The sequence below is a fragment of the Dendrobium catenatum genome, unplaced genomic scaffold, assembly GCF_001605985.2.
Source record: "Dendrobium catenatum unplaced genomic scaffold, ASM160598v2 fragScaff_scaffold_1391, whole genome shotgun sequence".
NCBI classification, from domain to species: Eukaryota; Viridiplantae; Streptophyta; class Magnoliopsida; order Asparagales; family Orchidaceae; genus Dendrobium; species Dendrobium catenatum.
In genome coordinates this window covers 859,240-914,415 of record NW_021319853.1, presented here as the reverse complement: position 1 = coordinate 914,415, position 55,176 = coordinate 859,240, and the positions used below count along the sequence as shown (strand labels likewise).

The 55,176-nt window shown below is 31.7% G+C and overlaps 1 protein-coding gene across 3 annotated transcripts; it reads left to right on the top strand.

Moving 5' to 3' along the window:
• The first annotated feature begins 8,081 nt into the window (after positions 1-8,081).
• Positions 8,082-37,469, top strand: LOC110103782 (signal peptidase complex subunit 3B). 3 transcript variants are annotated; one of them, XM_028699786.1, is made up of 7 exons: positions 8,082-8,330; positions 8,582-8,761; positions 11,135-11,182; positions 14,062-14,124; positions 23,648-23,701; positions 36,189-36,275; positions 37,128-37,469. In XM_028699786.1, exons 2-7 carry the CDS (start codon positions 8,636-8,638, stop codon positions 37,251-37,253), a joined length of 504 nt encoding a protein of 167 aa, XP_028555619.1. In that variant the 5' UTR covers positions 8,082-8,330; positions 8,582-8,635; the 3' UTR covers positions 37,254-37,469. The 3 variants fall into 3 exon arrangements, with proteins under 3 accessions (XP_028555619.1, XP_020688275.1, XP_020688274.1); XM_020832616.2 differs by having other exon boundaries at positions 8,086-8,330; positions 8,570-8,761; XM_020832615.2 differs by having other exon boundaries at positions 8,086-8,330; positions 8,562-8,761.
• The last annotated feature ends 17,707 nt before the right edge of the window (positions 37,470-55,176 follow it).

Genomic DNA, 55,176 nt, shown 5'->3' with positions numbered 1-55,176 from the left:
GCCTTGCTGTGGGTGCAAAAGGAAAGTCACTATTGGTATTAGTGCAATACTCAGAGGGTGCCTCTGAGGAGTGGATGTAGGCCTGGTTATAGACCGAACCACTATAAATCTGGTGTCATTTACTTTATAGCTTTTACGTTTCCGCACTTTAAATTTCAGTTTAAACAACTCTGTGGTTGAAAAACATTTTTCTACTAACTTTAAAAGAAAATTTTATTTCGGTTCAACTTTATTATTAAGAGGGTTTAAAATTTTAAAAACTACCAATTCACCCCCCTCTTGGTAGCCTTGGGACATTTACTTAGGCTTAACAACCTAATTACTGGACTCAACATAAACTAGTACTAATGATGGTGAATTAATGAAGTTTTAATTTTAATTCCTAACATATCTAATTATTAAGCTATGTTATTCACATTAAAATTAAAAAATTAATAATTAAATTTATAATCTATGAATTTAAATTAAGCAATAATAAGTATGTATGATTAGTGTAATTATTAATTATTTTTTAAACTAGATTTATAATCTTTTTCATTTTTATTACTTATAGACCGTGATGTATTATCATATATTTTAGTAATTTTAAATTGTCACTTTTTTACTTTAGTTAATCATTTAATCTGAATTGCAAAATTTTTATTTTCTTGAGGACAAGTAAGAGTTTAAGCTGGGGAGAATTTAATAAGTGCAAATAATTTATTATTTTGTATTTTATTTTCATGAAAATGTGTTATTTTAGTTATATTGTACAGGAAAAATATAAAAAGATATAAAATTCTAAGTATCATATAGCACAGAGGTGTCAGACAAATAAACGACGCAATGCCACCAAGGGCACCGCCAAAGTGGTATAATATTGGTGTTGCAGCGCTGAATTCTCTATTGGACAGTGTCGTAGCATCAAAATGGTCACCTTTGTAGCTTCATGTTCACCATCTTCAAGAGTCGCAGTGTCACAACCTATTACGTCTTAGTGCAAAAATTGTCACTCGGGTGTCATAGCGTGTTCGAAAGGCAGCAGCACCATAGTGTAGTAGTTATAACATTCAAAGGATATAATTTGTCAGCAAAAATATATGACTATTCACTAAGCAACTGATCCACATCAACAAGTACCATGACAGAGCAAAAAACATTAGCGTATTAGCGTAGTGACATTAGTTCATTTTATGAGAACTATGTCATTAATCTTTTAAGTGTCGCAACATTAGTTTCCTAATTTATCTTTTCTTGTAAATAGTGATTGTATTATATTTTAAGGGAGTTCACTCACTTGTATAATTTTAGGACTTTTCATAGTACTTCTTTAGATCTCTCTCAGTGTTAAATCTAAGAGAGACCAGGGAAGTACTAGACGACAATCATTAGAGTGTTTAGCTAGTGTTTATTAGAGCAACTCCATATGTGGATCTCCAAAAGGATGCTACAAGTAGTGATCAGAATGCAAAGGATACAATCACACTTTCCTATAATTGAGATTATAAATATTTTGAGTATTTATTTAATTTTTTTCACTAGTGATTTTGAAAATATAATGACTTTTACCTAATGAGAAATTTATTTTGATGTCAAAAATAGTGATTTAGTTCAACTCAAGCATTAGAATGTTATTTTATGCAATTTTTTATAATTTATTAAGTTTTGAAATGTGAATTTTTGCTCAGTATGATTTTTGTTGTCTACCTTTAATATATTTTGACATTTTATAAATTAAGCTTAATTATACTTTATTTACTGTTATGCATTAAAAGTGAATGTGGATGCGCGATTAGATTAAGTAATAGCTAGTTGTTATTACTGTTATAATATCACGATAATAATGTGTGTGTAAAAGACATGTAAAGATTGATTGACTTGTGGTTGAAAAATGATTGATATGTATAGGATGGTGGGCCGACATACTTTCCTTTAAATATTATGGTTTGATTTTATACTCTATTAATTCACGTGATATACTGATTGAGAGTTATAAGAAGATGATTTCTATGTGATCGGGTAAGGATTGATGACCTTATTTACTGAGCAAATAGTTTGTTAGTACTGATATAATATTGAAAATCATCCTGATAGCCAAAACTTCTTACGTATTTAGTGTGACTATTAAAATGTATGTTCTTGAGGTATTATTCTTATTATTATATGTATTTATTTTTACTGCACAAATTTATTATTATTGCATTATTATACTTCTACAGCCACTAGGTTGTTATTGTTATCAATTTAGATATTGATACTATTTAATATTACTAATTTATTACACTGATATTAAGCATATGATATATTGAGCAAATAATCTAAAATATTTGAATAATATGGGTACACTATTATATAATTTTACTCTGCTGACATGATTTTGATAGTTTTTACCAATATATTGATTTGATGCTTTATACAATTTCTGTACTAATTTGTATTACAGATATGATGATTACTTTATAGATTTGACACTTATACTAGTTTACTGCTTTATTGGCTTCTTTATCGTAGTATTTTATTGTTTATGAATTTATTACTTTTACATCTAAATTTAATTATTTTTATATTGATTTAATGATCATATGAATTAATGATACTTCTATATTTTGATCCCTGATATGCATATTCCTTCTTTATCGTACTTTTAATTCAGTTGTAAGTTTTGATGACCTGTTGTGCTTTTTAGCTCATTATATGTGGTTAAATGATTTTAGGTATGGGTTGAGGATCAAGAGTGTGAGACTGGTTAGAATTTTCTTAGATTCATTTTTTTAAGCTATTCTTTTGTACTCAACACAGAATATTTATGGTATGATTATATAGATTATGAGTAATGTATATAATTTTTTAGAAAGGAATACATATGTATATATAGATATTTTGAATTCTATAATTATTTTTATTATTTATTTATGATAAATAAAATTAGATAGCTATGGTTATTATTTATTAAAGATAACTGAATAATTTTTCAAATTAAATTCACACTGGTGCCGCAGCACCACTTGCCTACTTTGTGTTTTCCTATAAATAATAATTGTGTTATGTTTGTAATAAAGTTCAGTCACTTTGATAATTTCAGTCTAATTTAGAGTAATTCATTGAATTTCTTTTAGGGTGAAAACTAAGAAAATTTAAGGAAGTATTTGATAACATCATTAGAGTGTTTGGTTTGTATTTGTGAAATTAATTCTATAAGTAAAAAGAATGAGTATAGAGGAGATCCATTGAACCATTATGGTGATATCTATTTCTTATATTTTCTTTCTATTATGTTACTAATGTCTAATTGAATTTTTAAGTTTTGGATTGATGATGTAAATATCATATGTAGTACTAATGAGTTCTCTTATTCCTTAAATGATTAAAATAATATTTTTAATATAACCAAATTTTAATTTAATGCACATATATAGTGGCTATATGTATAGTTAAAATTAGGTGTAATGCTGAGCCTCGATGGAGGGAAGCAACCTTAAGTAGACATTTTGAATTAATATGTGTCATACATGCACATAGAGTATGAAATATGCTAAATTCTTAAGAAGATGATATAATTGTAAGAAGTTGGTAGACATCCTTTGTTCCTACAAGCTTGACAGAGAATATTGGGATACTCTCAATATCATTAGAATTAAAAGATATTTATTTGACAAAATATGTTCTTTATATTTATCAATCTAAAATATTATATTCATATAGTGTATTAAATATCTTTATTCGAATTTTATTTAAGTGATTGAATCTCCACAACACAACATCCGTTTTTATTGAGTATGATAATTGTTATTATTTTAGTAGACGGTACTAGTATTACAAGAGATCATATCTTACTCATGAGATTGATACTTTATTTTATCACTATATTATTTGATTTGACATGTATACTTGCATATATTAAGTGAGATTTTATAATTTTTTATATCAAAGAAAATCTAAGTATTGTTAAGGATTGATAGATCCCTAAATTATTTCACAATTTTATAGATTACTACATAGTCCCCATCAATCAATGACATACATATTGCTTACAATTTACTGTATTTTAGATTTAGTTATAGGATTTTAATGACTTGTTGGGCTCTTGAGCTCATTATATATAATTAAATAATTTCAAGTCATGACAAATAAGTAGGAGTTAGAAATTGACCAGGATCCTTCAGGTTCAGATTTTAATTATTTTAGCTATTTTTTTTACTCATGATAGATTTGTTATGATATGGTTATATATATTATGAGTAGTATATATAATTTTTGGTAAATAAATACAGATGTATATATTGATGTTTTAATTAATTATTTTATTTCTAATGATATTTATATTAATAAATGAAATTATGTAGCTCTAAAAATATAAATTAAAAGATAAAAGAATAATTCTTTAAAATTAAATTTTGGGGCATCACATCACCAGCGAAAATTTTTCATCAGAATATTTTGAGGGATTTTTGGTCAAATATTTATGACGGATTTTTGGTGGATTTTTAGATGGAATATTTTTTTATAGATTTTGATAAAAAGATTTTATTAAATTAAAATTAATAAATATTTTTAGTAATTATTGTTAAGATAAATTAGCTAATTTAATAATTTATTATCAAATTAAATTAAGTAATTTGGTTAGACTAAATAAATTATTATTAAATTAAATTAAGTAATTTATTAATTTACGATCAAATTAAATAAAATAAATTAAATATTTTTTGAATTAAATTAAATAACTAATTTTAATTATAACTATTAAGTTAAATTAACTAATTTATATTAAATAATTGACTAACTTAATAAATATTGTTAAATTGCTTTAAAAATAAAAATTATTAAATTAAATTAAACAATTTGATAATTTACTACCAAATTAAATTAACTAAACTAAATATTTTAAATTAATTTAAATAACTACTTTTATTAAATTTTCCTAAGTTAAATTACCTAATTATTAAAATGTTATAATATTTTTTTTCTCTCTCCTATTTCCGATTTTTCTCTTTTGTGTGGCATGTCTCAGCAAAAAAAGAAAATGGGTAGGTTTAGTCTCACACTATTTATTTGGGACTTGGCAATGCTTTATAAAACTAAAAATATGTATTTGCAATTTGACTTAGCGGATAGCAGGCTGGGTGGGTTGGCGAGTTGGGCGACTGCACGAGTTGGCATGTTGGGCTGAATAGAGTAGTTGGGAAGGCAGAAGAAGAAAGAGAAATTAGTTTTAGCAGATTTTTTCATTGGTAATTATTTTTTTTACGTGTGTTTTACTGGTAGAAAATTTGCCGTCGAAAATACTGCAATACAATGAAATATTTGATGTTTTTTTGTACTCTTTGATGTAAAGGGGTTATGTGGTAGAAGTTTAATAAAATTAAAGATCATATAGGCTCACAAAATTTAGAACACATAACATTTTAGTAATTATAGGGAACACAATAATAAACTACGACGCTTCTATTTTTTGGCACCTTTGTTTATGCTAAACAAGTGCCAAAAATTCATGTCCTATTAAGTTTATGCTCTAAATTAAAAAATGGGTGGTTGTGATCAATGTTTAACAAGAAAAAAAAAATAATAAAATAAAATAAAAAACTCAATGGAACTTTTAGATGTTGTCTTGCTAATGTTTGAAACCATATTTCACAATGGATGGTTGTGTTCAATGTTTGAAAAAGTAAATGAATAGTTCATATGTTGTCAATACAAAATTTCAAGCCCTATTTTCACTTTAGTAGATGATCATTATGACCTCCTTCTAATCCTCCCTCATTCATAAGGCAAAATCAAGACGAGTCAGCTAGTTGACCTGTAGAAGAAGAATAATAAGGGGAGGTGAGTGATGCATTCATTCGGGCTGCATGCAAACGTGATCATAACATTTTCTTTGGCGAAACTTAAAGAAAATTGCTCTCTTGCCTCCTCAAATAATTTCAACACTCCCTCTCTTATCGCTAAGATGGAGGTACTACATCCAACTCTAGGTTGCTCAAAACTCTAATATTCAATGGTTTTAGTTTTATGTAGACTAATTGCTTTGAAATGTGGAGGGAGCAATGTTGATTATTGAATATGGATAGTGGGGTTAAGAGTCTAAAATTAGTTTCAGGTGATATTCGGGATCCCAACTAGGAATTGTCTGTAGTAATAGAAGTATTTCTTGAGTATTGCAGGAAGTTTGCCATTTTGAATCGCGCCATGTAATGAAGTCTTTGGTGTTTTCTTGTACTATTTGAGGTAAAGGGGTTTCTATGGTCTAAGGTTAAAAAAATTTAAAGATGATATAAGCTCATGGATTTTGGACATTTTGGAAATTCTAGGGAACGCAATAAACGAAGCACCTACATCGAACTTTGGAAAATAAGACAGACTTCAAATTTGTTGGCACCTTTTGCTTATACTAAACAAGTGCCACAAATTCACGTCCTATTGAGTTCATACTCTAGATTAAGAAAATGGATGGTGATGATCAAGGTTTTAAAAAACTCAATGAACAGTTTAAATGTTGTGTCTATAAATTTCAAGCCCTATCTTCACTTATAAGGCTTGTTTGGCAACATACATTATTTAGTTTTATAGGATTTAGTAAATCTTGTAAATCGAAATTTAGTAACTATTGGAGTTATTAAATCCTGAAAATTGTTTGGCAAGATATGCGGTAAATCCTATTAAATCATGTGGAATTGTTTGATAATGTAATCCATGATTTAAGGCGATTAATTCATTTAAAATTTAAATTTGTTATATTTTGAATTTAATTTATATGTTAAATATGAGTTACATGCTAATTTCAATTTTAAATACCATTAACAAGTTATAATGATAAATGATATAATTAAAAGCTATCTTAATTATAAAATAAATTAATTGATACTTTAATTACAAATTGCAGTATTAATTATCAAATTATAATTTAATTATTTATTTCTACTTCAAATTATATTAATTATGCTAATTGTATTTAATTTTAATTACTAATTATTTATTAATCATATTATATTTAACATATTTTGATTAATTTTAATTAAACTAGTTGAATTAACTTAATTAATTCCCATGGGGTGTAGGTCCCATTGGGTGTAGGCCTAGGGTTTGCTTTTCCTCTTCCCCAAGAAAAGGTAGCCTATTATTTTGAGGATGAGCATTTAAAAATTATATTAATTATTCCCCAAAAAAATTTATATTAATTTTAATTAAATACCTAAAATTTAATATTCTCTTAATAAATCTAAGCACAATAGTATGCATGAAAGTTTGTTAAAAAAAAAAAGAAAGTTCTCTACTTACATTTATATAATTTTAGAGCTATATGAATTTATTTGTTAATTAAAAATAAGAATATATTTTATATACTTAATTATTGATACGTCTACTCCAGAATGCAACAATTATAATTTTAATTACATTAAAATAATTAATTTTCTTTTTTTTTTTGACCTATTCTTTTTTATGGCTTGATGTTATATTATAATCGATATTTAACATTATTAAAATACTAATGTTATATTTGATAAATTTAACCACCAATACAATGTTATGCAAATTTACGTTGTCTTTATAATTTTTATTAAGTCAAATTAAATCATAAAAATAATTTCTTAAAATTAATAGTTTAATTAATTGAGTCAATGATTAAACTAAAGGTAATATAAACTAATATTTAGTTAACTTATTTGTATTTAGGGGTGTAAGTGTGTTAAGCTGACTCGTGAGTTTGCTCTTGCTCGGCTCGATAAATGGCTCATGAGCTGAACTTGATAAACTAACGAGTCAAATTTTAGCTAGCCTTGACTCTCGTAAGTTCATGAGCTGACTGACTTATTTAAAAATATTAATATAAAATATACTTAAAATATATTAGAATTGAAAATTTTAGATACAAAATTGTCAAAAATATATAAAAATTATGATATAATTTTTTATATTAAGTTATTCTTTATTATTTTTCTTATAATTCATTTTTTTATTATTTTATTATAATCATTATTTGAATTATAATTAAAATTTTTATTATAATAAATAAGTCTGTTCAAGAACGGACTCAACTCATAAAATAAAGCTTCACCTCAAGCTCGAAATCAGACTGACTCGAGCTCAGGCTCCACTTGCTTGTTATCTGCCTGCTGCTCTATGCCCTATTTTACTCCACGAAGCGTGAAGAATTCGAGACATCGACGGGACCGACGGCCTCTGAAGGAGAAGAGGAGTTCGTGAAGGGAGCTTGTTGGGTTCAGGCATCGACAGGACTGTCGGCGTTTGAAGGCGTATAGTTCGTGAAGGGAGTCCCAACGGCACTGTCTGGACCGCCGTTCTTCTGTTGGATCGGAAGTAACGACGACGACGGAGGGAGCTCACCTGTTGCGAAGGTAACCATTTTCTCCCTTTCGCGCGATTCTTCGGCCAAATCCCGTAAATCCGCCCAACTCCCGGATTTAGTAAATCTGGGATTCACCGCAAAAAGGTGGTAAGGGTGGATTTATTCTGCCGGCCGAGTCGAAATCCTGTTCGGCAGGATTTACGTTAAATCCTCGTAAATCCTGTTGCCAAACAGCCCCTTTTTAGATCCATCATTATGGCCTCCTTCTAATCCTCCCCAGTTCATAAGGCACAAGTGCAGACTGTTCGGCTAGTTGACCTGAAGAAGAAGAATAATAATAAGGGGAGGGGAGCGATGCATTCATTCGGGCAGCGCGCTAACGCGATCATAACTTTCTCTTTGACGATAGTGGCGGTAATTTGCTCTCTCGCCTCCTTCTCAGACAATTTCAACACTCCCTCTCCTACCGCCGAGATAGAGGTACTCCGTCTAACCCAGGTCGCTCAAAACCCTGATTTTAGGTTTCAGTTTTTGGTTTTATGGAGTCTAATCGTCTTGAAACGTGGAGGCAACAAGTCTTCTACCTGCGAGCAATGTTAATTATTAAATATTGAATCGCGAAAGTAGATAATTGGAGATATCTTTGATTATTGAATATGGAACAGTGGGCTTAAGGGTTTAAATATTAGTTTTCAAGTGATATACGGTATCCCAGGAGTAATAAGAAATATTTCTTGATTATTGCAGAAGGTTTGCCTTTTGAATTGTGCAATGCAAGAATATCTTTGGTGTTGTACTTTTTGAGGTAAAGGAGTTTCTGTCGTAAAAAAAAAACAAAAGTTGATATAGGCTCACGAAATTTAGAACACACGACATTTTAGTAATTCTTGGGAATTTAGCCATTTTTGGATAATTATTTTCAAAAAGAAAGAATATAATCAAATCTTGAAATTATGTTCCAGTTACAAAATTTGTGCTTTTGCAATTTTTTGCTCATCGATTTTGTTATAGTTTCAGACTTGGATTCAGATATTTTTAAATGATTTCATAGAAATTAATCATACAACGAATTTTTGATAATGGTGATGATAGGGTAAAATTGGATTGGAGGAGAGTGAGATTTATCCCTTTTGCCTGAAATCTGGACTTTCAATTGGAGTAATGCAAACCTTTATAGTGATTGTTGTACGGATAAGAAATTCATAATTTTGATCTTAAAATTTTGAAGTAGACTGACAATGTTGTCATCTTTGAATTTGTTGCTGATAAAGCTCTTTCTTTTGGCTCCATAAATATAAAATCTAATTTAGCTTCGAAAGTCTATAAGCTTCAAATCATCATCAGCCTAGGACTGCAAAGCAAAATATCAGTCCCTCTATCAGGTTCTCTTCAACAAATTGATTTAGTTAAAAAGTGGAGTTTGGTTTCTGGATTTAAGTTTGTAACTTTGGCTGAAGATACAACATTGGTGATTTTGCAGTTTTGCTCTTTGATTTTAGTTATAGTTTCAATCTTCTGTTCAGATTTTTTTTTTTTTTAAAATCAGTTCTTAGAATGAATCTAACTTCCAAATTTTATATATAACTGATTCTTGACATTGACAAGGTTGATATTATAAAATTGACTGGAACAGAGTTGAATTAATCCTAATTGTCTGAAGTTTGAAATCTTTAGTTGGAGTAAATGCAGATACTTGAAGTAATGTATGAAGAAGAGGAATTTATAAATATGATCTTAATATGTTCAAGTTGCGAACAATGAGGGTATCTTTGAATTTATTGTTGCTAAACCCCTTCCTTGTGACTCTGAATATCTAAAATCTACTTTAGCTCTGAAATGATATTAAGCTTCTGATCAACATCTTTCTTGTTAGAATTAATCAGCCCATGTAAACTACTCAAATTATCATCCTCTGCACATGGAAGTTTCGTTATTGATGGTCTGAAAACTCATCTAAAGATTCACTATACTAGATGTTGTTAACTATATCAAGAAGGCCTCCCTATCAAGTTCAGTGTGGCCAAGGTATGATCATCGAGAGGCTACTTGAAGTTTGACCATTCTAGAAAATTTAGTAGTTGAAACGTTATGAAATGAAGTACCCTTGCTATATAAAATATAACTAGGGTTTTAACAACACTCTTAGAAAGAAAAAAAAAAACTGGTTGCTGTCCTATTAGTTTTCTTGCCACCCTTTCAAACTTCAGCGATTATTCTCCTTTGAATTAAAATCATGATTGTCAATCTGTTTATAGTAAGTGTGACATATTCTTATTTTTCTCGAGGAAAATGGATATTGACATATGCTGATGAGGATGAGAGAAACATTTGCCAAATAATTATGAACCTGTTAGAATTAATCATTCTTCAATTTTGTTACAAGATTAGTCATTTCTAATGATGATTTATACATGTTTGAATCACATCTCAAGACAAAAAATGAGTAAACGATTTTACTGAACTTTGCTTTTTCCCGTTCTTGGCGGATATGAAGACTTAAACAACAAGAGCTCTGGGCTTTATTTTGATTTTGTAGGTTTATTGGTAGGTTTCACTCTATAAGGCAAATGACAATAGCTGCTAATAGACTTGTATAACAATGCCCATTTCTTGGACGTAGGCGTCTGGACAGCTTATAGTCATCCACACCAATCAGATTCTGTTTTTTACAATTCCTAATACTGCAAATTATGAAAATTTTCCTTGCAGTTCATTTTACTGTTTTTGAGCTAACCTTCTTTATTGTAAATATAAACTTTTACCAACTGCTATCCCTTCCATGTTACATTTCTACCTGATACATTTGAAACCAATGGTTAATCTGTTTAAGTCAACTACATAATGTGTTTACAGGTTTCAAACTTCAATTGGTTCCAAAAGCAGCGTAATGGAAATGATGAGGTGATTATTTTTCTTAAAATTTTCAGTTATGTCCTTGAATTAATACATCAAATCTCTGCATTCCCAACGGAGAATGAAATTTCCCTAGGACTCTAATGTTATTTTACAACTTTGGTATTGCTTTCCACAGTATTCCTTTTTATTTTTGTTTATTATCTATAGTTCAGTTAACGTATCATTGATGACGGTTAATTTTGTTTTAACATATAATCACGGGTCTTTGTAGGTGGAATAAAATTACCAAAACAATATAGTCTCATTCATTTTATTCTCATCTTTTTCTAGTTTTTCTTTTTGCACATGGCTGCATTTGCATGACAGCCATTGTAGTCTTATTTATTTTATTGTTTGTACTTTCATTGATAATCTGCTTTGTTTCTTTGTATTTTTTACCGTCATATTGTGGTTTTGTTGAGGTTGAAATGGGGAGTTAGATTGGTTCATGTATCTAGAGATGCATGTGTAGCAGACCATTTCAGGTTTTCACATTTCTGTTGGAAGGCTTGCATTGTGATAAGCTTCTTGGCATCCAAGAAGAAAGGGAAACTTTAGAGTAGGTGTAGATTCCAAAAGAAAAAGAGGAGGATAAGAGAAATCAGAAATTATTCATTATGTAACATTTTCTTATAATTAGAGGGGTATTTATAATGTTTGTGTAGACTAAGTTTATGATATAGAACCGGTTTATCTTATACAAACTTAAAAATAGAATTAAAAAAATAAATTAATTCTTATTACATATGTACAGACTATTTAGTTTGTATGTTATTTGCCCAAAAATATTTCTATCCTTTGCTTGTTCTAGTGTCAATGTGGAATATTTTTTATTCATTTTTCTTGTTTTGTAGAATTTTATGCTTGTAGGTTGGTATACCATATTTGTAGCTTATACTTCACAATTTGATTGTACCATTTTAGGATCTAATAAGATTTATTGATGTCTAACACATTGTCACTTACGAAGATAGTTAAGATTGCACATGGAATAAGTGTGAGCAGCTTAAAGTTCATTGACGCATTTAAAAAAATATAAATTTTTGTTTTTTTACTTAATAGATTGATAAATTTATTTAAGGATATTTATATTTAACATTATGCCTTCTTAAATTATCATATGATATAAGAAAAATATTTAAATAAACTAAATAAAATTAAATATGATCAAGGATAATAATGATCTAAACATATTTTAAAAAAATTAAATAGATAATATTTAAATAATGTTTGTAAAATGTTCAAATTATTATATTTTTCTAGATATGTGTTATAATTCTATATAATACATGTATGCAATATTGATCTTATCTGGAAGATCTAAAAAAATCTTGTAGTTAGATAAATTTGTATTCTTTTAAATTTTAGACAAAAATAATGCAAACATAAAGTCATTTGCTTTCTTCATAATTATATATAAATCAACTATTTCTAAGGTTGTGAAAATCGGACCGGTTATAGAACCGAAATGAGAGATTCAAGGTTCTTCAAGGTTCAGTGGTTTGAACCGGGGTTGAACTGAATAACGTAATAAATATTAAAATAATTCAATTATAATATAAATTTTATAATAAATGAAAATTTTAAAAGTGAATATATAATTGCATCAATGAAGACTTTAAACAAGCTTGATTAAAGAGATATAAAGTGTGTTAAGAAGTTTGATTAATCATTAGTATATTTATTTTATAAATATCAATATATTTACAAAATAAAAAATCTATATAATATAAATATAATTTATAATAAGAATAATATTTAATATAATATATAAATGGTTTGATGCAAGCATGGTCTTCAGATTTAACATGGTTGAATTGACCCGTCTGGTTCGATTTTCAAACCGTTGACTATTTCTAATAAATCTTATACAAATATGCAAATGAAATTAAGACATAAAAATAGAAAATATTTTAGGTATTAAAAAATAGAAAAAATTAGCTGAAACATAAATAATTTGAATTTGTTTGCATTATGCAATACTATATATATTATTTAAAGTGAATGGATGTAAATAATTTAAATTTGTTTGCATTACAAAATATAGATATTTATTGAATGTATAATTTAAAATGTATTGATGTGATTTGAAATGAAATTTTCTATTAGTGATCTAAAACTCTGAGACCCTTGGAATTAGTTTTATCAAAAGGAACTGCAAACTTAGTTCATCAGTGATATATTAAAGTATATATATATATATATATATATATCAATAATTTTCTTGCTTATCTGTTGCTTTCTTTGGCATATGATAGAAAGCTAGCAGTAAATAACTGCAGTTTTAGAGATGTTGAAATTGCATCTCACATAAAATTATTATATTATTAGACTTTGATCTGCATGCATTAGAAAATTTAGACCCTAGAGCATCTTTTGCGTCGCTCAGAACAATGATTAGGTTTGCATCTATTATGACCGGTAGGCTATGGGTTCAATTGCCAAAACTGTTTTTATACTGTTACAAAGGTAAGTTTGTGCCCACCAACCCATCCCTTGATCCCATATTTTACAGCAATTTAAGGTGCTGATGCACTTTTGTTTCCTTGACATGCTTAATTTTTATGGTATTTTTGTTGCCCATGAACTCACTCGATTAAAGCGTCATATCATATAGGATAGAAGGTATTTCTTTTGTTGTGATGATAAATATATGATTAATGCTCTTTGAAATGAGTGGCAAATATCAAATTATCTGTATTTAGAGTCAAATTTATGCCACATTTTCATCTTTTAATATTTGTTGTCTTTAGTTTGGCATTGTATCAGATTCTTGTCTAGGTCTACCTTATATGTTCTTCTTGTAATGACGGAACACAATGTATGCTCTTTATCAAAATATATTTTGTTTATGTTGACTAATTCTTTTCTCGTGAATTACACAGGTTAGCTTGACATTGAACATATCAGCAGATCTGCAATCTTTGTTCACTTGGAACACGAAACAGGTTTATAAACATTTGAATTTTTTAAATTATTTTGAAAGTCATGCTTTACATTTATTGATATCAAGTTAGTCGTGTTGTAGGCATTGCCTAGTGCATCGTGGTCTAATGAGTCCTCCAATGTAGGTTCCTCTATCATCTGGTTTTCTTTTTTTCAGCTGCAGCATCTCTTGCTGTAGCCCTGTTCTCTTCTCATAAATTAAATTGGTGAGCGTTTATGGCCTTGCCTTTTGGATTCTCAATGACATGAATGATCAATTTCTTTCAGTCATGAAGTTGTGGTACCAACTGCCATCTTTTACAAAGTTCATTCATAAACCAGCCCTATTTACAAGTATATTCTATGACAAACTGACAAAGATCTGAACTTGATACTTTCCTTTACAACATTGCTGAGTTTATTATGGTTGGATATCGGGATTAATTGTTTAACTTTTCTGTATGATGGCTATGATTATTTAGGTTAAAGCAATATAAGAAACCAGCTGTAATAAAATTTTCAATGGTTGAATTAATGACGCATAAGATGTATGTGTACTACTAATTCTAGGTTGATAAATTAGTCAAGGTTTATCCTGAAATATTTAAGTGAATGAAATACTTTCTTAGAAAATGAAAAAGTTTGTGGCAGTTTGGATTGGTATGTTAGGCGAACATCAGTGCCTTAATGATCACCATTAAGAGTTTGTTGATGTCATATTATTGGAATGATGCTTCGGCTGTGTGGCTGATGTTTGGTGGCTTTAGAAACTTTTCAGTCTGTTACTTAGGAAGCTTTGGTTTTGAAATGCCTTAACTGATGCAGTGCTATAATTTGGAGTGGGAATTTAGAAACTAGTTTAATAATTCTTTTTTTTTTGTTCTTGATTTTTTAGTTACTATAAATTGATTTAGATGTAAAAATTTTGATAATTGAAAAAGATATAAAGAGACACGTAAAAAATCTAAAAAAGCAATATGCAATGCAAAGATCTTAACTTTTAATGTTTTATATAATAGATTAGATATTAAGGAGGGAGAAAAAAATATGTATAAGTTAGCCAAACAAAGAGATAAGAGTAGTAAGTTACTATAATTTGGAGTGGGAATTTAGAAACTAGTTTAATAATTCTTTTTTTTTGTTCTTGATTTTATAGTTACTATAAATTGGTTTATATGTAAAAATTTTGATAATTGGAAAATATATAAAGAGACTCGTAAGAAATCTAAGAAAGCAATATGAGATGCAAAGATGATAGCTTTTAATGTTTTATATAATAGATTAAATATTAAGGAGGGAAAAAGATATATGTATAAGATAGCCAAATAAAGAGATAGGCGTAGTAAAGATTTAGTTCAAGTGAAGTGTATTAAGGATGAATATCAAAAAATACTTTCCTTAGAAGATGATATTCAACAAAGGTGGATGAGATATTTTGCTAAACTTTTTAATGAAGATTATGAGAATATGATTGACTTTAGTGACCTTAGCACCCTAAATGAAGATAAAGATTTTTGTTTTTATCGACATATTAATAAAACTAAATTTAGAGAGGCTTTAAAGAAAATGAAGGGTGGAAAAGCTGTTGGACATGATGATATTCCAATAGAGGAGTGGAAAACTTAGGAGATGAAGGAATTTCTTGGCTTAATAAACTTTTTAATACTATTTTGAAGACTAAACAGATGCCAGATGAGTGGAGAATGAGTGTGTTGATTCTTAATGTATCGTCTTATCCTCCAATCATAAGTGGTTTAATCTAGGGAACGAGGACTGCCATGTCATTGATCCATGAGGTGCTGCAGCTAGGGATCTTGCCAATATCTCATGCCATGGTTGTTGCCCGCCAAAGGTTTTGCTCGGTTCCGCAAGCACTGATTGAGGCTGCCTTTCCAATTTTAAGTTTCAGTTATACGAGGGAAGAAATTTTAGGTTTAATTTTCATCAAGCAATCTAGCTCGCCCTTTGGTTAAAATATCATCAATTGGATCTAAGGGATATATAAAACACCTTGATCTCAATTATGAATTTGTTTCTTGATGAAGTGTCGATCTATCCCTCATGTTTAGCTTGATAATGATATATCTGATTGTGAGAAATATTGATAACGAGTTTATTGTCACAATAGAGTATCATTAGAGTCTTAATAGTCATTGAAGTGCTTTTTTAAGAGTAGTTTGAGCCAAATTAATTGGCTGATCTCATTGGCCAACGATTTGAGTTTTGCTTTTGTGCTACTTGTCACCACATTTTATTTTTGCATCTCCAGGTTATAAGGTTACCTGATATATATGTACAATAATCAGAATTAGATTATTGTTCAACAACCATGCCCAGTCATCATTGGTATAGGCTTCTATAATCTTTTCTTTTCTAGGGAATCCTTTTAGGTACTTAAGAATTCTAGTAACACCATTCATGTATATTCTTTGTAAGGAGCATGCATGAACCAACCCACTAAACTTACAACTTAGGCAATGTCAGATTTAGTATGAGCTTAATCTTAGGCAATGGGTTGTTAATCAAGTTAGGCAATGTCAGGTTTACACCTTACGCAATGAGATGTTAATCAACCATGTTGGTTGTCTCGATCAAATCTTTGGCGTTCCCTCCCCCTCCGAAGTGGATAAAGTGATAGGGACATTAGATCATGAAAAGTTTATCAGAGATGTGGCCGACGATCTACGGTCACGATCGCGCCTATCTATTTTTGAGTCTTCATATGCATTTATTTTATTTATTTGCTTTATGTATTTGTTTTAGTAGCATTTCCCATTTTGCCCTAAGGGTTTTTGTATCTTCATATGTATTTGAGTTTTCAAAAAATGCATTCTTCACATCTAGTTGGTGAAGTTACTAATCCAAGTTGATTTCCATTGATTGAAAGACCTGAATATTATTGAGTTTTGCAACATGAGCAAAGGTTCCAGAATAGTCAATTTTGTAGGTTTGCGTAAATCTTTCCACAACCAATCGTAATTTATAACTTTTCTAAGGATCCATGAGATCAATATTTTATAGTGAATATCCATTTACATCCATTCCACAAGGATGATACCCTTGAGTTTTTGAATGAGTTCTCAAGTGTCATTTTTCTCAAGGGCCCTTATTTCTTCTTCAACCATCTCCTTTTTTATTTTTTTTGAAATTTTCAGCCTCTTTTCATACTAGTTTGTGAGTTACTTAATATAGTTAATTATGAAATTAAAATCAGAATTTTAATTATATTAATTTAATCCTATGTGGTCCCCACTTACTCAAAACCTAAAGCCACATCACCCCCTTTACATGGCTGGCCCTCTCTCTCTCAATCTCCCCTATTGATTTTCTTAATTGCACCTTTAATTCCTTCCCTCATAATCTTAATTTCAAATTCAAAATTCTGAAATTGAAATTAAGAACTCTCCAATTTCGGAAATATGAATTAAATTTCAGATTTTAAGCTTTTCCCCCCATAGCTCCACCCGCCCCTATCCCCTCTCCAACCCGTGACCCTCCTCCCTCCACTTGCTCACGGCTTGCTCTCTCATCTCCCCTCTTTGTCTTTCTTCCTCACTCCCATTATGCATAGCGGACTCCGAATTTGAATGGGGACTTGTGTTCGACGCCCACGGTAATCTCGACATCCTACAATCTCCATTCTTCGACGCGGGATTTGACTCCGACGACGACACCGTTGGAGCTTACTTGGATCGGATCCTTCCCACCCTCATGCACGTCATTGACAGACAAAGTCCAGACTATGAGTGGACCATCGGCGGCCGACCTTCCATGCCACCTCCACATCCTACGCCTTCCTCTCTATCACTACGGATCGCCGGCATCATCTACCTCGGAGTGGTCTCATCCCTTGTGTGGTTCTTCTTCCTCCGACAACCCTAGACATAGAAGAGTGAGCTTAAGCCTTAAGGTGAGACGATCGCTTTGTTAACCGCCGGATTCTAGTTGGCTTTTCATTGTCATTACTTTTAATTGACATCGTTATTTTATCGATCTTACTAATTTAGTTGTCACAACTTGCCTAGACTTGGTTAAAATCTAAGATCTTTTTTTTTGAAGTATCAATTGTGAGAAGCATCAAGATTGTACTATCATTACTTCAACGAACTTTTATTAATTTTCTAAGATTCAATTCCTGGTTTCACATCATTAGATCATGAAAAGTTTATCAGAGACGTGGCCGACGATCTACGGTCACGATCGCGCCTACTATTTTTGAGTCTTCATATGCATTTATTTTATTTTTTTTCTTTATGTATTTGTTTTAGTAGCATTTCCCATTTTGCCCTATGGGTTTTTGTATCTTCATATGTATTTGAGTCTTAAAAAATGCATTCTTCACATCTAGTTGGTGAAGTTACTAATCCAAGTTGATTTCCATTGATTGAAAGACCTGAATATTATTGAGTTTTGGAACATGAGCAAAGTTTACAGAATAGTCAATTTTGTAGGTTTGCCTAAATCTTTCCACAACCAATCGTGATTTATATCTTTCGAAGGATCCATGAGATCAATATTTTATAGTGAATATCCATTTACATCCATTCCACAAGGATGATACCCTTGAGTTTTTGAATGAGTTCTCAAGTGTCATTTTTCTCAAGGGCCCTTATTTCTTCTTCAACCATCTCCTTTTTTTGTTTTTTTGAAATTTTCAGAGCTTGCTCTATTGTTGGAATTTCAACCTCAGCTAGGTTGGTGATCGAGTTTTTTTTTTTCTTGAAGGAGATAAGTGATCATAGCTTGCTACATTTGTAAGAGGATGTTGAGTATGAGGATGCACATCCCTTCTATGAATAATCTACAATAATAAAAAAAGGAAGATTTTGTGAGTTAAGGAGTTTAGTTAGGAGTCTTGATTGGCTTCATCAAGTAGAGAGGTCTTATTTCTTTATAGACTCTTTCTCCAAGAGTAGACAGAAAATTCAGTTTGGTGTTGAGGGATTGAGTTAGCTTCAATTTAGTTTCAGTAACATAAATATTATTGGGTTTGGAAGATTGATAGTGATAGTGGGTAGGAGATTTGGGAGGAAAATAATCAAAAATTTCCTCCTCTTCGATCTGCCATTGAAGGATTTTTTTTTTTGAAAATTGACATCTATGGATAGAATGTTTTCTATTCTTAGGACAATAACATTTGTAGTATTTTTGGTTTGCCTCGTACCCAAGAAAATACATTTTGAAGGGTTTGGGATCAAGTTTATTCATATTTGGTTCATGATTGTGTACAAAGGTATGCATTAAAAAATCTTAAGAGGAAGGTTTAACATCGCGCATGTGTTTGGAAAGTATTTGGAAAGCACATTAGTTGGATTTTTGATTTGGTGCAAACCAGTAGATTGATGATTTATGAGGTAGCAGACTGTGAGGATAGCATTACCCTAATGATATTTGAAGTAGCAAAGGCAAACATAATGGATCCAGCCAATTCTAATAGATGCCTTTTTTTTTTTTTTCTGTTCGATTATACTAATTAAAATAATCTCCAAGAATGTGGTTAATGTATTGCTTACCTCTACTAGAATGAAAAAAAAAAAAGATTGCAGTACATGTTTTAGATATCTTGGGTCTACTGTTCAGAGTGATGGTGAAATAGATAGGGGTATTATTAGTAGAATTCAAGTTGGATGGTTGAAGTGGAGGAATGCATTGGGCTTGTCGTGTGATAGAAAAGTACCTCTCAAACTTAAGGGAAAATTCTATAAGATGGTGGTGATACTCCCAATGCTTTATGGTGCAGAATGCTGGTCATTAAAAAGAAGCATAATATTAAGTTAAAGTGTTGCAGAGATGAGGATGCCCAGGTGGATGAGTAGCTTTACTCTTAGAGACATAATACAAAACGAGCATATATGTGAAAAGGTTGGAGTAGCTCTAGCGACAGATAATATTAGAGAGAGTCACCTTAGATGGTTTTGTTACATAAAATGGGGCCTTCCGATGACTCGGTTAGGAGAGTAGATGTGTTAGATTTGACTTATGTTAAGAAAGGTAGATGTAGACCTAAGAAAGCTTGGTTAGAAAATATTAGAAATGACATTTCTTTATTATATTTAAATGAAAATTTGGCCCTTAACATGACACAATGGAGAAAAAGATTCATGTAGCCGACCCTACATAGTGAGATAAAGGCTTTATGTTGTTAATATCAAACTCGATGTGTGATATTATTGCCTTAGATGGTTTGGTCACATAAAACGTCGGTTTTCCAATGACCTTGTTAGGAGAGTAGATGTATTAGATTTGGCTTATGTTAAGAAAGAAAGATGTAGACTTAAAAACATTTGTTTAGAAAATTTTAGAAATGACATTTCTTTGTTAGATTTAAATATGAGTTTGACTCTTAACACAACAAAATGGAGAAAAATGATTCATTTAGCCGACCCCACGTAGTGGGGTAAAGGCTTGATGATGTTATTGTTAAATATAAGCCTAATAACAAAATAAAATAGATATGATACCATGGATTAGTTTGATCTGGGCTTTGTTTGGAAAGTCCTGTCATGAATATGGACTTTAGTTGATAGACTGCCTGCTTGATTCTGGGCTTCAGTTCATATGCTACATTATATTATTTTATTTACTAGATGCTAACCGAACTTCTATGTTCAATGTCATTACTTTGGTGCTTCCTAAATCTATGAGGCTTGCTAATACAACTCTTTCTTTCTAGTGAGATTTATTAGGTTTGAAGGTTTTGCAAATTATACGACACATAATTAGCAGTATTCTTGTCTCAATAGGTAACTTATTTAGCTATTATATGCGATAATTGTAAAGTATATGCATTTGCTTCATATAACAATTATTTTTGAAAGTGTTGGTGCCCTTGAAGAAATATGGTTTCTCAATTCGCAAGGCACAAAGCATCAAACCACACAATCACCTTAGCTAAGTGATGTGCTAAAGGTAAATAGTTATTTCTATCTTTCCTTATGAACTCATTTTAATTATGAGGCATACTTCTGTATAAAATGATAATTCTCACATAGCATTATGCTAAGTAAAGAAAAAAATCATGTGCATAACAAATTTAAATATTGCTAAATTGATTATTTTTATAATGTTATGAAAAAAAGAAGTTTAAATAGCTTATTCAATACAACTTAAGGTTGTAGAATGGACGATCTTAGGATAATATAATATTTGGTATTATTAATTCCGTTTTCAGTTGTTAGAATTGTAACAATCTTGGGATAATTTAATATTAAGTACTAGTAATTTCATTTTCGTTATCATTGATCCTCTCTTCATCTTTGAATTTGTAGTCCTCCATCTTTTTCTCTGTTTCTTTAGAACTTTTCCTCAAGATTTATTATTATAGAACTTGAAACTCTTACACCTACATTTAGGCTGAACTTGTTTCCCAGTGTGCATTCTTATTTTTCCAATTCATGCTTTCCACATCATCTTATGTTAAGTTGTCAACATAACCTTCTATGTTTGTTGTTAACACCTATCAATCTAATCAAGATAAGTTGTCAGTTAACTGCTTATTTGTTGAAGGCAAGTTGCTTGAGTAGGCATCATTTTAGTATAACATTTCATTGGAAAGAGAATATGGTGCTATGGTCTGACCTCATTCCATCTAGGCTCCTAGATGGGAGTGCCACTCAAATCACCTTAACGACATTAATTGTAATTGTAGGTCTTAACAAACTTGAGATGTTAAATGAGATATTTAATTGAGATTTTTTATTCTAATTCTTTCATAATTGTTATTTTAGTTGGCTGAATTGGCAATGGTTTAACCAGAACTAAAACATGAATTCTATTTTATTTGTTTTTTATTCTATTTATTCTGCTTGTATGTTCAGACACCACATGCGCATTTAAAATTATACATCTGATTTTTATAGCATATGTTCATCGAGCATGGTCTTGTTAATGTGCTTGATTATGGAATTCTGGTGCATTGAAGCCATCAAGTGCGTGAAAGTATAATAAGTGTGGGCTAGCCCGAAATGTTAAGGGTTTCCAATTAATCCATTTTTCTGTTTATTGGAAATTAATGCATCAACTTGAATCCAATGCAAGGTTTTGTTTGGATGGTATGGATTTAATTTAGTTTGATGAGCTTTATTGGAGCATGTGGAATATGGCTGGTGATTAGCATTATGTCCTATCCAATAGGCTTTGTTTTGTTGAGTGAAATTTCAATACTGTTTTCTTGTGGTTTTATGAACGGATTCTTCGATATATTTCAACTGACAAAACAGAACAGTGCACCTTTGAAACATAAACGATATTTTATCGCATCTACAATCTTCAGTGCTAGCCTTACCTACTTTGGTAAGTCTGGAAGGCAGTTAATTCTATGGCTTTAAATAGGTCTTATGCTGCTTCTTTACCAGTCGTTCAACTATCATCTCTACACAGGCATAGAGAAATTAAAGTCTGGCAAATCGTCATCTTCTTTGGTTGTTTTCTGGCATGAAAACTGCTGAGATGTTTGCTGGGAGGGAGGGAGCGATGTAGGGATTGGCCTTTTTGATTGACCTTAGGGATGATGATGTCCTACGCTCCTTGCTGCAAATTTTGTCTGACCTTAGGGATGATGATGTCTTATGCTCCTTGCTGCAAATTTTGTATTGTTTTTATTTTTTATTTTTATTTTTGTTTCCGTTAACATTATCTCGTTTCAAAAAATGAAGAAGCTTTGTTGGACTCGAGAGAAAACTTTGCTTGTGAGTTAATTGATAAGCCAAAGTCAAGTTAACTAAGCCCTCTCTCATTCTTAAGTTCAACAAGGGTATCTAAATTTGAACTGAGTAGAAGATATAAAAATTTGGCTACTTTTTCTTGAATCAGAAGTTGTGATTTGTGAGTTTCAATTCCATTGTTGGTATCAGCATCTTTAGTTTATCCTGACTTTTTAAGTCGACTTTTTAAATCATTCTCCATTCGTGTAGAGTGCTAGATTCATGTAGGGTGCTAGATGGGTGTTATTATATTATGTGCAAATTTCCTTTTGATGCATATAGCGATGTTGCTTTTTGGTTCAGTAGTTTTCTTTTCTTGATTTATTGGTTCATCTTCTCCCTTTTGTTGTACATGTTTGAATAATCGATATCTTTTTCTTACTATCTTATTTTAAATATAAATATACATGTCACTGTCAACCCCCATCACCCAAGTTTACTTGCAATCAAGTGGCTTGAACTCATTAATTATTCTTAGTGATTGGCCGCAACTTTTTATGATCATGGATCTACCATTTTTAAGTATTGAACTCCATCAGAGATACGAGCTTCATTTTCAGAATCTAAACAAAATAGCGTCGGATATACCGTTTAAGTTCCTTTTAAAATGCATTTTGGAATTCTGATTGAGCTAGAACCCAGGTTCATTTGCATTTTTAGACGTTTTTCTAGGTAGCAAAATTTTAATTTTATTTTCTCTCCTTGAGCTCATCTAGTCAATATAATTTTATATTATGATTCTGTCAATAATATATATGTTTTTTCTGTAGCTTATCTTTTCCTGGTGGTTTTATGGGTGTTAATATTTAGTTTTAAATATATCATCAATTCTATTGTTTTGCAGGTGTTCGTTTTTTTAGCTGCTGAATATGAAACCCCCCAAAATGCCCTGAACCAGGTACGTTGTAGCTATTCACTATTAGCTACATGATTGGATGTGGATACCTTTTGTTCTAATAGATTACCCCTTTATTAATTTGTTGAAGTTTGGTTTTGTTCAATATCACTTCCCAAGTGGAAATTGATTTGTTCTTCACAGTGATAATGGTGTACACGACTTAGCCGGTCAATATTATACACAAACTACCATGATTATTTTAATACATATTATTCCCTTTATTCCATTGTCACTTTCTAATGGTTGGATGCAATTGCTCATCGCTATCCATGTCAAAATTTAACTACTTTTTTTTATTTTATTTTAGAGAAATTTTAAGAGTTTTATTGTATTTTTTAAGAAGAGAAGAGATTGTCCAACAATTATGTTTGGAAGCTATTGTGAGGAAAAAGGATGATATAGTGTTTTTCTCCTATAAAAGATTTCACAAGAAGAGATGAGGGAATTGTTCCGGTGAGGTAGAACTAATAAATCTTATATCAACCAATGTAAAATCTTCATGAGAAGTCATATCATCTAATTCGAGTTAAGTAGAAAATCTGAAATATATTAGGCTCTCTAAATTAATTACACTTGAAGGAACCTCCAAGAAACACACTTGATAAGCGAAACATGTCAGTGTTTTGGTTTGTTAGGTTAACCTAAAAGGATTGACTAAAATACTATTATCTTATTAGGAAGTCTATGTTTTTAAGCATGCCAATCTGGTAGAGGGTGAATCAATGTAACCAAGTGAAATGGGGTTTCTCAACCCATGCAATAACAATATTTGAATTACTAGAAAGTCAATAGGAGAGCAAAAGGGCTCAAAAGGGTGCTGGGTAAAGGAAAGGAGTCTTAAAAAAGATAAAAAATAATATTGGTAAGAACTTCATAAGCATGTCATCCCAAGTTATCAAGTTTAAAATTATTTAACTGTTAAGGTATTCGACACAACCCAACCGTAAGACACTTTGTCAAGGATCATGAATTGCATAATTCAGAGTTGGCCTCGTGATGAAAACTCATACTTCCTATATGGAGGAATTCTAAGATGTAGACTGGAATGGATGTAGAGCTTACAATCCTTAGCATCATGATTCAGCCCTATAGAAAAGAGGGAAATGAGACAATCCAGTTTTACATATTTAGTGCTGTCAACTAGTCTTACAAATCCTGTTTAGGCCAGAAAGACAACTACCTAGCATATTATGATGATACTTAGGAGTATCAGTTAAATTTATGGTCACAAATGATAGTTCTGCCATAGGGAATATGTATTCATGTAAGTTATATGTCATTAAGTGAAAGACATTTCTATTTGCATTTGACTTGCCATGATATGAATGTGTGCCAACGCTTGGGGATTTTAATCATTGGCAAGCTCTACTATGTACCTCATTAAGGAGATATAAAGAGAACAATTTTTAAATAATAAGTTAGCTAGAAAGCCTTAATCATAGGAATTTTTTTTCCTGAATTAATTTTAAGTTGATCATTAATTTATTAATTTTTGTAGAAAATATTTTATCCTAAGTGCCTATCTCATTCTTATGATTCTCACTCAAATTACACAAAACATTAAAAAAGTCAAAAATAGGCAAGCTACAAATTACTCAAAAAAGATAATAAATGCAATAGATACTATGCCATTAGGGCTGAAAGAATAAAACATTAGCTAGTATAGCTAGACAATCATCATTTACATGCCCAGAAGAAAGTAGAAAAGTAACTTGAGTCTGTATAAATACAACCTAGACTTTTAAATCTTACAAAAATGAAATTGGCAATAAGTAACAAGCTAGGAAATCCCTCTATTTGCCCCTTGGTTCAATTTGGGTACTCCATGTTGATTTGGTGGTGGGGTATGTTGCAAACTTTTACTTGTACTTTGTCACACATACAAAGCTTTTCTAGATTGAAATGAAGTACAAATTTATAGAAATTAAATCTGTTGGAAAATAAAAGTAACCACATAGTTTATATATCACATAATAAAGCAAAAATAAATCACATAAAATCATACTTCATAGCAGCATATCTCTGAGCTGACATTTTTAAATTTTGACGATGGCGGTACATTTGGACTCCAAAAAGAATATCTCAATCCTAATGCAAAAAAAGTAGCCAAACTAGTTATGCGCTAAACATTTACATTGCAACTAGTCACGCAACGAAATTATATTCTTGCATATTTGTGATATTCTAGGTGTGAAGTGTGAACATTATTTGAAGGTGATGGATTGACAAAAAAACTATGGTGGAAAAAGGATGTTGATATATATATATATATATATATATATGATCACTTAAGTTTCGTTGCCCTTTTAGCTCACATGGCCTAGCCTCTCTCTGATTTTATTAACTTATTCATCCCAACTAATAGATTTTGATCAAATTGTATTAAGTAATTTCTATCATAATAGGTAAGTTCTTATGCCGTGTCCGCCCTTAAGACCAACAAGCCTGTTACTTTGCTTTCCATATCCTCTTCACTCTTCTTATTCTTTTCTCTCTCATTATCTTGTCCCTTCATGGCTTGCTTCAACCATTACAACATCTCTTCCCGTTGATCCCTTCTTTGCCACACATTGTATTATAATTCTTAATAAAATAACTACCCTTCATGTTACCTTATTTGATTATTTTTTTACGTATCTTATGTTTGACCCTTAGGCATCTACATGATTGGTATCTCGCTAAAGCACATGTCTTGTGCCTCTTATCTTTGTTGTCCTCTCCCTCTCTATGGAGGGAAGTTAATGTGATGTAACGATGGCTTAGGATTTTTATTTCCTAATGCGAACTAAGATGAAACAAAGAATGTAGATCACATAAGAAAATTCACAAACACCATTTTAAAGATCACCAAATGCAGAAAATATTATTTTCTTTAGGTGCAAACTAGAAAATATAGTAATTATAACCCCCATTGAGAATAAAATGATTATATAAATATGAAGAAATTAATAAGAAATTAGAACCATTCTAAATAAACAAACAATTTCAAAATTTTCACAACAATTAAACTTTCAGTTGCATCAAATTTGTACAAAATCAAAAACAATGACAATTCAAGAACAAGTATTTTAGAAGAATCTAGGTGAAGGAAAGAGATCACTAAAGAGAAGAAAATTTATGCCTTATATTTATATAAGGATAATAGTTTTACCTTTGTTACACTTGAAGGAATCTAAATTCAACTTGTGTACACAAAATTTAAAAGCACAAATTTTATTTAATAAAAGTTGAATAATTAATTGCCTCAAAATTTCTATTTATAGACTTATCATTCCCTTTGTTAATAGATATGAGTGATAGAAGATAAAATAATCTTAGTTCAATATATTTTGAAATTCTATTAATATTCGAACAACTTTTAATGTTTATCCAATTTAGATTAAACACCGTCCAAGAAACAATAGAATCCTATAAAACCACTGTTCCACATTATCAATAAATAAAATTATAACACATCATAAGGATAATCCACATGGAACAAAAAAAATTATAAATCTCATGCAAAACAATACTTGCACTTATTATGGTAATGACTAATGATAACTATGTGAAACAACCAATTATAGAATTGACTCAAATATTGGTTGGATTGTACATTGACCATAGGACTTACAATAATCCCATAATTTAACTCGTGCTACTTCTAGAATCTAGTCTATTGTTAAACAATGATAAATGACAAGCACATAACACCTTAAATTATCCACGAACAAAACTTAGTCCAATCTTATTCTAAACCATGTAACAAATTTATCACTAGGGAATCAAAACAATAGAGAGCAGAACCCATTCTCAAAGGCATTCAATATAAATACGTCAAAATACCTAAAATTAAAAATTGCAAAGAAAAATAAAATAGCATCACTAAAATAAACTTCAGATTAATTGTTGACCATATGCTTTCGAAGAGAATAAATACACTGATGCTACCCTTATACGACTATTGGCTTACATCATTTTGAGGGCCTACTTTTTTTTGTATGATTTCAACTGAGGATGTAATTTGTATTGTTAACAAGTCCATTTCCTTGAACCTTGTGCTCATTGTTTTCGATATAAATATTTGATTATCTCCTTCATCGCTAGTACTTGTTGATCTATTGTTACTAAATCACTTTTACAACTAGATCTTGCCCTATCCATTGCATTAACAGCCCCATTTTGACTTTTCCTTTGTTATTCATACAAGGAAATAACGCACTTTAGATTATAACCTTTTTAGGCCAGTGACATTCCAGGTTTTTAGTAACTTGGCACCATCATTATTGATTTGATGATGAACGTCTGACTGTTCTACTTCATAATATAGGATATTTCTCAATTCAGGGCAAGATTGCTTGCTCCTTTTGGTATGTCGGTTGCTCTGAGTTTCTGAAAATAAGATCACGCGGCTGAAACTAGCTTGGGCTTACTTAGAAGTTGAAAATTTTGTAGTTCGACACTTGTATAAATTCTTCCTTTTGCCTTCATACCTGGCTCTTTAAGCAGATCATGGTTTTCCTCTAATCTTATGGAATTATGTTGCTACCATTGAAACTATGTTGCACCGATACGGATACAGCGATACGGATACAGCGACACGGATATGACATGATACGGATACGTGACACGTCAATTCTTAAAAGCACAGGATACGGATACGGCGCGGATACGACATTATAATATATAAATCATACATAAAAATTAAGAAAGTAATTAAAACATAAATGACAAAAAAATTGAATTTTGATAGACCATCATCAGACCCAATTCCTACGCCACTAGAGTTCATTATCCTACGAAGGATCGACACAAATAAAACCACATGAATTTGAAACATAACAAATTTTAAGTAAAAGTATATATATGCCGCAGATATACCGGGGGTCCAAGGGAGCGCTGCCCCCTGGCGGGATTCGACCTGCCTGGTCAAGTCGCGGGGTCAAGGGGCAGCGCCCTGTGAGGGTTTCCGGGGGCAGCATCCCTGTAACAAATTTTTATTATAAGAGTTGTTTTAAAGCATTATCTAGCTTCTCGGTGCCGCTTGGTACCTTTCGGTACCCCTCAGTACTGAGCAGTACCGAGCATTGATATTGAGCATGGTACCGAGCATTGCAGAGAGGTACTGAGAGGTACCGAGTTCCGGTACCAAGCAATACCGAGTACCTAGATGTACTGAGTACCGAGCGGTACCGAGTTCTGTTACCGAGCTGTACTGAGTACCGAGCTGTACGAGTTTCGGTACCGAGCAGTACCGAGTACCGAGTGCCTTCATACCTGGCTCTTTAAGCAGATCATGGTTTTCCTCTAATCTTATGGAATTATGTTGCTACCATTGAAACTATGTTGCACCGATACGGATACGGCGACACGGATATGACACGATACGGATACGGGACACGTCAATTCTTAAAAGCACAGGATACGGATACGGCGCGAATACGATATTATAATATATAAATCATACATAAAAATTAAGAAAGTAATCAAAACGTAAATGACAAAAAAATTGAATTGGTATCTGATAGACAATAATCAGACCCATTTCCTACGCCACTAGAGCTCATTATCCTACGAAGGATCGACACAAATAAAACCACATGAATTTGAAACATAAAAAATTTTAAGTAAAAGTGTAGATATGTCGCAGATATACCAGGGGTCCAAGGTGCCCCCTGGCGGGGTTCGACCTGCCTGGTCAGGTCGCGGAGTCAAGGGGCAGCGCCCTGTGGGGGTTTCCGGGGGCAGCATCCCTGTAACAAATTTTTATTATAAGAGTTGTTTTAAATCATTCTCTAGCTTCTCGGTGCCGCTTGGTACCTTTCGGTACCCCTCAATACCGAACAGTACCGAGCATTGATATTGAGCATGGTACCGAGCATTGTAGAGAGGTACTGAGAGGTACCGAGTTCCGGTACCAAGCAATACCGAGTACCTAGATGTGCTGAGTATCGAGCGGTACCGAGTTCTGGTACCGAGCTGTACTGAGTACCGAGCTGTACGAGTTTCGGTACCGAGCAGTACCGAGTACCGAGTACCGAGTTGTACCGAGTATGGAGCAGTACCGAGTTCTGGTACCTTTTTTTTCATTTTTTTTAATAAGACACGCGTATCTGATACGTGTGTCCGATCAAATTTAAATAATATTTTAATTGGATACAGCAAAGCCGTATCCGACACGTATCCGTGCCGTATCGGAGGCGTATCCGTATCCGACATGTGTCCGATACAACATGGCTCATAAATAGGAGTATCCGTACTACATTGCATTGAGCAAACTTTGATTTGAATTGCATCGCCACATGAATTTCAACTGATGGCTGGAGGAACTCTATCCACACCATTTCTTGTTCCATGAGCCAAAGTATAAGGTGATTATCTTGCTATGATCGAGGGCATAATCATTAAACTCATAATGTAATGGTTAGTTACCCATGATCCTTTCTTTCCTTTAGCTTTTCTTCATTATGTTTAATTTTGTTTTATTGGTTGCTTTTGCTTGTCCATTAGTTTAAGGGTGACTTATTTATGCATATTGTAAAGTAACTACTTTTTTAGTAAAATTGTTATAGATTTTTTTTGGCAATTTAGGTTTCGTTGTTTTTTATCATTGGCAAAGATAGGCTGATCTTGTGATGGATGTGTGCTCAAATGAATTTAATGGTTGCTTATATTATGACCATCGATAGTGGGACCGCCTTGGCCCACTTTATGAAATAATTGGTGAGGAAAAAAATATATTTTTGTACTGTTTGAAAACCAGTGAGAAATATCAAATAAAATCCATCCCCTAGGCCACGATAGACCAGCATAAGGACATTAGGTGAAATCTTTGGATTTGGCCGATGAAGGGCATGCCCTTATAATGGGCAAATTTTGTATTTTTTTGGTGAATTGTTTGGTGCACACTTCATATAGCTGACCAGTAGTAACCTTGGTGGAGGATGCTTTTAGCCACTGATCATTTTGCTAAATGTTTTCACCACGTATCTTTATTAAATTCATTCAACAATTCTTGGTGTTCCTTAGGATTTAGGCACCTCATGTGCTGCTTAGACAATGACTTTAGATAAAGCTCATTTTATGAGATAATAAACTTCCACTACTTCTTTCTAAGGATTTCATACTTTAACATATATGGGGTTAGCCAACATGGCTTTAGATTGATCTCCATCATCTTGGGCTCATTCATGTAAGGGGACAATAGCTCCTGAGCAATGGCCATATATGGATTATCATACCTGTTGAGCGAGTCAACCAGTTAGTTTTATTTTTGGGATAGATTCTCATTGATGTAAGTCGTCTTAGATGGTTTGTTCATGTAAAATGTTGGCCTTCCAATGACTCTGTTAGGAGAGTAGATATATTAGTTCCGAACGATATTAATGAAGATATAGCCAGACTTAAAAAGATTTGGTTAGAAAGTATTAAAAATGACATTTTTTTAGATTTAAATGAGAATCTGACTTTGAATAGGGCACAATAAAAATAAATGATTCATGTAGCCAATCCCTCATGGTGGGATCAAGGCTTGTTGTTGTTGTTGTTGCATTCTCAATTTAGAACTCGTCAAACTTTGATGCATCTATGTTAATCTTTGCTAGGTGGCAAATGTGCATTTTTCCTTTTGCCTTGTATTTCCTGTATAATTTGTTCCCTGCTTACTGGGAGCTGCTGAAAATCCACATCTTTACTATTAAATAAAGTTCAAAGTCTCTCAACCAAGAATGCTTCACATACTCGCTACTTCGAACTTGAACAGCATAGCTTTTGGGGATTTCATTTGGGCTTAGTAGAATCAGTCCAACACCACAAGTATTTGCCTCTAACATACTATTTGTGTGCATCTTCTTGTACTCCTTGTATGTTTTTTTGTTTTATTTTATTGATTTTGTGAAATCAACAACCAAGTTAATGAGAACTTGGATTTTCACAGCAATCTTAGGGATGCATATCTTGTACTCTTCGAGTTTGATGAACCACTTGGTTAACCTCATTGAAAGTTCATGCTTGAGTAGGATTTCGTTAATTGGTTGATCAGCGATGACCTTGCTGGGTTGAGCTTTGGAAGTATTGCTTATGTCTTTTAGATGTTGGCGTTAGTGCTAGAGTCAGCTTCTCCATTTGTGGATTTTTATCTTAAAACATGTTAAACATATCAAAATCTTGCTTTTATATTAGATTGACAGTTATATCGACACTTATTCTCTAATTATTATCTGACTAACTTTTATTCAAGGTAAAGCAATATATATCCACCTGGGTGTGGGCTATTAAGCATTGGTAGGGCCCCCATGATGGGGGCAATCATTCAATTTAGTATCGGATTCACTGCATTGCTTAGTCCAAGAAAAATTTGAGGATTTTTCAATGATTTAAATGGATGTGCAGCCTTCTAAGTCAATTTTGGATGAGTTGACTTAGAGAAGCAATTTTTTGTCAATTTTTGTATTTTGTTCAAGCACAAAAGATCCATTTTTGATGACTGCTTGTATACTTTATTGACATAAATGTTGATACATCTTGGAGAAATTAAGAATCCTAGGAATTTGCCAATTGCTGCTTTGAAAATGTTTTCTAGCAGCCTTTAGTAAGTGGCTCTAACATTCTTCAACCTTAATGGCTTACCATATAGTTGTAAGTACAATTTCTTATAATGAAATCCATTTTATCCTTGTCAGAAATGTGTATTTTAATTTGATGATATTTTGAAAAGGCACATAATAGAGCAAGGACAAAGAGCCTAATAGTGAAGTTGGTGAGGAAATCATTGGTTGATTGTGGATTTGAGTATTATGGGTAGGCATTGTTAAGTATAATCGGTGAACATGCATTACTTCCTGTTTCTCTTCATCATGTTGAAATTGAAGATCCACTTAGGATATTAGAATTCCTGAATGAATTTTACTTAGAGGAGTTTGCCGATGTTGACTAGAATCTTTGAGCTATTCTTTTATGTCATTTTCCTTCTTTTTTGCTTGGTAGGCTTGGGTTATGGGTTGAGGTGGAAAAGTGTCTTGCAATATCTAGTTTTACTTCTTGGAGGGCTCCCAAGGAAAATGTGCTTGTTATGGTGGAGTAATTTGATCAAATCGAAAAATAATTACTTTTGTTTGCCAAAATAATTTTGAGTGTGTGAACCAAATAATCTTCATCCGCCAATTTTCGACCATGTTATAAGCCAAAGGGTGGGGCACTGTTCGAGATCTTCCTCTTGTGGGTCCAATTTGATGTGGGTTTGTTGGTGTGCCTATTTTTTTCTTTTTCTTGGGGCTCTATTTGTATCTTTAATGCACCTAGATAGCTACTTATGATTACCATTATGACTCCTCCTGTGGGGATTTTGATCATGAGTTGATAAATTGAACGTACAACTTTGAAGGCATTGAGTACTAAATGTGGTGTTGTAGGCTGATGAAGTCCTAACCACTATGAAGCATGAATAATATAGATTTGGTTGTGAAATCTTGATAGCCCCTTTATAACTTCCTTCTAGGGTGCGTAAGTGCGTTGTTCCCTTGAAAAATTCACGAGTCCTCTAGAAATTTGATAGGAAATACTTGAGTTCGCAAGTAACCTAACCAAAATCGGCGAACAAACAGCAGCCAACTGGCTGTCCACAGCAGGAAAACAGCAGAAATCTATTTATGTTGTTGTTTACAGTAGAAAAACAGCACTTGTCCAGAAAAATCTGAGAGAAAACTCAAAAGAAAGCTTGTATTTCACTAGTAGATGAATAAAAACAGCAAGATACAATTGATCCTCAATTCGAGAGGAGGATCGATCTCTCCCAAATCTCTAGACGCCGCTAGAGCCCAAAGAAAACCTAAATCTAAGAGATCTCAAATTTCAGCGAAATTCAAGATACTCAAACCCTAGCAAAATCAACTATTTAATGCATACAAATCAGAAGGAATTCCCTTAACAATCCCTACATTCAAATTTCTCTCTGAAACCCCCCAAAAATCCTTCCTAAAACGCTCTGTTTGAGCTGTCGGCCCGCCCGATCTCCGCAGGAGGCGGAGATCCTGCCTGTTCGCCCCCGTGAACCGGTCCCGCCTGGACCGGCTGGACCGGTCTAACAAAATTCTAAGTTTTCTTGCATCAATTTTTAATTTTTCAAAGTTATTTAAAACCAAACATCCATGAAATTGTCAAAATCTATTAGGATCCAATAAGCCTCAAAATTGGGATGTTGGTTCTCAAGTTGATTGCTTAACTCATTTCTTATTAATGGAAGGTCATATCGGTACAATTAATTGGAGAAATGTTTTATCCTCAGAGTAATCTAGCCATCTCAAGCCTGCTTGTTTTGATCCCTCTTAATAATTTCATTTTCGTGAACATTCTAACTTTGGTGGTCATTTTCATCGTTTAGCTCCTTCTGTTTTTTCCTTTGGCTTCTCTTTAACTACTGCCAGAGACCCTTCATTATTAGCATCTCGAAGATCTTTATGTTGCATATCTTCTGTGGCATATTAATGATTGTTTTGGTATAAGTAGAATTCATTGGAATTTTAATGCTCCGATTGGCCCCTCAGCTTTTTTGGCCATCAATAGTACATTTATTTTGGATGGCCTCTATTATTGTGTATAATGTTTATTTGAGAGTTAATAAAGTTAGCAATTGTGAAGCAAATTTTTTTGTGGCGCGAGAGGTAGGTGATAGGTAGTTTGGTGAGATTGTTTGACATGATCTCATTGTCGGACTTTTTTTTTTTTTGACGGTGCTAGCTCGGCGGGATAGGAGAGTTGCTTAGACATCTTCTTTAACTTTTCAAAGTTTAGGTATTTTCCTGCTTTGGTGGGTTGGTTAGTCATTGTATTTAATTGGTTCTTAATGATCTTGAATCTTCCTTAATGTAGACCTTGAATCAAGGTGACCTTAGAATTCAGATGCAAACCTCCATGTTCTCTTTTTGTTAAATCAGGTGACAAAGTCCTTCAAGAGTTCACCTTGGGTTTATGGGCGGATGAAAGTTTCGCTACTTGTTTGGTTTTGTTTTTGTGAATAAGAATAGTTTTTAGCCATTGGCTCTTAAAATTAGAAAAAATAGTAATGGAGCATGGCGGTAGTTTCTAAACTTATTTAGTATGACCCACTTAAGTGTGGCAAAGAACAGTTAATATCTGATCGCTTTTGAGATGTTGCTAGCCCCAATAACGCCTCAATTTCAGTGATAGAATAGAAGTTTATGAAATTTTGAACTTTTGAGAGCGGCTCAACGTGGATGGTTCCGGTCAATGTGGATGATGGTGTTTGTTCCTAGAAGTCCTCTTCCATTCGTGGCGTTCCTAGGCCTGTTCTTTACCTCTCTTGGGATTGCTCCATTGTAACGGATGGTGAACTTATTGGTGTTGTCGCTTTCCTAAAAATGTTATTGCCAGTCTTATACAAAAGTGAGCCTATATATATAAGTTCGACAAAGCATTTATATAAGTTTGCACAAAAGTGAGCCTATAGAAGACACATAATTTAAAAAGAAATATTTTACTTTTGATTTATACATATATTTCAAAATATTATCCCATTGTTAGATGACATTATTGTGTACCACACGCCATTAACTTACTCTTTAATTAAGGATATGATTTTTTGAATTGAATTTTTTTTCTATATAATGCTGAAAGAAACCAAGAAGCCTTGATCCGAGGGATTAGTTCTGTATTTAGCTTGGCCTCAACTTGTCCAACTTGGCATCCGACCTGGCCACCATCACATGGCTTGGTCTAGTTATGGAAGATCTGACGCATAATGGCTCTAACATGACTGTGAATCCGGAAACTACAAATCAATGCCAAATAAAGCATAACCTAAATAACCCAAAAAAATTGAAGTAATGAAATATGTAATATTCATATGAAAGTGCAATAAAAAAATCATATATTCTAAATTTTTGCTTCATTAATAGGATTATTGGCAACAACCACATTATAGCTTTGTACTTGTGGAATTCTAGTTGGTCTAGAAAGCAAGCCTTTCCATAGTGCAAGTACCAATAAATAAAAGTCATTAGGCATGTGTGGAGGGAAAAGGAGGTTGATTTGGTGGCAGGGAGGCCAGCAACGTGGGAGATCAGGAGGCAGACGATGTACTAGGGAGGAAGCTGACAGCACTTGGGGAGGGGGAGGTTAATGGTGTGTAGTAGTTGAGCGAACGGGTCTGTGTTAGGGCAAATTATTACGTGCGGTATCCGGACCGTTCGGAGGCGAAGCTGGATGCATGACGTCACCCGGAAGCACTGGGCCCTACGTGATGTGGCGCTTCTGGATTCGCCTCCGGATGAATCCGGACGCCGCACATAATAATTTGCCCTCTGCTAGACGCAATTAATTACTTATGCTAGGAGTTTAAGAAAGTTGCCCGGGAATATGAGCTTTCTCTGATTACTATTCATCGCTTCATTGAGGAGTTCAAGCAAGTATGAGCTTTCTCTATATATGTATGTATGTATAATATGTGAGAAATGTATAATATGTGAGAAACTAATATTCTTTTGCTTGACAGATTTCCCTTTGGGATGCAATCATCCCCTCAAAAGAGCATGCAAAGTTCTGGATTCACACTTCAAACAAATATCGTTTTATTGATCAGGTAATGTTATGAGTTCTCCTTTTAGTTTTAATGATCCTTGAATTTTATTTTCCATTCAAATGTTAAAATCATTTTAGACTCCACTAATTAGTACTTAGCCAACCCCAATAACAAATACAGTATGAAATTAAATTAGTAAGTTTATATATAGCAACCAAGCTCAGGTCTTAAAAAAGAAAATAAAGAGTTTATAGAAATAATAATTGTACAAGGATGTTCTGATACAATTTATAGTAACATGTACTTGAAAAATATTAGATTTATTTCAAGATTAGTGCAATATAAAATTTTTATATACAACACTAATGTAAAAATACATTTAATGATTTTTAAGCTCATTCTATTACAAATTATATCATAATATTCTGACTAGGGGTGTCAATTTCGGGTCACGGGTCGGGTTCGGGTTTAATCCGAAACTTACCCAGCACTATCGGGTCAACTTGAACTCGTCCCTTTTTTGATACCGGGTCGGTTTTCCTAACCCGACCCGACCCAAATGACTTGGTGCCAACAAAAAAATGGTAGTTCTTGGGTCCAAAAATGGGTAAATCTCTGCTTTTCGGGTAAAAAACGGGTCAATCTCGGGTTGTTGAGTAAAAAACGGGGTTTCGGGTAAAAAATGGGTCAATTTCGGGTCGAAGGGTAAACTCGAACCCGACCCGATTTTTGAAACAGGTCGAATAGTTGAGCCCGAAACCGACCTGTTTCGGGTTCGGGTTGACCCTAACCCGAAATTTTCGGGTCTGGTTCGAGTCGGGTTTTCTGGTCGTGTCAAATATTGATACCCCTAATTCTGACGCACTTATTTTTTATGAGTTTAGGGTATTTTATGTTTGCTTATACATGCAGGGAAGCAATCTACGGGGCAAAGAATACAATTTGACGCTGCATTGGCATGTGATGCCTAAGACAGGCAAGATGTTTGCTGATAAAATAGTCAAGACTGGTTATCGACTTCCTGAAGAATACAGATAGATCAAAGCTGTGGCTATTGAGTTATTTGGGCCTCTTCTTCGTAAGGAAATCATTTCAAGTAGAGTTTCCCCCGCTTCTAGACTTTAAATTTTCATTTTTATATTTTGGTGTTGTGGACAAATAGAGCTAATTAGTCATTTGACTTGTCTATTTTGAGAACTAACTTAAAATTTTCTTTTACATCAGATGAGTTTTGTTTGGAAAATTCAACTTTTTCTCTCATAATGCTTTAATTTGGACCAGCATAGTATTATATTTTTATTTGATTAAGGCTTCGTTTGGGACGACTTTCTTACTGCTTCTTAAAGCAGTTTTTTAGTAAAAAAAATTAAATTTTTTTACTAGAAAACTGCTTTAAGAAGTAATAAGAAAGCAGCCCCAAACGAAGCCTAAGACTTTATTAGGCATGGCTTTATTACTATTTTGTAAAGCAATTTTCTAGTATAAAAATTTTAATTAAGTTGATTTAAGAAGCAGTAAGAAAGTCGTCCCAAATGAAATCTAAAACTCTCTAAAATTAATGTTTAAGCCAAAATATCATTTTATGCATATGAAGTAGTTATTTTTTGATTTATATTGCTCTTGAACTGTCTCTCTTGTAATACAAAGCTTCAATCTAAAAACTCTTACAGTTCCTCCACTCACTTCATGATTTCTTCTCTTCATGGCATTTATATGGTAACAATTTTGTAATATATATAGCTATAAATATGAGCTTCGATGGCTCTTTAGAGAAATTTTATTCTTTCAACATCATTTAACTACATATTATGAAAAGGACACTTAATAATATCCTTTTTTTGTTCCAAATCCTCTTAGATGTTAAACTTTCTATTAGATATAAATTTTCTAAGTACAAACTTAACCATATTTTTTATGTATAAAACATTCATCATATGCTATAATAGCATACATAAGGAATATGATATGCAATGCAAGTTATTTATCATTAATTAGAGAGGTTTATTCTACATGTATGCACACTAGCTATGTACTTGTACTTAGGGTTTTTGATTACTAGGTAGTTCTATCTTGTACCTCACATAAGAGATATAAAGAGAATAACTTTTATTTAAAAATGGCTTGAGAGAGCTTTGATTTTAAGGTTTTTTTAACTAAATTGATGTTTAAATTGCTTATCAATTTATGAAAAAATTTGTAGAAAAAAATTTATCCTAATATCGTCCTGCAAAAGTCGCCTATAACGTAGAAAACATACAATAGTAAATAAATTAAAAAATATCTCATCAAAGTATTATAAAGAAACAATCAGAGTAAATAAAAGTATGTCGTGATGGTTGTAAAAGAATAAGGAACATGCCAACATAGTTGGATAATCTACACATACATGCCAAAAAAGTATAAATAATTTTTATTCAATGAACTAAAAAGTAAAAGGTAAGGTTCCATTTATTGTCCTTTTTTAAGCTTATATAACTTTGGAATAAGGAGCTAATAAAATACTATTACATATTTATGATATTGTCCTTGGATATTATCTTAGTTTTTCATCAATTTATTTCATGACATGTTGATTTGTACATGAGCATTTTTTTAATTCAAAATGCATAACTTCATAGTAGTAAATACCCATTAGAGTCATCAATATAATAAAACAATCATCTTTCCAAATGATCTATCCATGAAAGAATTGTGTTTGTCGAAGCTATGTCAAACATCAACTTAGGAATAAGAAAATGAAATTTGTCATTTGGGCATGCTTTTTTCAAGTCCTTAAAATTGATATAGGCTTGAATTTGTCTATTCTTCTTTCAAACATGGATAATACTATTAAGCCTAATGGGATATCACTCTTCTAGAATGAAACTAACAATAATTAACTTCTAGATCTCTTTAATGACCAATTCTTAATGTCGGAATGAACCATCGGGGTGCTTGCTTGATAAGTAAATTGTCAGGATTAGTTGAAGGTTTATGAGAAAATCATCTTAAAAGCTAAACCAAACATTTCAAAACAACCTCAAACAAAATAATCAAATAGACCTTTAAGACTTAAGCTATCTATTGAGACAAAGTTTTAAGGAGCAATTTATTAATAAAAATTAGGTGAGGAGCTTCGATCCTTTGTACCTAGATTTATTTCTAGTAGCTCATCAATAATAAATGGAGTACCAACTTTTAAATTTTGAGGCATGTTAGTAATTCTAGGAGGCATATCTTGTAGATCCTTAATGGCTTTTGAAGTATTAGCTTGAAGTAATGAACTAGAATCCATCTTGTAACTAGTATAAGATTTCCTTGTTTCTCTAAATATTGTTCTCTTTCAAAAATTGAGACATTGATGGTTCTTGAAAGATTTTATTTACCATATTTTTTAACATAACATAGAATGACATTTAAACTATTGTTAAGATAAAATTTTTCTTATGGAATCAATTTATATTAATGGGAGAAGAAAAATAGGAAATTGGAATATATTCCATTTCATGTAAAAAATTTGGTTAACATAAAAGAGGGGCTTTGATGCTTCTCACCAGTTCACTGTATAAAAAAAAAGAATATTTTAAAAATATTTTATAGGATGTATTTATGTCACACCTCATAATTGAATTTGAAAGAATTGAGTATTTTCATCTTTTAAATTATTTACGAGAACTTCTATAAATCATCAATATAAATCAATCTAGCTGAAACAACTAAAATCATGTATATCAAAATATTTCATTATATTAATTCACCAAAATTTATCTTTACAATAGCTAAGAGAGCAGCACAATCACTACTCCATCACAAATCATGATTACAAAAGATCAATATATGAAAAATACAAACAAAATTAAAAGAATCATGAGGATCCATATCAATCTCACTCAGCTTGTTTGAATATAATTTATTCGTATTTAAAGACAATAGCTTAAAGATACAAATAATCACAATGTTAACTAAGAATCCATGATGTACTAAGATATGGTTTAAAGTAATACCATATATTAACAAAACAATTTATAAGGATTTATTGTGATATGATATTTTTTAGAAAAAAGATCATCACATGTAAAAGTGATAGTAAGGAGGTCCTCAACCAAAATACACTCTTTCAACTTCTCTTATGATAGTAAGGATCTAATGTTTACTAAGAATCCATGATGTACTAAGATATGGTTTAAAGTAATACCATATATTAACAAAACAATTTATAAGGATCTATTGTGATGTGATATTTTTTAGAAAAAAGATCATCATATGTAAAAGTGATAGTAAGGAGGTCCTCAACCAAAATACACTCTTTCAACTTCTCTTATGAGGTATGCTTGAAAAACTTTAGGTTAAATTAACACTTTCACAAGAGTTTGAGAACATCAAAGTGTAAACACATAATAAAATAGTAATCTTTTTTAAGTGGACCAAAACAATGTAGTTGGCTTTGGATGAAAGGCAGACTTATGTTTTTCTTTCTCTTGAAACATGTTTAGGTGGTTCATCAAGGTACCGAGTACTAATATTTTTACTCGTCCTTTGGTTTAGGAGGTCAGGGATGGGGCTCTTTGACACTTTTTAATTAAACTAACTAAATTTGATCTAATGGGTTGTTATTTTGGGTTGTTTGATAATCTTTAATAGTAGTATCAAGTTTTTCCTTTTCTTGAACTTCTTTTGAATTATATTAAAACGCTACAATATTGTGATTATAATTGAGAATAAAATTTGCTCATCATAAAAACCCCTATAATCTTGAGATCAAGATGATAAAAAAAACTTCTTCATCACTCATATCAGGTTCAGATGCCTGATGATATAAATAGAAGCACATGAGAAGTATTTATATGTTGGATAGTTATTATAAATTAAAATGTACAAACTTCACATTAATATCAACATCAACATCAAGCCTTTATCCCATTATATGGGTTCGGCTACATGAATATTTTTTCTCCATTGTGTCATATTAAAAGTTAAATTCTCATTTAAAGCTAATAATTAAAGATTATATCTAATATTATCTAACCAAGTCTTTTTAGGTCTACCTTTACCTTTATTAATATAAGTCAAATATAATACATTTACTTTCCTAACCGAGTCATAGAAAGGCCACTGTTTTATATGACTAAACCATCTAAGGCAACTCTCTCTAATCATATCTTCCATTAGAGCTACTCCAACCTTTTCACGTATATGCTAATTTCATATCCTGTCTCTAAGAATAAAGCCACTCATCCACATGAGTATTCTCATCTCTGCAACATTTAACTTAATATTATGCTTCTCTTTTAATGACCAACATTCTGCATCATAAAGCATTGCAGGTTTAACAACAATCTTATAGAATTTTCCCTTATGTTTGAGGGGGACTTTCTATCACACAAGAAGCCCGATTCATTCCTCCACTTCAACCATCCAAATAATCTGAGCTTTATAATCATCAAAATAATATGATATAACTATTAATATGATAAACGGAACATCATGCATTATTATTGGATACACAAGTAAGTACTTTAAAATAGGGAGGAGATATGATATAAAATTGACTACTAGTAGAGCATCTAAAGTATCTATGTTATAATGTATCAGACTTTGTAACAGTGCAGCGATCAGATATATTGTCATGATACATGCTATAAAAAATAATATAGTATCTAAACAAATAGTTATTCAAAATGAGATAAATAGACCGCCAATTATTAAACATTGATTATCAGGTGTAGCTTAGATAAATTTGACAATTGAATAGATTTTTGGAATGTTCTTAAGAACTATACATGGCTCTCGATTATGTAAGCCTTATATTAATTTTAAAGCTAATCCTTGAACATAATACAATCATCAATAGTATATCTTAGAAATCTATGACAAGGATAGTAAGATGGATCATTAGTTTTATTGATCTCATCTGCTTCTTTGTTTGTGGGAGCTTTACACCTGATTGCTAAGCATATTAAAATTTTTATGATAATACTTTTCTTAAGAGAATAATCTTTATTAGGCCTTTCATAGAAATTTATTTATTTAATATTTCTTAGGAGGAAGAGTAAGTTTAGCTGGCTAGTTAAAACTATTTTCTTTTTCTTTCTAAGCTTCTTGGCACTCGGAGAGACTAGTTGTTTCCCTACCTTATGTGTACATAAAACGATAAGAGAGCTTCATCTTATTTTAATCATATAATTTTCTTTCAATATAAAAAATAATGCTTCACCATAATGACTAGTTGTTTTTATAAAAAATACGGATAAAATATAATTTCAATAACACAAAGAAAGACCCATAATATGACCTATCAATAGGCTTACTGCTTGGATCTCTTGAAAAGGTGGTTCACATTTCATAAACATGTTTTTCCATCTTAAAATATAATCAACCAAAGTCTCAGAGGGAAAAAAAAAAACCAAAGTCTTAGAGGATTTTTACTAAGTTATCACAAGGTCATATACATGCTAACATATTTATGAATATCAACAAACATTTCAATGAAAACTTCCTTGAGTAATTTAAAGGATTTAAAATATTCATTAGGTAGATTAGAGTGCCATTCAAAAGTAAAATTTGTTGAGAGTATCATTAACAAATGGAGAAAGAGAGTGTCATTATTATTGATGATGTAATATAATGTTTTTTACATTGGGCCAAGTGTTGGTAAGGACATTCAGTACCATTAAATTGGACAAATGGTGGAAAAAATAATCTCTTTGGGTAAGGGAGTGCTCCATACTCCTCAATATAAGACCACCCTTTCTTAATAATAGATTCTCCTTGCTAGGCTACCATTGTAGCTTTCACTTTCATCTCAAAAATCAAATGGATATGAAAATAAAAAAAAAATTATAAAAATAGGAGTTATAACATAAGCAGGAGTCATAATAGGAACACATGAATCTAGATTAATAAAGGAAGGTTATGTAGGAACATATGTCATCTAGTGTGATTAAAGTACATGTTTAATGTCTGCATGTAGTAACTCCATATTAACTGAAGAGAGTAGATAAAGCAAGATGGGGTTAACCAAACATTTAGGTTATAAAAGTGGCAATTATAGTGGTCATTTACCCAATTTTCTTTTGAAGTTTTTGAATGAGAAAAGCCTTTTTTCTTTTAATATGTTTAAGGGTAAACATATCTTATTCTTCATTGGAACTAAATGGTTCCCCTTATTCTCCTTCTACTAATGTTTCAGGATCCTGGGAATGCTCACCTCACTCCTTTTAATTAGGTCGATCTCATTTCTCAATCATAATGATTTTTTTTTTGTATCAATTAAGGTCTCATCATACATGTCATCCCAATCATTTAGATCATCATTTGTCATAGGATCATTAGGATTATACATAAGTCATACATAATCAAGTTCTACCAATGCCTCATCCTTCAACTTAGATTATATATATATTAGCTTTCCTTTTAGTTCAACTAGCACAAATGAAATTTTAGGGGAATTAATAGAAATATCTAGAATATGTCTCTTAGCAGATATAATTCAAGGGTCTGTCATTACCCATTTCAAAGAGGTGGATGGGGTAAAAGTGGAGGCCATTAGATATGACCTAGAAGGGCTCTCCTTTGGTACCCATTTTCTCTTAGCAAGGGCCTTCGGAGGAGGGACACATTCCATTTCATCACATGAAATATCCATAATATGCTTCAATAATATAGAGGAAAAACAAGAAACAACTTTTTTCTCTTTATTGTTATTAGAAATATGGCATACATTCAAATGAACATTTGAACCATGAGGTACATTAACACATAAACTAATAATATGGTGGATGCTTGTGTATTCCTAGGTCTATCACCATGATATTTTTCTGGAAAAATGAATAGTCAATCCCCAACCTATAATTCTCATTTTATAGTAGCTTAAATAGAATTATGGTGGATCAAAGGGAGAGAAATATCACTCATGGATGTGATAGCCTATATATTCCTCTTATCACATATGTTAACGTACATTTTTCTTTCAAAACCCATGTTCATTAATTTAATATATAGGGCCAAACTAAAGCCCCGAAATATATACAATTAGAACATAACTCTTCACTTACACCAGTCATAAGATATAACTATGAAGAACTATAACATCTCACATTTATGTTATTATATCATCATAATATTATAAAGGAATACATAATACACTATACTAATAATAGTCATAATCATATCATGATAATTCTATCAATTCATTTTCTTTATTGAAATAATTAACAAATGTGCATACAATAAGGTTAAGCATAAAGCTTAATAGGTTACACAAATCCTATTATTAACTTCATCACATTAAGAAAAAAAAAGCATACTTTTCAAATAAATAGTAAAAGAGAATATTATTCTCTTTTTTTAGTTTTATCAATTTAAATGAAATCCTAAGATCAATTGATATATGAATAATAATAGAATTTCATTTAAAAGCTTCATTAGTATTCTTTACAATCAGAAATCCATCAATTTTTTATGGTCTAATCTACCAAAAAGTAGATATATTCACTGGTAAATAGATTTTTTGGTGGATTTCTGACGACTATGTTTCTGTTGCAAAAAAACTATAGGAAATGACCTTTTGTCAAAAATCTTTCCATTAAAAATACTTTTAGCAAATTTTCAATGGATGTTCTACGAAAAAATTGTTGGAAGTAAAAATAAAATATTTCTATAGAAAAAAGTGTTTGAAGGGATTTTAGTAGCAGGCCACCAAAATTTCTAGTGGATGAGATAGCCGAAAAGCTTGCCATAACATTTTCGATAGAGTTTTATCATCGTGAGATTATTGGAAAATATAACTAATTTTAAGTGCAACATCCATATAAAATTTGTATTAATAATGAAAAAAAATACTCCTTTACTTAAATTCACTTATGACTACCAACAATCAAACATCTTTACATATGCTCTAGCTCTTTTATCAAGGAAACCACCTTCTTCCTAGTTAGCTCCTCTTGGCCACTATCTACAAAGCCCACTGAGCCAGACATCTGTGCCGCATATGCATATGCTTAAAAGCCTAATCTATTAACTCTCCACTTATACATCCCACCCATTCTCTGCAACCACATACTATAGTTCGAGTGCATCAATCCCGCAGAGGATCGCTCACCAACAATAGAAAATCTCTCAAAGTTGTGTATAATATTCATGAAATATTTGAAGTGCATGCAAGGATTCTATATAAGCCACTTACAAGCATAAAAATTATGCAAGTTCTAATACTCACTTACACTTCCTTGATCCTTGATCAACCCACTCATGATTCTCCTGATGCTAGTGGGTGCGAGTATGCAACTCCACGACAGTGTGCTTCTTTGTACATAATATCACAATAAGTTAGCACAAAAAGTGAAAAACATATAAGTCTAAAAGCATATAAAAATATAAGTCTATAACAGACGTTGCTGATGCTCAATAAGTGGAGTTGAACTTCCAACATGGAGGGAGCTACCCATGCCCTCAACATTAGAAGCTCTATTATGCTTATTTTGCTCCATCCTCTTGGTATAATCTAGGTTAGCTGAAGCTCTTGTCAACTTTGCCCACACACCCTCACAATTCAAAGAAGTGACTCGCTTGACTTCCAATTATCTATAATTAAACATATCTTGCAAGTGAGTCAACCTTCGCTTCTCAAAGTTTTGTCTGATCCTATCATTGTATTAAGGTAGCCACCTAAAATATTTATGTTTGAAATTCACAATGCAAAACATGTTTGGTTAGAGTACTTTGAATGCATATTCATTATTTGAATAACTGATTAATTACCCTCAAACTCCTGAAATCACATGTCTCGAACATCTAGCAATATTTTCTTCTATGAAATATAAGGAGAATTATACTTGCGGCTTATGATGTCTTGATCTTATGCATTGGCTGTTTAGATGGATTAAAGTTGTAAAAAAATAAAAATAAAATAAATTAGAACAAGTGAATTTGTTTACATAAAAAAATATTTTATACTTGGATGTCTATGTCAGAATCTATTTACATGCGACCATCTTAGCTGATAAATCACCCTTTGGTTTCTATTTCATTGGTTGATAAGTGGACACAGTGGAATATCCAGCGGCTTTTATTCGCTGATTATTTCGATGGAATTTTTGTTGAAAATGTTTTAGTAGAAGATTCATTTTTCCAACAAAAATATATGCTGATATTTTTATAAAAATTTCATCCAAAATTTATTCGTTGGAAAAACTGTCATAAATTAAACATTTTTCCATAGCGCTTGATAAACTAAAATTTTTATTCTTATATATGAATCTTTCATGACTTATATTATAAACATACATATATAATATTCATATACTATAATAACAATTGGATTGGCTATTTTTCATATCATATAATTTTATTATCATAGCTATAGTTGCATAGTGGGTTTGTTCATCATGAGTATTATTGTCATCCTTCTACCCATAAGCATTATATTCATGCTATATCATCGATGCACATTGAGTTATTAACAAATCATTACTTGTAATCACTTGATGCATGGCTAGTCCACCCTATAAATGATGTTATACAATTTCCTTTCAAATGACACATACCTTCAACAGTTTAAGTTGATCCAATTGGTTGCTTGGACTCGATCGAGAAACCGATGGTGGTTCGATAGTTTTGACAATATCTAAAATAATCTGATCACTAAGCCAAGTTATAAGAGAGGATCGCAATAAGCATAATCTTGATTTGGTTAAGTTTTTAATGGTAGGATAAAAAGAATAATTCTTAATAGTATCATAGTGGGTTATTTATAATATTCATATAATATCATTAGTATTATTGTCATCCTTCTGCCCATAAGCATTATATTTATGCTATATCATCGATACACATTGAGTTATTAGCAAATCATTTTGTAATCACTTGATGCATGGCTAGTCCACCCTATAAATGATGTTATACAATTTCCTTTCAAATGACACATACCTTCAACAGTTTAAGTTGATCCAATTGGTTGCTTGGACTCGATCGAGAAACCGATGGTGGTTCGATAGTTTTGACAATATCTAAAATAATCTGATCACTAAGCCAAGTTATAAGAGAGGATCGCAATAAGCATAATCTTGATTTGGTTAAGTTTTTAATGGTAGGATAAAAAGAATAATTCTTAGAAGATTGATTATATCTTGAATAAAATTGATGGAAATTTGTGATAATAAATCATAATTTTTCTACACTGAATTCATATAAAAAAGAAAATTGAAAAGATTTTTTATCTTTTCATTACTAAAAAGCCTGAAATAATTTTAGTTTTATTTATAAATATTTGTAGATTGATAGTATATATTTTATTAACAAAAAAAGGCTTAAGCTAATTATTATTCATATTTTGTTTTTTATATTTAATTTTAATTTGACTTATCGTAATAATTATATATTATTTTTAAATTAAAGTTATACTATATATTATCACCATTTAATCAGTAAAAAAAATTGCTTTATGCAATAATTAAAATAATAAAATAATAATTTTTGAATTTTTGATTTAGAACTATCTATGGTGCACGGTTAGACCTTACTATAAGATTGGATTACATTGGAAGTTGCTAAGGGTAAATAAAGAGAAAAAATAATCTCTCTAGTAATCTCTTTTCTCAAGTAAGAACTATAAGATTTTGGGGGGAGAAATCTTGGTTAAATATCAAGGATAGTGATTTGGTATAAAAAGTACAAAACATAGGGTCAAAATTTTACAAACGTCTGTGCATCCACTACAGGAAAACCCGGTATTACCGGCGGAACAAATTCGCCGGTAATATAGAAAATACGACGGAAAGTTATGGTTTCCGGCGCATTTTCGTCGGATTTTCATGCACCGGTTTGGCACGCATCAAAAAAAGTTTTCTGACGTATTTAATACGCCAGAAACCTTTTTGGCGCACTCTCTGACGAATTACCGGCGAAAAATGTGCTAAAAATGGCGTTTATCATCAGATTATTCCGGCGTTAAAGACGCCGAAATTTGCGGCGTATTTATCCGCCGGAAACACCGGGGGATAAAACGCCGTAATTTACGCCGAAACTAAATCTACGACTTCTTACCGGCGCTTTATTCGCCGGTGTTTCGGGCGGATATAAATTAAACACCTGAAATAATACATAAATTTGCTGTATCGTTGTTTCCGGCGAATTACTGACGCTTAATTCGTCGGAAACATGCATGTAGCAATAACAAAAAAAAAATTGCCTTCTCAGGCAGCAATCGGATTTCCACACCTGCAAACATATATAAACAATACTTCCACAACACAGATCTACACATCACAGATTTCAAGAACTTCAACAAATACTTAAAAGCATAAATGTTCATTAATACAGATTGTTCACTAACATCAACCAACCAATATTAAAAACATCACAGATTGTTTATTAACACTAAATATTCAAAAACTTAAACAAGTTCATATGACATTGAAAAAACTAAACTACTCTGAATCCGTGGACTCATCCTCAGCTGGAGCTACCTCTTTTTCACTCAACTCCTTCATCATTTTGCGCATTTCATCCAACAACTGATTGTGTTACTCCTACATCTGCATTTGTATATGTGCTTGCAACTGAACTTGCCAATCAGCTTGTGATTTTCTTACCTGTTCTAGCTCCGCTTGAAGGGCAGTTATTTGTTGACTATGTAAGGACTCATGTGAACTGGCTGCAAAGCTGGATCTAGTAGAGGTCATCCCCTCGTATGCATGAGCTTGCGAACCTAAACCATCACTAGTGACTCTCTATTTATAGGTGGGAGAAAGTATAATACAAAATAGGCTAAATGCACAAAGAAGAAGAAGAAGAAGAAGATGGTTTCATATCATTTCTTATAATGAGTAAAATATATATATACAAAGCTAATTAAAGGAATTGTGGGATGTTTTGACAAGAGGGTGAGTGACTTTGTTACCTTGTGAGAAACCTTGATATCTTCAAATTAACAATGACCCATTCTAAATAGGATAATACCTTGGATGAGTTGATGAGTTTTTTTGAGATGAGGGGCTTCTTGTTAGGCTTATAATTTATGTAGTTCCTTGACCGACCTCAATATATTCGTAATGATGCCCTTGGTAACTTGATTTTTCTTGAATTATGGGAACTCCATTTTATACTTTCTTGCATCAGTTGAATCACACAAGATTCATAAAAGAAAAAAAAAAACTTCATTCAATAGTTTGAAAAATTTAGAAGTTGGATTTTGATCTATCTATGGTGCACAATTAGACCTTACTTTAAGATTAGACTACACTGAAAGATGCCAAGTGTAAATGAAGAGAAAAAATTGTCCCTCTAGAAATCTCTTTTCTCAAGTAAGAATTATAAGATTATAGGGAGAGAAATCTTGGTTAAATCTTGAAGATAGTGATTTGGTAGGAAAAGTACAGAACAAGGGCCACAAATTTACAAGCATATGTGCATCACTAGTGACTATCTTTTTATATGTGGGCCAAAGTCTATAATGCAAAATGGGCTAATTGCACAACAACAAGAAGAAGATTTGATAGCCATTCTAATGGTGAGTAAATTGGACTTTCAAATGTCCGCCTGACAATAATTGTGGGATGTTTTGAGAAGAGGGTGAGTGACTCTGTTGAGTTTTTTTTTTTGTGAGAAATCTTGATTATCAAGGAGTGTAAGTGAGTCAAGTCAGCTTGTGAGTTAGCTTGGTTTCTTCAAACATGACCCATTCTAAATAGGAGAATATCCCGGATGAGTTGACGAGGTCTTTGAGATGAGGGGCTTCTTGTTGGGCTTACAATTTATGTAGTCTCTTGATCTAGTTCAATATGTGTTATGATGACCTAAGTAACTTGATGTTTTTTCATGAATTATGGGGGCTCAATCCCATGCATATAAGAGAAGTAGGCACAACTTGAGGCCTTGTGCAACTTCTAGGCTTAGTGAGTTGAGCTAGTTAAAGTCAGTGAGTTGTAAAATCTAGTCCATATTTGAAGACTAATTAGATTTACTTGAATCGAGGAATATGGGTGTATGATAGCCTACAAGTTTACTATTTTAGCCATTTTGATAAATGATAAAATAATGTAGTAATTGAATTTTAAAATTATAGGAATTCTTAATCAAAATAAATATTTTGTTTGATGTAAAAGTAAAATTTTGTGATCATATCTTCATCAATGAAAAGTTTAAAGAGAAAAAGGGAGAAGAGGGACCATAAGATTTAGCATGACAACATCTTTTCTTGCAACTATTTTTTTTTTCAGAATTATGACCAATTGGGAAAGTAGAAGCCAATTTTATTTTTTATATGATATGAAAAATTTCTCTCAATTGTTTTGAATTGAAGAATATAATTACTATATTTTTTTTTCTTTTTAGCATTTCTTAAATTCTTATTCAATAATTGGTTCCAATTACATATTTCTTGATTATTTAAACACCATTTTCATTAATTCTAATTTTGAAAATAAGCTTTCCTTACTTACAATTATGCAGATTAATCTAACTTTTAAATTATGCTAAGATTTTTTAATTTAGTATTTAAATTATCTATTGTGAAATGTGGGCTAATTAAAAGCATGAGCAAAAAACTGCAAATTTTAAATTACAATGCAAAAGTAAAAAACCTTCACATCAGCTTTGATATTTTTATATTATCCTCAAATTGTTTTTGTAAATTGGCTCCTCTATTTTGTCCCCAACAATTATTTTCTAGAAATTTCTATTCATTTGGCCCTTCTATTTATCCACCATACTAGAGATTTTACCTAAATCATTCTAAACCTAAAATTGAAATTCCATGAGAATTAAGGGTGAGGGTAAAAAAAAAAAATACCAATCTTCAAAAAATAAAATAAGTCAGATAATTCTCATGAATTGTCATGTAAAATATCTTTCTAACTTGCCAAAATAAAAAATATACCAAAAAAAATTATCCATGCTTATAGATTTACATCTCTTATCAAGGAAAATAATATACCACATCATATGGAGAGAGAGAGAGAGAGAGAGAGAGAGAGAGAGAGAGAGAGAGAGAAGCACAGCAAAATTTGCCTTGATAGGCAATATAATGCATTATTACTCATAAATTATTAATAATATTGAACAATAAAAAAAATAAAATTATATAGATCTAAAGTAATAAAGAAAAATTCTGAGTAATACAGACCTTTATCCTCCATTTGCATTCTCTCCATATCTTCCCACAGCTTTCCTGAACTGTTACTCATCTCTGAGAAGAGAACGAAGAGGCCATTAAAGCAGTTCAAGAAAGCTGTGGAAGGGAATGAAGAGGCTCATTTTGAGGAAAGAGAGAGAAGACAGTGAGGGAGGGGAGCAGGAAGGGAGGTGACGGGACTCGAATTAGGTGGTTGTTTCGGTTTACCTTCTCCAGCTTTATGGCTGAGCGCTTGCTTTATAGTACTCAAAAGGGAGAGTAGGCTTCATTATTACCCTCGTGTGGGGGTACCTGCGGTGAAAGTAAGTGGACCCTCTTACTGCAACCATCTTTCACGTGGAGAGGAAATCAAGAATTATGGAATGGCTGAAGTCACAAACAGTTCAAAGGCTGTGAAGGAGATGACAGAAGCATGGTATGTGAATATAGATTGTACTTTATCTTTCACTTGGAAATAATTTAATAAAATATATATTTTTTAAATGTATAAAACATGAATTGTTTAAATAAATTAATCACATGGGATGTTTAGAAGATAAGTAATTAATAAGAGTCAATTAGCATAAAGGACTTGATTACAAGTTAGTTAGGGTAAAGTCACAAGCTTCTATGTTAATTAATTTGATTTAACTTAATATGATTATGACTTAGTTAATTAAAAGATGATGATCATTTGTATATAAAAAATGGGGAATGATTAACAATTAAACAAAGAATATGCACTAAGGAATTAATCAATGATTATATCAAAATTATACTAACAAAAAAAAAAAAAGTCTTGATATAGGATTTGAATGTGTATGAGTTATATAAATATTTGGTTGAGGGTGTATTTTGAATGAGGCTCATTATAAGAGTTTACGATGAGAGTGATATAGAGGGGAGGGGGAGGTCAATTATGTTCCAATGAAAAGCTTTAGCTTTTGCCTCAAATTCTATAGTATTTTCAAGTTATACGATGTTATGTGACATGTTTATAAGATATGTATGATTCTAATTAATAAGAAAAGATATATTTGTTCGTTTCTCAAACTTCGTATAATAGAGGCTTCATATTATAAGACAAAGCTTGCGGATTTTTTAGAGCTGATCATTATGTCAGGCAAGATGATCCTATATTCCATGCTTTATTTATTATTGATGCTGAATACCTTTGTAAAGATCTTAATGTTTTATTCTCTAATTTTAAAGGTTTGTGTTATATTAATATTGGGGATATGAACATATCATTTATGTTTGCTGATGACATCATTATTTTATGTAATGATTCCCTTAGACATGTGAAGAGGATATTTAAGTTTCTCATTGATTATGCATGCAAGGAAAGTGGGTTGTGCTTTTAAACAAAATGTTCTTTCATCCTTGAGAAATATCTGACTTAGAGCAAAATTAATAGTATTTCCCATTATAATGGCTTATCTAAACAGTCTCTCCCCATCTTTTATTTTGGTACCCTTCTTTATAAAGGTGGTAAAAAATCTTTTTGGTTTGACAAATTTTTTAAAAATATTAATTTAAAATTTATCTTATTAGGAATTCAAACATCTTTCTATGGGTGACCGCCTTGTTTTGGTTAAAAGTGTCCTATCTTCTCTCTCTTTATATCTTTTTCATATTATTTATCCCTCTTTGAATGTTTGTAATAGACTGGGATAAGATTCTTAATAGAATTTTTTGGGGTCCCTCCACTGATAGTAAGAGAATCCATTAGAGAGATTGTAATTCTTGTTCTGGTCCTTTTGAGGAAGATGGGATTGGTTGTAAATCTACCTGCGATATATGCTTAAATGATTTTCTATAAAACTTTTGTGGAAATTCAGCTTGAACAACTCTCTTTGGGCTAATTTTATGAACATCAAACATTATAAGCTTGGTCATCCTACTTGTTGCTATTTTAAGAGGGGCCATTTCTCTAGATGGTCTAGGATTTGCAAACTTAAATGGCTACAAGCATCTTATTCAATGGGGCATCGGTTATGATTCTTCTTACTTTTGGCAAGATAATTGGATGGGGAGTGGTTATATGGATTCCTTTTTAACACTCACTCCTTATCCAATTTGAAGTTCTCTGACTTTATTAGCAATGGTTGTTAGAATTATAACCTAATGCAGCATATTCATAAACTTTTGGCTGATGTTGTTTATGAGATTCCCATTCACACTAATTCTATTAATAAGCTTATTTTCAATCTTTATGCTGATGGTGAATTCTATTCCAAAGATGTTTGAAATTTCTTCAGAGAAAAATCTACTTTCGATGCTATTTAAAAAAAAATGTCAAATTCTATTATCCCTACCTTCTTTTTTATTTCTTCTTGGAAGGTTATTAATGTTTACATTCATGTGGATGAGAGGCTGAAGAAAAAAGTGTTGTTTTATTATTTCTAAACGTCAATGTTGCTTTCATTGTGAGTCTATTAGGCATGTTTTTTTGTAAGGTCCTATTGCCATTAAAGTTTGGTATCTCTTGACACTACCATGCGTAATAATATATATACCATGTTAACACTAATTGTTATACTCTTATTGCCCATTGGTTCCACAATAGATATGTTGGTCATATTTTCACTATTGTTCTTGTGATTATTTTTTGGCTTTTATGCAATGAAAGGAATAATTATAAATATCTAGATATCAGGATGAGTTTTGATAGAATCATTATTGCCCTAAAAAAATCCATCAAATGTTCTTTGCAAAATTACTTCTTCCTAAACACTTCAAGGGAAACCTGGGAAACCCTTGCTGGTCTGAATTTTTCATATTTCTTTTGAAGGGGAGAAGAATAGTCTACCATACAAATTAGTATATTGGAGAAAACTTGTTATTGATCAGTATAAGCTTAACATTGATGGCTCTTTATCTAACCTTGGGGCTGGTTGTGGGGGTCTTGTCAGAAATTATCAAGGTGATATGATGTTTGCTTTTTCTTCTAACCTTCGCATAAGTAAAGTTATTGTTACTGAAGCTTATTCTCTCCTGATTAGCCTTAAATTCTACACTCATTACAATTTTAGTAAATTTTGGATTGAATATGATTCCTTACTTTTAATAAATCTTATCAAAGCCAGCAATTGTAGTAATGCTTCTTTGTTTTATATCTTCAGAAAAATTATAAGTTACCTTAAGCATTTGATTATGTTATATCTCATATTTCTAGGCATGGGAACACTTGCACAGTTTGGCTTAATAGAAAAGGGTGTAATTTATCATCTACTAAACTATATAATAATCTTAATGACCTCCACATTTTAAAGGCCATGGTTAGATTGGACAAACTTGGGTTTCCTTATCTAAGTCTCAAATAGTTATTTCTTCCCCTTTGTTGAGCTGGTTTCTGTCTATATGCTTGCCTTAATTTATGATGAGTTTTTATTCCAATCTGGATTCATGTTTTTTGTTTGGGTATTTCTTGGGTAGAGCTATTATTCCTTCCTTTTAGCATTTGGTTCCTTGTTCTATGTTTGAGGGATTTCTTTTTGGTGCTGGAATATTAATATCTTCGTGTTCTTATTTTTTGGTTTTCTAATTATTAAAATTGGTCTATTTTTTTACCTTTGTTGATGTTCAGGGTTTTCGTGTCTTACTCTTGCTGTTATTCTAGGTGCGCTATAATTTTTTTTTTCTAATTTGTTCCCTTTGTTAGTTGTTTTCAGTTTGTTTGGGTTGGTATTTTGGTTTACTGGCTAGTGATCTATTTTTTTTTGTGGATTCATTTTGTGTTTGGTCCTAGGTTTGTCTAGTGTGGATCTCTTTTGTTATGCTCATGATGTGCTTTCTATTATTTTGTTCCCCGCTTGGTATTTTGTTGGTTGCGGGGTTTTGGTGCATATTGACATGCGTTTGGATTGACTT

Excerpts from the sequence above, each read along its gene's own strand:
- LOC110103782 (XM_028699786.1), top strand. The coding sequence starts at position 8,636 with ATGCATTCATTCGGGCAGCGCGCTAACGCGATCATAACTTTCTCTTTG. Across the intron at positions 23,702-36,188 it reads CCCAAAATGCCCTGAACCAG|ATTTCCCTTTGGGATGCAAT; the intron begins GTACGTTGTAGC and ends TTTGCTTGACAG. Across the intron at positions 36,276-37,127 it reads AATATCGTTTTATTGATCAG|GGAAGCAATCTACGGGGCAA; the intron begins GTAATGTTATGA and ends TTATACATGCAG.